The following is a 72,089-nucleotide window of genomic DNA, read 5'->3' as shown; positions in this document are numbered from 1 at the left end:
CACATCTAAGGGGGCACATATGCAATATATTTCTCAGCAGTTGCTGAGCAGTCATACAATTTTATAATATATGAAAACAGAACTGCCTCTTAATGGCATTATCCATAGAATGTCAGAACATTTTGTTAAAACTAGATTCAGGGGAAATAAACTACACTATAGTAAAAAGAAATGGTTCAAGTAATTACAGTACAAATACCTTGCTCCATCATAAAAAAACACATCAGAATCAGAATTTTTCTCATATAACTGAACAATATTTTAAGTGTTGGGCAAACAACTAGCTACCTGATTACATTACAGTTCAGCATCAGACCAGGATAAAGTCATGTGGATCTGAGCAGCCATTGAAATAACCTGAATACAAGTTCCAGCCTTGTATTCATAACCATATGTGGTCTCACCTGAAGAACTGCAGTTGCAATCCCAAAGTCAGGCGATCAGAAAAATGAATATATGGAGTTTATCACCATAAAAACAAACATAAATGCAGTAAAATTTGTTGGGACCAGGGATGCGTACTTATGCACTGCTTGACACTGCTCCATAGTACTACACTGCTTTACATGTAAATACTGACATGTACATGCTAGGAATTCATTACATACAAGTAATCTAATTATGTATGTGCCCACAGTGTTAACTTACTGAAGTAGTCAGCAAATGCATGCACAGATATGAGCACTCTAAGGATAGAAACTAAAATATTATGCTGAAATTGAATAACTGAGATGAATGGAAATCTTGTTTATATCTGATATCTTGTCTTACTGATAAAGTAAATAGGGAGGGTAGTTTTCTATTACAGATCACTTTACCTTTCCAAAAACAGGAAAAAAAATAATATTAAAAATTAATATTTAAGTTGTGGACAATATATATATATATATATATATATATATATATATATATATATATATATAGTATTATTTGTATTAAAATAAACACACTTTGCACCCCTTTTCCATTTCAGTTGTGACTTGTATGATTTTAGGATGTAGGAGAAAAGTATAGCAGCTGTTTAAAACCTATACTGACAAAGAGATGATAAGCAGACTCTGCAGTAAAGTAATTGCAGCTGGTAGGTAATAAAGTGACCATTTTAGATAGATAGACAGATCAACAGATAGATATGCTATAGCAATAACCAATGAGTGGGTGTGGTATATTGAAGATTTACGCACAGTTTGGTGTTTAATCACAAAGGCGAAGTCTATGTGATTAAACAAAGGCAACCATGGGCAAACCTTCACTATACCACAACAAAAAGTCGGTTATTGCTATTATACTATGACATAATTTAAGAAAGAAATTACTTACATTTCTTAAATACTGTCTTTGTATAATGATGCTGTGGTGTTCTTCAGCATTGTTTCCGTATTCTGCCATTTTCTTGGTGTACTGCTCATGCATATGGGACTTACATTCTCACAGTTATGCTATACATCAGTGCTTTAGAAAGCAGGCAATGGAGAAAGGAAGTTCTCAGTTGCTTTTTTTTTTTATGTTTTTTAAGAAAAAAAAACTGTAAAATCCACAGCGTTTAGAGGTATGAGAGAGACAGGGCAAAAATCAGGTATGCTTCTTTAGTTATGGATAATGTACCCAAGTTTCCTTGTATTTTCTCTGCTCTCAGTGCGTATCTCTCAACCTCTAACTGAAAATGTTAGAATCAAGACCAATACAAACGAAAAAAGCAACAACAAAATCGGAGCCAGAATAGTGCCAACACTTCTTTATTATTACAAAATTAAGCTCTTTTGTCCTGGTATCCAGAATTCTACCAGGAAGAAAGTGCTTCATTTTGTAGCAATAAAGAAAAGTGTTGGACACTATTCTGACTCCCTGTTTGTTGTTTTCTAGCTGAAAATCTGCGCACTTAAAATGGAGGACACTAACAGAAGAAAGTCCAGCCAGACTTTTTTTCTATTGATATATGCTCAGTTTATAATGGGCATGCTGGTTCGGGCTAACCAATCAGCTTGCACTTTTTTGAATACTAATGAGCTACCATTGTAATATATTTATATTCATAAACCCCGAAAAGCATAATAGTTGAACATCACATAGTCAATAAAATGCAATTGTAGAATGCTAATAGTACACACACATATACACAGTCAGAATTCCAAATACAACAGCTTTGCACTTGGGATCATGACAGAGTCTAAACACAAAAAACAATACATACACACACACACACACACACACACACACACACACACAAGCAAAATGACAGGCAGAAAACAAGAAAAATACATTTACATGGGAGCTGCGCAACCCCACACCCTCCAATGGTATGGCTTTATCTCCACATACAATTACTCATATATCCTACCTTCATGATCACACAACTCCTTTGAAAGGAAAATCAGCCCAAGTAAGCAAAATATATTCCTGCATGACAAGATTTGCATCTTCTATTCATAGCAGTACTTTCTTAACAATGTTGTCAAGAAATACCCATAACTCTGCCAGTGATGAAAAAAAATAAACTTATGATATGTGGAAAGGAAGATAAAGCATACCATCTAATTCCCATCCAAATTAACAGAACATATAGGAGATATTTAATTATTACAATAGATAACCAAATATCTTTCAAATCCTATGTTGATATCACAGTGAAGGGCATGAAGAAAAAACTGGTACCCTCTATAGAACTAATTGAAAGCCTATCACTGTCAACAAAGCTCACTCTTACAAATATACTTCTAATGCTAAAACTTTAAGGCCACCATACCATAGGTCATCTCAACAGAAAGTTCCAACCAGAACTTGAATCAACATACTACAGAATTCACAATTTTGGAGTACAACCCATAACCAGCCCTCACACCTGTGATACTCTCAACAAACTACATTGGTGTCCTTTAGTGATAAAATCAAACATATTCACCTCACATGTGTATGTAACCTACTTTACTTAATCAAATTTCTATCCCAAGGTTCCTTATAGTCCTAGCTTACCATAAATAAGATGAAATAATAAGTTCCTCTTACAATTACAAAAAAAAGCAAGTTAAGAGACAACACACCTACTACATACACCTCAAAACTGCCCCAAATACTCTCATTGGAATTAAAAATGAAAAATAATCATAACATCTTGGTAAAATGCACCTTATGTATACACTATCCTGCAGAACCACAACTAATTTCCCTAACCCCGTTGCAGTTCTCACTTGTAACCTAAGACACCTTTCACTTAAGCACACATTAAAATTCATGTCTTCTAAGGCAGTGCTTAAACACATACAGGGCCTTCCTCTACCAATTAACATCCAACATCTCACTCTTCCTACCCATCAAATTATTCAACCTCATAATCTTAACCCAAACAAAACACAACTAATGTCATACTCTAGACTAATATTTTCCTCTTAATTAGCCCATATACACACACCATACTATACTCACCCTCAGATGTTATATCATCTCAGCTGTCTGACCCATCTAGTCATAATTTTTCCTTCCTTTGATTTGTTAAATCTTCATCTGACACATACTGCAGCTCATGCCATATTCTGATATGAAACTCTATCACTGACTTTTCATATCTGAATGTTGATTTTTGTTGACATAACCTTGAGATGAGACATTAAACTAAGGTCCTATCTTCCGGAGTTGACAGTATTTCAGGTGAATGTAAAAATTTCATATGTTATTTATCAAAATCAGTAGAGAGAAAGTTCCCCAAATATGGCCAAGTATGAATACTACTTCAGATCTCCCCTGAAATGAAGCCACTGGCCTAGTGGGACTAACCTACTAAGCAAAGAGTGAATAAAATAAAACTGCACTGTACGTATTGTATGATGTGTATAAGAGTTAGTTAAGAGGAAAATATTAGTCTAGAGTACTGCCTAAACACTAGTTGTATTTAGTTTGAGTTAAGATTATGAGATTGGGTAGTTGGAAGAGTATTGTTACTATTTTCACGCTCTTGTTAAAGATATTTGTGTTTTTCTTTTTCAAGAAGTATTGGCTTTTCATGCAATAATTTAAGTTTTGGTAACATGACACTGAAGTGTCCTGCACACATACAAACTATCGCTATTGTCATGCTCTTGTTTGCGATACTTGCATTTGTAATTTTATTATTTTAGGACCCCTCTAAAAAGGGGTTTTGCCCAGCAAGCCCAAAAGGCCAACCCAATTACTATATCAGTGTACATATATATATATAAATGTTAATACTGCCCAATATCCTTATTATATAGAAAGAAAATTCTTGTGTTCCTAAATTTTCAGTTAGTTTACTAGGACAATTGTGATTTTTCATGTGTCAAGTATACAGAGTTTGAAACCTTTTTCCTCCTCCTTTCTATTTTTATATTTTTGTTAAGTTTTAGATATTATGTCTCATGTTCCCTTGTGTCTAATACTGCCACAAAGGAATAATATCCTGCATATGAGATGGTAGGGTTCAGGGTTTGAAATTCTTGGTGGCTTTAAAACATGCTATATATAGTTTCCCTGATGTTTAATGGTACCCCAAACCACATCATATTTCTTTTTTTTTAATAAGTGATTTTACTGCATGCTATATAGTGTAGCTCTGCTGTCTAGTGTTCCTCTGACCCACTTCATGTTTAAGTGTATTTCAGGCATGATATTAAAGAGATATCCCTGGTGTCTGTTGTTCCCTCAACCCATGCTGTCTTTATCTGTTTTTTTTCTAAGTGCCTTTTAGGCATGATACTAAATAGATATCTCTGGTGGCTAGTATTCCCGCTCGACAACATCTTGTATTAGTGCCATTAAGACATGAAGATGTCGAATAATCCCTGATGACTAGCTAGTGTTCCACCCCAACCACATCTTGTATAAGTGCCTTTAAGACATGATAATATAGTGCAATCTTTCATGCATATCTACGCACACACACAAGCACACAGATACACACACACACACAAGCACACAGATACACACACACACACACACACACACACACACACACACACACACACACACACACACACACACACACACACACACACACACACACACACACATCTACCCTATCTTCTATCTAACCTCCCCACTGCAATTTGTCAGGCAGACTCAAACTCACACATAAACTCACACATGCAGCCCCCACATATCACACACACATGCACACACACCCCAACACTACTTGTCTGCTAAAGTCCCTGCCACTTACCTCTACCACAATGGGTGAACATGAGTTTTTGGCTATGTTCATTACCAAGCAGGGCTAGGAGTGGCAGCATTCACATGTAGTATTGGGAGAGAACACATGACAAATAAGCATATGCCTCTCCCTCAGAATGTCTGATTAGCATGTAGCACAGCCAAGGAGACAGCCCACAGTGCTGCTGCATGTCTTCATGCAAAAGCACAGCGGTAGTGAGGTCTCTGAATGCAGAAAAGTTACTGCATGCTGTGCACCTTGCAGTTACCTTTCTGAATTACCCCTATTCCCCTATGTCTAGATATCTATATCTAGTTAGCTATCTATATATTTGAAAAGATATATTTTATATATTTGAGTATATCATCAAATATTGTGCACTACAACAGTTGACAGTCACACAGCCTAAAAACACTGACTATACAAACATTATGTACACCTTTACTGAAATTTCCTAATGGTATAAAGGAGAGCGGCAGTATTTTTCCTAATCAGTGAAGGAATTTTTTCAGTGATACTGAAAACTAATGTGAGACAGCTAACTAAATATAATGAGTCCATCATGGAGAAAGTGAAGGAGGAAATTAAGACATTAGCTTCCAAGCTTTAAACCACCTAAATAAGAGTGGTTATGTGGCAGTAGTGAACAAGAGTTTTCATTATGCTAATCTGTTTGACAGTAAGTTGAGACAGAAAAAGTTAAAGACGTTATTTCTTGATCAAACCACGAGACGGGAGCTATGGTAATCATGGAATCAGAACAATATGTAAATTGTAAGTTAAAAATGTTGCCCAAAGATGATGGATTTACTGATTGTACAAAATATAAAGCTTATAATCATACAGATGTGATTTTAAAATGTGTTTTAAGTGAGGATATTAATACATTTTGTATTGTTTCCAAACCTGTCTTCCCCATAATGTTTGGAATGTCAAAGTTTCAAGCGAATAGTGCAGTTCCTCCATTTAGGCCCATTATTTCAGCCAGGGGCTCTAAAACTGAACCCTTAGCTATGGTAGCTGATGGAAAGTTATATCCAGTTGTAACCAGTCCGCCTTCATAAATAATTCAGCAGATTTTATATGTAAGTTAAGCAACAGATATTGAGAGAAAGATTGGTATATGGTTAATTATGCTATTAAATCATTATATACTGTGATACCTCAAGAAAAGGTGTTTCTACAATGAAAATTTTCATCCTGAATAATGGATGGTTAGAAGTGGCTTACGTAAACATGACTGATGATGTACTATTGCTGATTTTGCAGCGTTATTTTTATTTCAAGAATGTTTTTATACAAGTGGCAGGACTGGCTATGGGGGCTGTGATGACCTCAACTTTTGTAAACCTGTTTATGACAGACTGGGGGGGTCTAAGAATGTTTAACAGTCAAGCTGTAGTCAGTATATAATGTTTTATGTGTGCTTTACTGTATTTATGTTATGGAAGATGAACAACTGTTGAAGAAGTATACAGAATGTATTAGCAACAGTTACCACTTATTTGAGAATTAAAGTGTATGCAGCCAAGACTGACATGCATTTCTTGGATGCGGAGATTTACAAGGATTAGGAAGGAAATTTGGTTACTATATTATATGGAAAGGATTGTAATAGCGATAGTTCATTACACTAGCAGAGTGGACAAACAGTCAGTTTGAAACTACATTTGTTAAAAGTCAAGCCATCAGTGAAAGTAGATTTGTTACAGATGAAGTAGCGTTTGATATTAAGTGAAAGGAATTACAGCCATATCTCTCAAATGTCCCTGATTTTTAGGGTCCTCCCTGATTTTGACTCATATTTTTAGCTCTGTCCTCTTAATCCCTCCTAAAGCTGGTAACATTTGGAGAAAAGGTGGTTAATTTCACTTAATAAATAATTACATTAATTAGAGTTATAGTCTTCTTTTCTTCAGAAACTGTATATTAATGCATATTCTCTTATTCTGTCAATGTCATGGGGTAACAGCACAAGTTTTAAAACTGTCCGTGATTACTTATAGATTTGTCCCTGATTCAATTGAGAGCTGCAATTGTACAGAAGGGGAATATCCTCTGAAGATACTGGAATAAGTGGGAAAAGAAATTAAATGTAAATTTACATCTGTGTAAAAATAATAATGATAAAAATGTTGTAGTAGTGAATGATTACAATGACGAGAAGAGAGTCACAAGGATGGGAGAAGAGTTTAGTGTGGACAGGGAAATAAAGTAAGTTGCACTTACCCATAATAGTAGATGTTCAAATTCCTTACTGTTGCAGTAGCCATAGGCTGTATGGGTTGTTTCCTGCCCAGCAAACAATGACCAGCCAACTTCAAAAACCTCTGTTACCCCCCACTCCTTCACTCTGGCTGATGATTGGCTAATGCTATGGAAGGGAATCAGCAGTCAGTGTGAAGCTTTCTTCAGGACTTTCTTGCCCATACAATGAGAGAAGAGCCTTTGTTGTATCTTTCAGCTTTTCCCGGTTAGGGGTCGCCAAAGCGGAACTCCGGTCCACTAAAGATTGGCAGTAGATTTTTACGTACCAAGTTGCCAGCTCTGATGCACAACCTTCAACAAAGGTACACCCATTCACGCATGTCTCCACACAGAAGACGCTTTAGTTGAGAATCGAACAGGACAACATCTTACTGTGAGGCGACAATGCTACCGCAGCACCACCACTGCAGTTTAGAGCCTAACATCCTGAAATAGCAAATCATTATCAGCAACAGAACATATAAAGTAGAAACCAAACACAACCCTGCTTTATCTCCAAACTACACTATATGGAAGATTAGGGTGATGGAGGGTGGGGCATCTATTGTAGCAGTGAGGAATTCAAACATCTTATATGCAAGTGCAAGTTACACAAATGAACTATGTTCATCATTCCCAGTGCTGCATCAGCCCTTAAGCTATCGTCATTGAATAACAAAGTCTATCCATCCTGAGAGGACACATATGGATGCAGGATCCCATGGAGAATATTCCTTGCAAAGTCTGACCTGGACCTAGAGAAATTCTATTTAAAATGCTTTGTAAAAGTATGTACCGAGGGCCATGTAGCTGCATCTAAAATGCTTGTAGAGTCCATCTTTTCCAGTATACCATTGAAAGAGACAAGGCTCCAATGGAATGTGCCTTGTTATTGCCTGGAGTGAATTTTTCATGGTGGGAAAAACAAGAAACAACAGCAGAGGACAAGCACTTGGAAATTTTCTGTTTAGACTCATGGTGTCCCCCATTTTGCCCCTTGATGAAAAATAAATATCTGATCATTTTTTGTAAAGGGCTTTCTTCTGTCATTATAGCACCCGAGCTGACTATGCACATTCAAAGTATGTAGAATATATTCTCCCCTGGTTTTTAGGTTCTGGGCAGAAAACTGGGAAACTGCTGGCTTGATTCATAGTAAACTCTGAAACCACTATGGCATGAATGATGGATTTCTTCTTACAGATGCCCTATTCAAAGTAAAATATGAAACCACTTTGGGCATGAATGAGGATTTTTTTCTTAAAGATACCCTATGGAAATCTGATAGGGTTTTCCCACCATGAGAACTTGCAACGCAGATACTCTTCTTACAGATGCCAGAGCAATGATGAGTACTGTTTTTCAAGTCAAGAAACTTAAATCAGCTTGATGGGCAGGTTCAAAAGGTGACACATTCAATTTCTCCAGCATATAGTAAATACCCCAGGGAGTAGAAACCTATTTACAAAAAAGTATCAGATGTAAAACTTCTTTCAAAAACCGAGATCTGTAAGCAGTAATGACCTCAAGATGAACCTTTACAGAGGAATAAGTGAGGCCAGATGCGAGTGACTATCATAAATATTTGAGCATCACTGGTACAAATTCCCTGATGGGCGCTTGGTTATTGATTAGGCATTGACTAGAAAATCACTCCCGCTTACCGACATAGGAGGCTTCATTGCTTTTTTTAGCACCTCCTGCACATCTTCATGAAATAAGTGCCTAAAAGGTATTAAAACTGAATCACCCACGCAGTCAGTTGAAATTTATTGACAACTGGAGTGTGTCAAACTTCCCCTGTCTAGTGTGACAAACTGTGAACCAATGTTGCCTGAGCCAAATGTGGTCACCACACTTGTTTTATGGCTATCCCTTTGAATCTTCAGAATCACCCTGAATATCAGTGAAAAGGGTAGAACACATAAAGGAATATTCCCTTCTAAAGGAATCAAAATGCATCTATCTTCCAGGCTTGTTTGTAAGGAGCCCCGAAACAAAACATTTTAATTGTCTGCTTTAAGAGGTGGCAAACTGATCTATCTGAATAAAAATGGCAGGTACATTTCCAAAAAATGAGCATAAGCATTACACTGACACCCAGTTCCCCACTCAGTTCTCTGTAAGCTTTCTTGTTCTACAAAATACAAAATTTATACAAGCAGTTCTCAATGTTTTCAAAAAATTAGCCCCAAATACCTTAATAATCTGTCTAAGCTAAAAATAATGATTCCTGACAGGAAGCATATTCTTGTTGTTGTTGTTGTTGTGTCTTTCGGCTTTTCCCGGTTAGGGGTCACCACAGCGGAAGTCCAGTCCGCTAATGATTTGGCAGTAGATTTTTTTGTGCCAAGTTGCCGGCCCTGACGCACAACCTTCAACGAAGGTACACCCATTCACGTATGTCTCCACACAGAAGATGCTTTAGCTGAGAATCGAACAGGACAACGTCTTACTGTGAGGTGACAATGCTACAGTAGCACCACCACCGCAGTTCCTTTACCAGGTTTCTTAAAGGGGAAGTACAGCTTTTAGGCAATAAACAGATACATTGTTAGATTTCTTAAAGGGGCAATCATTTTTATTTTATGACTGCAGCGGTTCCACAAAGGGGACATATGTGGCAGAAACAAAGTTGTAGACTGATTGCTGCTCCTGAGAATTCTGAGAGATGTACTGAAGAATGCTTCACTGCTGATTTCCCTCCATGGAATTAGCCAATCAGTAGTCAAAGTAAAGGAGGTGGAATTCAGAGCTTTTTCAAGCTGGCCAGTCATTATTTCCTGGGCAGGAAGCAACCCATATAGCCTAAGGGCTACTGCAGCAGTGGGAATGATGAACATAAAGTATTATAACCTCTGACTGGAATAAATTGAAAGGAAATTATGTCAACTCCAAATGTGTTACTTACTTGTCTCCATTTGATTTGATAAAGGGAATAACATTAAAGAAATGTTACAGAAGCGTAGGGAATTTAGAAATGTTAAAGTAACAAGTTATACCTATAGAGCTGAAGGAACATAATGCTTGTGGAGCTTGTAAATATGCTACTACATGGCAAATGGTCCCTGTTTTAAGGACTATAATATAGGGTTTATGCACTTGTAGTGGTAAGAATTGAATAGACTGTAGAATACTGCAATGAACTGGATTAAACTGGAAATAACTGGAAAAAAATGGAATGAGACTGGAATGAATGCCTTTATCTGTTAATTATCCAGAACTGTGCTGAACAGGTGCCAGTCTCCCCTTTATGTAATAAAAGGCTGCATACACAGTAGTTTGGTTAAGAATGTTTCATTATGTACAGTGGAGATAAATGTCAATATCGGAATCAAATCTTACTGTCTCCAATAACAGTACCGATAAACTGAAAGAGACTGAATTATAATGTCTGCAACTTCTGCACTCATCATAGTCAGAATTATTCCTTTCCTCCTGAATAATATAGGTGATACTCTGGAATGCTGGATATTTAACCTGACTTCTGCACTCACTCTCAAGTGTCTGCACCAAACTTCTGTGGGCTGCACTTTAATGAATCTGCTTATATGCCGTTTTGCTATTTTGCCTTTTCATGCTTTCAAGTTCGATCAAGAAGCATTCGAAAGAATGCATCTTCAATCATTTAATAGGAACCCCCTAATACAGTACACAGACAACTCCACACTCATTTGCACATACGACAATATGGCACACCTCCAAGAAATTATTCAGGGAGCTTTAACAGCCACTGAAACATGCCTTTGTAACTCACAATGAGCATTGCACAACCCTACAAAAAACAAACAACTTCTTTTTCCCCAAATCCATCTCCCATGAAAAAAACTAAATTTAAAGTCCTCTCTCTTGACAATACAACCATTGAAATCACTTCACATAGCAAATTATTAAGGCTGATAGTGAATGACAATCTTAAATTTGACCTGCATATACAAAATTGCATAAGAAAAACTCATCAAAAACTAGGGATGCTTTATAGAGCCAAAGACTTTATCACTGATGCAACTAAAGCAACACTGGCCACTACTTATCTCCTCCCCACACTTGTTCATGGTGGTACCATCCTTACTACCCTTCAGCCATCACAAAAATCTAAATTTGAACAAAGCCATAACAAAGTTGCTAAATTTGCAGCAAATATCCCTTTCAGAACCCACCACTGTACAACACTATAAAGCATAAACTGGTTAGAAGTACCCCATCAACTAACATATACACAGCATTTTACCACCTATAAAATTATCCAGACTCCATCTGCTTTTCCAGAAATTAATACTATCCAGTACAACTATGTTCCCAGTCAGTTATTACAATCAAGTGACCAAAAACTCCTGTCTGTCCCCAAACCTATCAGATTTGCTGGGCATTGTCTGTACTCGTACCATGTTGCTAAGGCCTGGAACTCCTTACCTCTATCAGTCAGGTCAATACCCTCCCTCCCATCCCTCAAAACCATTCTGAAAGTCTTCCTGGCCAAATTTGCTCTTGCTCAACACCAGGATAAACTATATCCCTAAATGTGAACAAATGCATACATCTCCTTACTCACCCTTCTTCACTCACTTCCTTACTTCTATCAATTTATGTCTCCTGGCTTACTCTCTAAATATAGCATAAGTCTACTTTTCTCTCACTTTGTATTACAATTCCTGCTTGTACTACACTAACATTTAATTTCTTAATAAAATGGCTAAAATGTATCTGTTAAATTCAAAGTCAAAGTCAAAACAAACTTTGTTGTCATTCAGATCAACAAATGCAACGTATCACTGGATGAAATTTCATTGCTTCAGGCTCATGTGCATTGAAAGCAGTTTTCACAAGAGGGTGAAGGAAGCATATAATGGAAGAAATTCTAGACAGTACAGATATAAATAGGCATGTAGATAACTTATCCACCACCATTTTTAAGACAGGATAACAGCATAGCATAATTCACAGTTCCCGTACTTGTGCAAGTAATAATTTAGTTCATATTGCATAAATAGAATAATTTAATTATATGCCAAAGACTATTGTGTTACCCAAGGGACTCAGCCAATGTACTGAATGAATTATCACAATGTTGTATCTCACCATGTAACAGATGTAATTTCTGTGTGTACATGGATAGTAGTGTCACTTTCACACACCTGATTACTAAGCAATGTTTTAAGTTCCAGGTTAAGCCTGATTGTTTAACTGAGCATGTTGTCTATTTGTCTAGTTGTACATCATGTTCTGTGTTTTATGTTGGTAAGACGAATAGGAGGTTAAGAGACAGGGTAAGAGAACATATGTACCACATTCGTATTAAATCCAGTATTAATGCCCTGTCGAAACATGTACTAGAAACCAATGAACAACATAGCTTTAGGTTTTTGGTCATGCAAGCTAACACACTCAGTACATGGAGGGGAGACGTTAGGAACTATACTGAAAGGTGTGAGTTGAAGTGGATTATCAGGCTCAGAGCAGATAAAAAACCTGGCCTGAATGACAAGGTACCTTTAAAACCTGTGTTAAGGAATAGGAAATTGAAAGTTAAACATTGAAAGTTTTGCATGATATATTTTTTATATAAAATATTTTTATATAAAGTTTTTATATTCTGACACCATCTATTATGTATTTGATGCTTGAAATGCATTTTAACAAATATATGTACTTCCTATTATATATTGTATAGAGTTTTTAGAATGCAGGATGTGATGTCATAATTTTAGTTAATTGATTAATTAATAGTTGTATTTATATATATGCTTCACAAGTAGAGATGTTTTTGGTCTGAAGAAGCCCTGTTGGGTGAAAGCACTTACCAGTTCTGTAATTTAATAAATCAATAAATCGATTTAGATTTTTAACAACTACTGTTCCTGTGGATTTCATGAATTGGACTGTGTCATTTTTCATATGTGGATTGTTTTTATTAGCCTTGGTATGCTCCTGTGCTTATTTGTGTCTCGATTTAAGGTTATATGACTTTTGATATCCATTGTGTAGCACTGATACATAAAATTAAAACATTTTACAGGGATACACAATGTTAAGATGTGGTTAATTCATATTATACTCATGCTGACTTTGGCTCCATCCTCATGACCAAACAGCATCACCTTCTATGAGTAAAATATAAATTGTTTACACTCTTTTGCGGTGTATTGCCATAATCATCACTTGTCATGAGTGGTTATTGCAATGCTGATTTACTGGTAGTATGATTTGGAAATTAAAGTGAAGTCCACCTGACTAAACAAAGTTTGTCATGCTTCATCATTATATTATGCACTCATGTTAAGTGGTTGTTACTGTTGTATAACAAAACTTTACTTTCATTCAGCATTGTTTGGTAAAACAACTCCACCACATAATGTAATTGTATACTTAAATTTTACTAACTCAAGTTTTCTTTAGTCTTTTACAGATAATTGCATTCTTATACGTCTTGTGATTTTTTTTAATATTTTTTATTTGCAAATATCTCTTTATGTATTATACTTGACTGTTGTATGGGTTGTTCATTCTTTTCTATTACCATATTCAGTTCTTGGATGCTTCTTGGTTTTTGTGATCTTTATATTTTATTTTCGCTATCACAATCTTCCAAATTCTCTGCTTGTGTCTTCTTAAGCTTTGGCTACTGTATTTTCTTTCTGTAGATATAGGTATGACTTATTTAGTTGAATTTGTTTATTTCAAAGCACTGCATTTATTTCAAACTATTCAATATTACTGCATCTGCATTCCCCTCTGAGCACAATAATTATAATTATATTGATATAACAACAATTTCCTAATATCTGCCCAACTCTTTATCAATCCTTACCGTCTCATCATTTTATTCTTATTCTTCTATTTCTTTATTACCAATCCTTGATTCTTCTCTTGATATTTATTTCATACCAGCCCTTCCACTAATCTATAAAAACATCAGTACCTCCCATCTCTTTAGCACCTTCTCCTCTACTTCCATTTAAGCTTCTGCTTTTAAAGACTTCTGAGTCATTTTTACTTCCCCATATAGACCATTTTCTCCTTCTGTCCCCCCTTTCAGCTTTTTGCTGTAGCTGTCTTTACTCATCCTCTCACACCAGTATCAAGTCCGCCTTGCGCAGCCCCTCTTCACTATCACACACTCCAGCAATTGCAAGCATTCATTGTTTTGGATCATCTGGAATTTTGTCTCATATTCCCTACCTGTTCTTGTATGCTTCTTGACCATTCATACCTTTAAAACATGTCTTGTCTATCCCAATGCATCTCCAACATTCATCGCTTTGTATTCCTCATACATGCAGCCACCCCGGTATGATAAACCACATATGTAAAATTCCAACATGTCTCTATCACATATATACTACTTCTTCAGATTGTTATGGATCGCTTGCATTTCATTCTACTCAACTACTATCCAGTCTGCTTCTTTTCTTCAATTTGCTCCAGTTATCCCATCTCAAGTTCTGTTCTTTTATTAATTTCTCTAGAGACACTGCCCACACTGCTCTCTCTTATAACCTACATCTCTTGCTTTCATTCTATTTTTACCTCTTACTTTTTTCTGACTCCATTATTTTTCCCTTTTCCATTTCCTATCCTGTCCTCTCTATGTCTGTTAGTTGCATTCATCTCCATCACAACTTATTTTACAAATCAAACTTATTTTGTATCCATTCAGATACTTTAAAGATGATTTCCTTATAAATTCCAGCAAGTGGTATATCTGTATGATTATCTTCCTCATACAGTTATCAAAACTGTCTGATTTCCCACTGTCTTTATCCTTTCTTTACTGCACATGCATTTCCATTTATTGTACTCCCCATATTTCCTTAAACTTCTAATGAAGCAATCCCAACTCCAGTCTTGCTTACCATAATACACATGCTCAGCCCCCTTCTTCCTTCCTTTTTCTTCTTCACTTCCTATCTCTTTCTCCACTAGCTATTTCTTCTTGTCTTCTTTCTTTCTAGATTTATCTACCTTATTAACTATAACATGAAACAAGCAAATGTATAGGCCTTCAAATCAGATTATTCACATCCCACTTCTTAACCCCCTCCCCATTAGCCATTCCTTCTTCCTTCTAGAGAGGAAACAGTCACAGAACTTCTGTATCTTATTTATATTTATAAAATCTTCCTCAAATGACTCAACACCTGCACAAGTACAAATCCTTGAAAGACCCAACAATCTTGTTATGCTAATTTTTTGGTTTAGGCAAGGACAGTATCATTAACTCCTGGCCTAATCTTAATTTAATTCATTTCTGTTGTTTTTCTTAATAGTCTTTATACTGTTGTCATCAAATTCTTAACTACTGAGTCTTTTCTACCATAACTTTCTTGTATCTCTGTTAACAATCTTCCTATCTTTATTTGCAACATTTTTGTCCAATTACACTGTACTCTAGACTACTTACCAGACAGTTCAAACATTTCTACCACTACCCCCATTAACTACCTCCTTTTATATCCTCTAATATCAATATAGTAGTATTCACAAAGAGATTTAAGTACGTCCAGTGCCTCATTTTGATCTCTGACGTGCTTATCTCCATCAGAACTCTCTTTATAGACTTCTACTAGTAAGAGAAACACCTTTCACATGATTATCCTTGGCATATCTCACTGTCACAACCTTCTTTGACACTGCTACATTCAGTAGGATCTCTTCTTTTGGTTTCTGGTATAACTGTGCTATCCATTCCTCGAACATCATTATATACAAATGTGAACATTAACCTAAACAAAATACAGTTAACTCTCAATTAACCAGAACTCAAGCAACCGGCACTCTCAAGCAACCAGCAAATAAATATCAAAGAAATACACAACAATTTTCATGTGTTGCACCCCCCCCCCCCCGCAGAAACATACCTGACGTTTTTAGAGTTTTAGAGTTTTAAAAAAGAAGATAGGAATAAATTCTCTTTCTCCCCAACCTGAGAACAAGTCAAATCAAACAAATAGTATAGCATACAGTATTAGCCAGGCCTATTTTTAATAATAACTCTGAAGCAGCCAGAAACTACAGTTATCCAGCATCTACCAATCCCCATGGGTGCCGGTTAACTGAGAGTTTACTGTATCCCATTGAATTGACTCAACACATCAACCACCTGCTTGCAGTTTAAGATTTTGAGGAACCCCCTATTAAACAACAGTTTTGCAACAAAGCTTTATTTTTCACAAATCCAGCTTGTCCCATTATCCTTCAAAAAACTTTTATCCAGCTAACTGTCAGTGTTTTAAAAACAGTCTCTGCAACATATGAAAGCTAAATTAGTTAATAATTGTCTATATCATCCCTGTTTGAGAGCAGCACTTCCCCCAGCTTTTAGCAAGTATAATTTGAAATCCCATATCTCACCATAACTTGTTAAATAAAAAGATCAGTGGCCTCAAAAGTCTTAGTTATCAGGAAAGAGTGGTAACCCTTTCTCTGTGCTCAGTCTCTGACAGACTCCTCCAGTGAGATGTATGTCTAGCCTTTCATGCCATAAAAGCTCCAGATCTCCTATTCCTTTGCAGAACTAATGGTACATCAAATACTTGGTTAAAGGAACTAAACCTTCTTCAGCAGATAAATAAGACAAGTCAGTGTGACAGATTAATATAACCCATACCTCTGGAACAAACTTCCAGTACATAACAAGCAGAACAGCACCCTTGCCACCTTCAAAGTAAACCTAGATAATTGGATAGGCAGCTTCAAATTCACTCCCAGTCTATGCTGACCTTGTTTCTAAACATTTCTCCTTCTGTTGTCTTGGTCTCTGTTAGCAGATTTTATATTTGATTACTTCTCCTCTCTGACGCTACCTTTTTTCCTTTCTTCCGTCTACTCCCATTGTCTTACCTGTTTTCTTCTGAATCAGTTTCAGCTCCCTCACCTTTCTTCTCATCCTTTCTTCCTTCTCTGTTGTTTTTTTGCTTTCCTTCTTTATTTTATCCTAGTTTCTGCTGCTTTCATTATGTTCCACTTTTCTATCTAGCCACTTCCGTCTCCTGTTCATTGTTGTCCATAGCGTCTAGCAAAAGTCTGTTCAAGTTCTTCATCTGACCACTGGTATAATTCATTCCACTTCCAGCCTTTTCTCTTTCCTCATCACCTTCAGCATCAACTTTCATTGTCACCTATTCATGATAAGAGCAACATATTCTCTCTATCCACCTCTTCTACAACCATACTTCTAACCAGGAATCGGTTCAACTTATGTTTCACAAGAACTCATTTTTATTAAAACAATAAATTCAGAACAAAAATGTGTTCACTGCCAATAATTGCTATATTATGAAGGTAAAGCTGCGCATAAACACCAGCCTAAAATAAAGCATCACCATTAAGCACCTGAACACCATACCACTGAGGAGACAATCTATCCAGTACGCTATTTTTTAATATTACTGAGACATACTTAACCTCAGTAAGATCTTAATGGCAATGCAAAGTACCACTAATCCACTTCAGACATTTTCTATACCCCTCTGAGAAAGTAAGTGGTAAATGTTTCCCATAACTGCTTCCCTCTCTCTGTTTGTCTCTCTCATTCCCTGCCCCCTCACATATACATTCCTACAGTAAATCTGAATTTGCATGTGAAGTCAAGTAAAATGTCTTAACTTGACCTTCTGATGAGCACACCAGAACTTTCTGACTGCCATTTCTATAGTGTTTCTCAGACCACAGCCTTCTGACTGCCATTTCTATAGTGCTTCTCATTACAGTCTAAAAATTAAATCCGTACTTGTCATATTCCCGTTCTCTAGAGGAGGCATATATTTAACTTATTTTCTTGCTTAATTTCTTTCCTTGTAAAACCATATTACTTCTTCTTGCCATCCTGTTTCTCAGCAGGAATGTCCCCAAGTCACCTTCCTTTCATGAACCAAGCTCCCTCCAGTTACTTTCGGTATATTTCCTTGTACAGAGCAGCTCTTCCTTCCTTTGAGACACTAACAAACAGAAAACTTATCCAGTAACTTTGCATTTCATACTTTTCCTCAGATTTCTGCTCCATAAAGAAATCTGTAACAAATGACAGAAACAGGATTAAACAATGGTCATGCTAGATAATGTGGTAGAGATTATTGCCCTACAGCCCTGTTCATGCTAGCAGAAGTAAGAGCAAAGATAAAGACAGAAATAGACAGAATGAAAAATGAAAAATGAAAGTGAGCACAAAGAGAAGGTGATTAGGGATTCTATACAAGTGACTGATGGCCATTTGATTGAGTTATAGACGCATACCTCTCAACTGTCCAGATTTTCACCTCATATTTTTGGTCTATTCCTCATAAAATGTGTTGTTTTCTGACAAATCACTGGGATGGTATAAGTTCCTATTTATGAACGGGTGGCCATGGTGGTGCAGCGGTTAGGGTTGCCGCCTCACAGCAAGAGGTTCTCCGGTTCAATCCTCAGCTGGGGTGCCTTCTGTGTGGAGTCTGCATGTCCTCCCTGTGGTCGCGTGGGTTTCCTCCGGGTTCTCCGGTTTCCTCCCACATCCCAAAGACATGTTGTAGGTGGACTGGACACACTAAATTGGCCCTAGGTGTGAGTGTGTGCATGTGTGTGCCTTCTGTGGAAGGTTGGGCCCTGGGCTGGCAACTCGACACTGTAAAACTCCACTGCCAATCATGAGCGGACAGTGATCTGCTGTGGTGACCCCTAACTGGGAAAAGCTGAAAGAAGAAGTTCCTATTTATGAACATTTCATTTTTAATCTACTCAAACCCTAAGAGATATTCAAAGAATGTAAGTTGCAAAGCTAATGTGAAGCAGCACATGATATATTTATGCTTATATGTATAGGATGTTCTATAGTATTTCATAAGTGTAACTAATGTGCTTATAGCTACATTTGGGGTTTTAGTTACAGAGATACTGTATGTACAGTGCTCTAAAATGTCCTGTGATGTATAGAAGAATAATATGCATGTCTTTGGCTTGGTTGAGAAATATTGCAAGGCATTCTGGGACTTATCTTCTTGCTGCTTATGTTGTCGATAAAGCTGAGTAGCATAGACGGATGATCTGAGGAAACCTTGAAGTTTGTGTTTCATCTACTCATTTAGTGTTTTTTTTTTTCTTGCATTCTCACTTCGAGTGAATTATGATTGTTTCTGTACCCTGTGCTGGTGTTGGCAGATGATCTTTTTTCTTATGTAAACAGATGAAGGATTTTGTGTCTTTGTGCCCTTTATTATTTGCCCACATTTATGAAATCTTTTTTATATAACTGATAATAATTTTAAGAAAGATTCTACTTGACTTTCAGTTATACTCATTATTTGTCATGTTTGCATAACATTTTCTGCCTTGATATTCACATAATTTCTTGTTAGTGTCTGGGATTCAGAAACATGGAGTCTTGTAATTTCTCAGTCACCATTTACCTTTTAGACACAACAAGGCTCTAAGCTCATTAATGATTAACATAGTGAAAATGCTGGGTGAAAACAGCAGCTAGTTATGTAACTAGGGCCTGTGGTGAGAGCATGTATCCCCCAGTGGTGGCCACATAATGTGACAACAGAATCTATACAACATGACCCTTGTATCTACATCAATGCATCTCAGCACATTCAGGCATGCACACAACAGGAAAAAAGGGAAGGGAAGAAATCAGCCTTAAAGGACTGACTGCACTTGTGTACTTTATTTTTAGGTAAAAATGGGGCTATAAGACACTGTGGAAAAGGGAAAAACAGGAAGACAGAAGTCCATATAGGAAACTGCTGGATAATGAATAGGATAGGATGGGAAAGGTAGGGTAATTTTTTTTATTTCCTCTCCCTCCACAGGTGCTCATTTTCTATATAACAAGGCAGTAAGATATGGAAGGAAGGAACTTGAAGGACTGCAATGCTAAGAGGGTTATGGTGGGTATCTGGAGCACACACACACACACACACACACACACACACACACACACACACCAATATAGAAGACAGACAAGACTGACAACATAGGTGCTAACGAACTTTAAGATGATACACACAGTGGATTAGGAAAGATCAGGCAACCATACTGAAGATAATGGTGATGTTGAGGATTGGATGACAAACAGGAGAGGACAAAGATGCAAAGAGGAAGGAAATACCAAGAAAGAGGATAAGGTGGATATGACCCACAGCACAAACAAGAGAGGGCAAAGACACAAAAAGGAGGGATATATCAGGATATGGATAATACCACTCTGCTTGTGTACAACCCACTGGGAGTCCCAACACATGCAACAGTCATCAGTGGACAGAAATGTTACTCTAAAAGGCACAAGAAAAGTCCTTCCAGGTGGCCAATACAGGCATCAAGATGCCAGTCACCAGCTACCACACCACCTGCTTCTGTGTAATATACTGGTCACTTCATAGGTCTACATGGTGTTGTTCATATCAGAGGTGCATTGTACACATATAGGAGTGTTCATTTCAAGAAGGTTATCTGCCCATAGTAATGGAGTCACTGTTTCACTATCGTTGAAGAACATACTGTAAGGCAGAACTGTCGCTGTCATATTTCATACTTTCCATTCCCTTTATTCAGTTTGGCATCATCCATGCCTGACATCCTAGTCTGTACTGCTGTCAAGAAGACTTGCACCAGCTGAAGTAATCCCTGGGGTATATCTGCAATCTCCCATCCATTGGTCAAGATTCCTCTTGAACAAGACCAGAGAGGTGCTCTGCCTCACATCACATGTACCGGGATTTTGTTCCACAGCATAGGGAGTCTCTGTGTGATGAATCTGTCCCTCCAGCACGTTCTATTTATAACCGTGTCAAGGTTTAAGTCTCCCGCCCTTGTGGTTCTGAGGGATCTAGATTTTTTGAGGTGAAGCATATTCATCAAATCTGGGTTTGACATGGCCTTATATGTCAGGCACAGGTCACCTCTGAGCAAGCGGTATGAGACTGAATAGAGCTGGAGTTCTTTCAGTCGGGCAGCATAAGACATTTTTGAGACCCTTTATCCTTTTGGTGAGGAACTTTTGGGGCCTTTCAAGCTGCAGCAGGTGTCTGGTCAGATACATTCGAGCAGGCATTGTACTCAATCATAGGTCTAATAAGTGATGAGTACAGGGGCGATGACCTCCCTTGATCTAGATGTGAATCCCTTCATGATCAGGTGGGTGATATAGAAGGTTTTCCTAACTACTTTAGCAACATGAGTGTCAAGCGAAAGGCTACTGTCAACCTGGGTCCCCAGATCTCTGATGACTTTTTCTGTGCTCAGTGGATTGCCACCTATATGGTAGCTAGCGGTAGCCTTGTTTTTCCCAAAGGGTATGACTATGCATTTTTTGGCGTTTAACTTCAGGCCATGGCTCTGGCACCAGTTATCCATTTCTGTGAGGCCCTTCTGGAGGATATCTGTGTCAGATGTGTTTTCGACTATGGCGCCCAGTTTGCAGTCGTCTGCAAACTTTGTCAGCCATAACCCTCCTGTGTTTGCTTGTACTTCAGAAAAGTAGATGCCGAACAAGAGTGGACCCAGGACTGAGCCCTGTGGGACACCACTTGTGACAGGCTTTGAGTCTGACATGGCTCCAGCAACTCTGACCCTGTGGGTTCTGTTCCTTAGCCACTTTGCAACCCATCTTGTGATGTATGGGTTTACATTCAAGCTGATGAGTTTTTCGATGATACCTGAGTGGGGTATTGTGTGAAGGCCTTTGCCAGGTCGAGGTAGGCTGTATGGACTGCCTTTCCTCATCAATGGCCTTGGTGACTGTCTCGAAAAAGTCAACCAAGTTTAAGAGGCAGGATCTGCCTTTGACAAAGCCAAACTGAGTTGGATCCAAAGTCTGCAAGTTCCCTATGTCTTTATTTATGAGTTCCATTATGATCCTCTCCATGGCTTTGCAGATAAGGCTTGTCAAGCTAATGGGCGGTAATTTCCAGGGTCTGTGGAGGCACCGCCCTTATGAAGTGGGACCACAGTCGCCGTGCGCCACTCCTTGGGTGCGTATCCTGAGGTGAGGCTAAGATTAAACAGCTGTCCTAACTGTGGGTTTAATTCCTCATTGAGTTCATGAAGCACACAGCCGGGGACACCATCCGGTCCCATGGATGCTGTGTTTTTGCCTTAGTGAGGGCAGTTCTCACCTGGGCGTTGGAGATGTTTGGGGGCTACAATCCTCTGGAATAGATATCTCTCCTTTTGGGGAGGTAGAAGTTTGCACTGAACCTGTCAGCCAGTATGTTGGCAATGTGTGTAGGTTCAGTAATTTTCACATCATTTTGAACTAATTCTGAGCATATCTGGGAGTTTCCTCCTAGGTTTCTAACATAGCTAAAGAAGGCCTTATGATTCTCTTTAGAGTCCTTGGCGATTTTTCTCTCAAAATTTGCCTTGGATGATTTTATGAGAGCTCTTAGTTTTTACTTATAATGATCAAAGGTGTCTTACCTTTCAAGGATTTTGCTCTATCTTGTAGTAGCTTCCTCCTTTTGTTGTAGAGCTTGTTTATGGCTGGGGTCCACCAGACTGGACGCTTGCCTTTGGTACAGAGAGTCTTAGTTTTGTTTGGGATTGCCTGATCCATGCAGTCCTGTAGGTGCTGGTAGAAGGCATTTGTAAGTGATTCAGCGGTTTGAGTAATGTTTACCACTGGCTCAGGGGCCTTAAAGGAGACCACACTAGTTTTTAGAAGTGTGAAATCGGCTTTTGAGAAGTTTTTCACTGTGGTCTTTTTTGTTTCAGGTGGGGGCGGGATGAGGACCTCCAGCGAGATTAGTTCATGATCTGATACTTCCGGTGTTGAACATTTTGATCCCATGTTCGTGATGATGAGATCAAGTATGTTTTCTCCTCTTGTGGGGATGGTGACTAGTTGTTCCATGGCATTTGAGTTTATGAACTCCAGGAATCTTTGGGTTAGAGTGTTCGGGCTTGAGTAGTGTTCCCAGTCTATATTAGGGTAGTTAAAGTCACCTAGTATGATGGTGTTTGGAGATACATTTATCCCCTCAATGTTTTCAGGAAGGCCATGTGAGGTTCCTGAGTTTGAGAGGGTGGCCTGTAACATGCTACAAATTGCAGAGCAGTCTTGCCTATGGTTAATTGCACCTGGATGGTCTCCGATGCATCATGCGTTGCCACCAACCTTGAGGTGTGGGTGTCCTTTATGAATATGGACACCCCTCCTTTCTTGGTGTTGTCCGGATTTTGGGGCGGAGCATGATATGAGGTGAAACCTGTTAGTGCTGGGGTGCTCTCAGGAGCCTTGAACCAGGTTTCTGTCACAGCACAGACATCGATGTTCTCCATATTGAGAAGGGCCTCGAGTGCGTGCATCTTGAGATTGAGACTTCTGGCATTGAGCAGCATTACCCTTAGTTTTTTCCTTTTGGTGTTCTAGGGTGGTAGGTTTAGAATTTGAGCCTTGCCTAAAAAGGCACTATGGGGTGGCAAGAGCCTTTGCCAATATCCGGAAGCCCAGGGTGACAGGTGCAAGCCGTCCCTTGCGAGCAGCGTGGCTTGTCCAGCATGTCATCCCAGGCAGACAGACATTGGATCCCCTTTGAATGACACCAGAATTTAAGCCAATTATTAAAGCTGATCATCTTATCACTGTATTGTGGCATCATTCTAGGTGAAGGTAGGATACTGCTCAAGGTCAGGGTCATACCTGCCTGGGCTACATAATCAGAGAGCTCCTCGATGTCCCTTTTCATGTAGTCCAAGGAGGTGCGTCTCAGGTCGTTGACACCAGCGTGGACAATGACTGAGTCGTACTTGTACCTGCTGTTGAGAGACCTGAGTGCTTGCGTTATGTGGCGGATTCTAGCGCCTGACAGGCAGCTTACTGTGACCTTCTCTTTACTCAGTCTGGTGGCGGGACGTCAGTGTGTCTGACTATGGAATCACCAATGACAAGTGTGTCTGGCATTTTGTTTGGCCTTAAGGGCTGTGACTGTTTGACACTCTGACTGTGTGGTCTATGTGTTGCATGTGTTGGGTCGTGAGGTGGTAGTTGTTTGGGTGTCTGCTTTGGTGGCCTCTGCTGTTTTGGTAAATTTTGATCAGAGCCTCCGAGTATGTCTTTGTGTGAGTATGTGTATGATTTGAAGTTGTGATGGTACCATGTGTGACTGGGTATGTATTGTGTGTGGTTACCTTCTCCTCCTGTCTGGTCTTGCCAGTCCTATGTTGAGAGAGCTCAGCCTCCAGTTTGGCCGTATAGTTGCATCTCTCGCATGTATTTGTGTTTTGTGGGAGAAGGAGAGGATTGTCTGTGTACATGAGGCAGTTGTAACATTGCCTCAATATTCCCAGGTTCACCAGTTGAGCTGGAGAGGACACTAGCAACTGATCCCTCGACATACTAGAAGTAGTAGATAAAGAGACTTTCAAAGGACTCTGGGGGAAGTGGGTTTTAGGCTGGTGGGGTACTATCTATAATAAGAGTGCTTTATCAAGGTGCAAGTACTGTAGGAGTAAGTGCTAGGCTTTACAGATAGAGAATAGTCTACTTGGGAATCAAGTAGAGATGAACTTTTCAGTTATAGGATATGCTGGTTAGATCAGCAGTACAGCTCGAGGAAGGTAGTTTTAAGGGAAAATTGGAAGAGTGGAATTTAGATGGCCCAAATAGTTTAACCTTGTTTAACCGCCGCTGCTCTTGTGTGCAACAGTGGTAACTCCGCTTCATCGCGCTTACAGCGTTTAGCGTGTTTTATAACAGGGGCTGAAGGGAGCTAGGAATTGGCCCAAAGCGACCAATGGACTACTAGTTTCTGGCTGAAACTTCACCAAATCAGACAAAAGGCGCTCAGTGCTTCCCACTCCCACTGGTAAGCAAAGAAACTTCCCTCCTTCCTAATAAGGCAATGGATCAGTAACAGGAACTAAAAACAAAGCCCAGGGATCAGCAACTCTGAAACTGGACTACTCTAGTTCAGTAAGGCGGAAAACAAGAGATTTTTTGTTTTATTACAGAGACAAGGAAAAAACAGACAGTAATTGCTGTAAATCGGCTAGCGCACTTTAGTGTGTAGCCTACAGAAACAATTTGCAACAATTAGTAACTTAAAGTGCAATAAACAGTGTAAAATGCAGAAATCACTTAAAGTAGCAATAAAACAGGCGAAATGCAGTTGCTAGCTTAAATAACAGTGGGAAAGCCACAAAAATACTTATATCTGGTAGAAAGTCACTCTTTTAGCTCTCTGCTGCTTGGATCACCCTGCAGGCCACCACGAGGATCTGTGCTGAGTTGGTACAAGCTGGAAAAGCAGCGTGTTTAGCGTGTTTTATAGCAGGGGCTGAAAGGAACTAGGAATTGGCCCAAAACAACCAATGGACTACTAGTTTCTGGCTGAAACTTCACCAAATCGGACAGAAAGGCTGCTCAGTGCTTCCCACTCCCACTGGTAAGCAAAGAAACTTCCCTCCTCCCTAATAAGGCAATGAATCAGTAACAGGAACTAAAAACAAAGCCCAGGGATCAGCAACTCTGAAACTGGACTACTCTAGTTCAGTAAGGCAGGAAAACAAGAGATTTTTTGTTTTATTACAGAGACAAGGAAAAAACAGACAGTAAATGCTATAAATGCTGTAAATCGGCTGGCGCACTTTAGTGTGTAGCCTACAGAAACAATTTGCAACAATTAGTAACTTAAAGTGCAATAAACAGTGTAAAATGCAGAAATCACTTAAAGTAGCAGTAAAACAGGCGAAATGCAGTCGCTAGCTTAAATAACAGTGGGAAAGCCACAAAAATACTTATATCTGGTAGAAAGTCACTCTTTTAGCTCTCTGCTGCTTGGATCACTCTGCAGGCCACCACGAGGATCTGTGCTGAGTTGGTACAAGCTGGAAAACGCGTGTTTAGCGTGTTTTATAGCAGGGGGCTGAAAGGAACTAGGAATTGGCCCAAAACGACCAATGGACTACTAGTTTCTGGCTGAAACTTCACCAAATCGGACAGAAAGGCCGCTCAGTGCTTCCCACTCCCACTGGTAAGCAAAGAAACTTCCCGCCCCACTAATAAGGCAATGGATCAGTAACAGGAACTAAAAACAAAGCCCAGGGATCAGCAACTCTGAAACTGGACTACTCTAGTTCAGTAAGGCGGGAAAACAAGAGATTTTTTGTTTTATTACAGAGACAAGGAAAAAAAACAGACAGTAAATGCTATAAATGCTGTAAATCGGCTAGCGCACTTTAGTGTGTAGCCTACAGAAACAATTTGCAACAATTAGTAACTTAAAGTGCAATAACAGTGTAAAATGCAGAAATCACTTAAAGTAGCAGTAAAACAGGCGAAATGCAGTCGCTAGCTTAATAACAGTGGGAAAGCCACAAAAATACTTATATCTGGTAGAAAGTCACTCTTTTAGCTCTCTGCTGCTTGGATCACTCTGCAGGCCACCACGAGGATCTGTGCTGAGTTGGTACAAGCTGGAAAACGCGTGTTTAGCGTGTTTTATAGCAGGGGGCTGAAAGGAGCTAGGAATTGGCCCAAAATGACCAATGGACTACTAGTTTCCGGCTGAAACTTCACCAAATCGGACAGAAAGGCTGCTCAGTGCTTCCCACTCCCACTGGTAAGCAAAGAAACTTCCCTCCTCCCTAATAAGGCAATGGATCAGTGACAGGAACTAAAAACAAAGCCCAGGGATCAGCAACTCTGAAACTGGACTACTCTAGTTCAGTAAGGCGGGAAAACAAGAGATTTTTTTGTTTTATTACAGAGACAAGGAAAAAAAACAGACAGTAAATGGCAGAGCCACTGTCAGGAAAAATGGAGCTCCCGACTAGTGAAGCCCTATTTCGTGCAAGGCTAGAGGGGCAATCAGCCTCTGCTGCTGCTAGTTCTGGGGATGGTACCCCGGGAGACCAAGCAGCAGGTGTCTCCTGTGGTGCTGTTTTAAAATGGATATGACTCTTATTAACACTGTACTACTCTTACTAATGTCCATTTATACTGTACTGCAACCAGAAACACAGTATCACGTAAAGGTCTACATGGTGTTGTTCATATGCCTGAGCACCTCAGAGGTGCATTGTACACATATAGGAGTGTTCATTTCAAGAAGGGGTTATCTGCACTTGATAGTAATGGAGTCGCTGTCTCACTATACGTTGAAGAACATACTGTAAGGCAGAACTGTCGCTGTCATATTTCATACTTTCCATTCCCTTTATGCGCATTTTCAGTTTGGCATCATCCATGTTGAACCCTGACATCCTAATCTGTACTGCTTCCAGAAGACTTGCACCAGCTGTTTACTACATTAACCGGTCCCTCTGGTATACATCTCAAGATATTCCAATCAGTTAAGTCATGTTGGCTCCTACCTTATCATTTTCACAGCATATAGACTCTGTTCAAGAGGAGACTACCATCATAGTAAAAAGCATGTTACAGAGCAACCATGTTTCTCCCAGGCAAAGGTCACCAAGTCTTAGGAAAAAGGGCATTAATCCTCTTTCTTAAAATATGGTCTTGCCTCATATTTTTCAGTCTAATTCCAATGGGAACTGAGTCTTACCATTAATCAAGTTACTGTTGATAAGTGTTCTGAAAGAATAAAAAGTGATGAAGTTAGTTGTTCGTTTAACCACTTTGAAGTACACAACTACAGTGGTTTACAAAGTCCAAATCTCTTTTCAGTCTTTTTGAAAGGATTCACTTTTGCACTTACTGCTAGAACTGAAATTAGTGAGCTGCTCATAGATATCAAGCTTTTTCTGTGTAACATTAATTTGGGGCTCATATATGGGAACAAAGGAGTGCCTGAACATAATCCTTTGTTTCGGAAAAAGGCCCATGCTCACCAACTATGAAACATCGTTTGAGCAGGATATTAGAAGTTACTACACAAAAAAAGAAATGGTAGGTTTCTAATCTGAACTTGGATAAAAGGAAAGTTTTAAAAGAGATGAGTACAAACAAAGATATCAGGATTATGAATCCAAACAAGGGAGAGTGGGGTAGTTATAATGGATTACTGGTGCTATGCAGCCAAAATGTTAAGACTTCTGAATAATGATTCTAGGTATACCCAGGTTTTGAGGAATGAAATAAGTATGGCATAATGTAGAATTTATATGGTTTTAGAAGACAATCTTTTGCAAGGTATTACTGAAAGATCTTATACAAATTTCTAGCAATCCTGAAGCCTATTATTCTGTCCATATTCTGTATACCTAAAATCTACAAAAATGTTTCAGATCCACCTCTTAGATCAATTCTGGCTGTAGCCAGATCCAAAACCTACCACCTAGCCATGTTTGTAGATAGGAAACTTAAACCATTGTTGGGTTCACATAAACATATATTAATAGACTCATGGGACTACCTGGCTAAAATTACCAATGAATAATTTCAACTTCAGTACTTGTTGGTCATCATAGATGTCCAGGGCTTGTTTTCTGTTATTTCATATTCTGTAGGATTGGAATGGTATATGAACATTTTAGCTGAAAGTGAATTGTTAACAAACAATGAGTTAAAATTGATAAAGGAGAATTTAGAACTAGTTCTGGATGATACTTTTATGTACTTCGAAGTGGAGAACTATAATCAAACTAGTGGAGTAGCTATGTGTACTGCCTGTGCCCCTCTCTTTGTTAATACAGTTTTATTGTACTGGGAGAAAAACTGTGTGTTTAATTCTTCCTATTATAGGCTTATTGCATTATACTTGCGATTTTTGGATGATATATTTATAATATGGAAAGATGAGTTTATTCAATATATTCATAATACTATAGGAGATTTACATATAGCATTGGAAGGATAGTAACAGGGGCAAATGGTCCGAGATGCACATATGACTTCTGCTTATGAAGATCAGTTGGACGAGTTAAGATATATTGCAGGGCATTTTTTTTTAATGAGATTACCCTGAGTCTTTAGTCATGGGTACTGTATAAACAGAGAAGTATTGGATGGATGGGACACAAAATTTGCTCCCCTTTTTGGTATTAATGAGAGAGCTGTTGGTCCATTTACTTAAGATAAAAACTGTGTTAGTAATAAAAGTCATCATGAGAACTTAGACCACAATTTCAGTCTGCTAATGACAGTAGAATGTAATTATAATAGATGCTTAGTATTGAAACTCAGTAATGACATGGTAGGGATTCAAAAAATAATCAAAATACAGGGATCATTTTTCAGAAATGCTGAATAGTTTGGATGTGTTTTCTATGCCCTTACTGTTTACCTATAAAAGGGAACAGAATATAAAGAAAGTGTACCATCAGTGTAAACATATGGCGCACTGCACTGAATTCAGACTTCCTACTTTAGGGGTGACCATAAAGGCTAGCCATTTTTTAATTGTTCCTCAAGTGATGTGGTGTAGATTGCTTATTGCCAGGATTGTGTCTCATACTATGTTGGGAAGATTGAAAGACCTCAGAAAATTAGGACTATGATATTAAGAATAAAGTTGATTCTAACACATTATTTAGGCACTTTCAGAATTATGAACATGATGAATTTCTTTTTTGGGTCCTGGAGCAAGTTAAACCCAATCCTTAGGGTGGGCAATGGGAAACATTGCTTGAGTACTGCAAGCTGCTTTGGCAATTATGCCTAAATGTGGCTATTTTTTCAGGGCTTAGTGGTCAATTACCTTTAGGTCCTGTATTAAAAATGCAAGCAGCCAAGCTGTGTCTTTGAGTAGAATAAAGTTGTTTTAGAACTTAAGTTTTATGTATAGATAAGGATAATGAATAATGGACAATGGATTTTGAGTATGAAATTTTGTTTGGAACATGCAGTATGAATAATTATTATTTTACATTTTATATTTAATATAAAAGCTGAATAGATGTGTTTTATTAGTTAATTTTATTGAAAAAAATGTGTGGGTTATTCTAGATCTTAGCAAGTAGGAAATTATGTAAGTTTAGGAGCCAGTGGTATTTCTCTGTTTGATTACAAATTGGAGTAGTGGATTGTTGTTTGTCATTCAGGTGAGGTCTCTTTCATGAGATGAAAGCGCTAAATAAACTAGTTATTTTGGACATTTAACCTGTGAGACTGGTACCTTTTAGTGTGAAGCCATTACCAAATTTTTTTTTATTGGTTTTAATTCTTCACATTTCTTTGGTTACCAACAGTTTGCCTCTGGTTACTAATTCTGATACAGCTAAACTTTAGGTCTCCTTTAAAAATCTTCTTCCAGGTCTCCAAAAATAAAGCATACTATTTCAGAGTGTACTCTCTTCAAAAGAAACATTTTAGAGCCACCTCTAGCCTTATTCACCATATGTTGATTTTATTCTTTCAGCACTCATGTTAAACCTCCTTTATATCCGATGCATTCTCTGTCTTTTGACTACCCAAACGTTCTACCTTTTCCACCTTTTGTTTGTATATTACTTCCACAGACTATAATTCTCTCTCCATTCCTCATTTTGCCCTTGTGTCAAGGTGAAATGTAAACTCTGCCATAGCCCACAAAAATTTGGATACCACCCAACTGCACATATTAACTCTTCCTACTCTGTCTACCTTCTGTGTGATATTTACATTGCATCTTTCATTACTGCCAGGTTGTACGAGCCCCAGTAATATTACCTGACCCTTCAGTTTTTCTGCTGTGCAATCCTTCCATTAACCACCCCCTCCACCCATTAAGCATCATGACCATTGACATCTATCCCACTGTCAATCTGCATCCTATAAATTGCAGTTATTTATTGTGGCTGACCTTCAAGAGCATTTTATCATTGATGTTGTTAAATCCTGCCCCATCTTTTGTCTTCTTTGTTATTTTTAATTATGCTGGGAAAATCATTTAGAAATACAGAGCAGAAGTGTTTCTTTTATTGCAGTTGACATTAACATTCGGGGTATTCCCAGTACCTGACTTAGGAATCTACGTCCATGAAAGATACAGATTAGTTATTGTCTAGTTATTGAAGATATTACTAAAAGGTAGGAAGGTAGTGTTCTCTATTGTAGGTGTATGACACTAGGCAAAACTGAGTAGCTTTTTAAAGCTCACTGCTTGTTGTGAAACAGTGTGATGGAAAGGAGCACCTTAGTGAGACAGAGTAAAGTGAGTGGATGAGTGAGTGAGAAAGTATTTAGTACTCTTTTTGAAGGAGTAAGTGATAAGAACAAATGATAACAGTATTTGACTAGGTAGCAGAAATACAAGGAATGATTCTCATTTATAAATTAAAAGTTTTATTGGGGCATTTCATTTAAGTATATTGTAGAAATTGCTGTGGAATACAGCGCCACAGTTTGCTTCTTTATCACTTACTTGGCGGAAAGAGATCAGCTCAAAATGTTGAGTGACACACTGGGACTGGCCAAAACATATCATGAGGTTGGGAGGGTGGCCTAATGGTTAAGGTGTTTGCTTTACAAACATTTGAGTCTCACAAGGGATAATTGGCTCGGTTTACAATGGCTCGCAAGGGCAGTTAGCCTAGCATGAACCTATGTTTTCCTCAACTTAGAATACTTTATATCTTAAATGTCACACTGGCAAGAAAAGAAAAAAATCTATACATATTCTTGCAGTACATATGAACATATACATGTTAGAAAGACTGAGTATAAATATAAAACAATAGTTTATTCATATGGTTTTAAACACAAGGAATACACAGGGCTATTTATGTGGTGGAAGACAGCTTGAAATAGGTCACATCCATTGCAGTAACTAGGGAGGACAAGGGTGTTCTTTAAAGGAGGGCATAGCCACTGAAAAATATGTACTGAGTGGAGAAGAAGAAGGAAGCAAAACCTGTCCCTCCTTTGGCAGAAGTACTAAGTGAACAAATCTTGTGGGACAACAGTTACAACATAAAGAAGTAAGGAGAATAAGGGGGGTAAAGGCCTAGAAGAAAATCAAGTAATGAAAATGATTGTGGTGCAACTACAAAATCAACAACTTCATGTGTGATGACAAAACACCAGTAGGTCGGCTGAAGACAGGTCTGCCAATACTCAGTAATACGATTGTAGATGATTTTGTTCCACCCGCTAGAGGTCACATTTTCCATAAGATAAATATTTGCCTAGTTTGAGGGCATAACTACTGAAGTCACTTATAAGGTACAAAGTACATAGCTACATTTCCAAGTAAGAACCAGTTTCCAAGCGATATATTCTAGAACATTGCTGATTCTGTAGTGTGCATTATTGATTTTTGCCCTGACACTGATAAACTATCAGTCCTAATTCAAAGTATACAAAGACTTAATGTTCCCAAACTACAGACAGCATAAACACACTGACTGACAACAAGAGATGGTTCCCAGACTACTGCGCTGTTGTCATGCAGGCTTCAGGAAGTTCAAAAGGTGCTGGTGACAAGAAGCAGGGTGTGGTAACCACTGTGAAGAGAAATTGTCATTATTAGTCAAATATGTTTAGTCAACCTTCAAAACAGAGCAAAATCACTGAAGGCCACCTTCGGCCAACAGCATTTTAAGCTTTTTGCAGATGGCAAAATCACCTGCCCACCCCGTATGTGGGGAAGATACCCCACACCTCCCAGAATTATATATACAAACTCCACGGTCACACAAAAGAAAAGAACAGGTAACACCACCTATTAACTGAAAGTGGCTTTCAGTGATTAAGCCATTGTGTTGTTGTCAATTGCACAAAAGCACACTTGTCTCCTGTGAAGAAAAGCATCAATGTAAATGTTGCTTTTTATCTCTTTTAATGATGGAGGCTGACAAACATTCTTTCTAGCATGACTCAGTAAGACATGCCACAAATCTGCCTGCAGGTTCTGTAACCTGAACAGAAATCAGTAAAAAGTGTTTTTTTCAGGAGGGTCAACAGAAGGATCGTGGTAAATACAGCACACCTTTTCACCTTTTAAATCTATCTGTCATATGTCTTTTAGGCTGATAATATTTTAGATAGTTTAGAATAAGTGCATTAATGCAATTACAGTGAAAAATATTATTTTTCTGCTTTATTTATGACTAACATGTCGGAAGATTTTATCTGTCATTTTCAAAGGATGAAGTTTGTGAGTTACCAAGACAAAGGCATAGGAGAGGAAGTGAATGGAGGAAATTGGTAATCTAATGTCCTAACGCCACTGATTCACTGAAACAAACAGCAGGTGCTTTGTAAGCTGTGCTCGGTGCTGTGTGGAAATGAAGCATAGCTTATCAAACAACGCAGAGGGCCTGCTAAATCTGAACTGTACTAAGGTGACTATTGTGCTCATTCGCAGGATAACACTTCATTTCTGCTGGAGGATTCAGCCCTGTGTTTCCAAGACACAACACTAAACTATGACGATTTTAGATAATGTATCGCCCTGGTGATTTTGTGATACAACACAAGACTATGACGATTTTAGATGATGTATAACACAGCTAATGGAGGGAAGAAATTACTTCACTAAGAATGAAGTAATATTGTCTAAAAATTTCCAAAAGGGACTGTGGATACAAATTAAACAGTTTATTGGTGTCACAGTGAGAAGGAGGGAACCGAGTTTAGAGTGTGCACTGCAGGTAAAGTTTATTAAAGTCCATTCCTTAGAATGGACAAAGGCCTAATTACTGCAATAATTTTTATTGACCTCACCATAGCCTTTGATCTTGTCTGTCACTCAATTTCTCCTACACCATCTTGCTGAAATAGACAGTAATAATGACACACTGCCCTGGTTCAAATACTGCCTCTCTAACCACCACTTCTCAGTTAATTTCAATTCATCAAGCTCTACATCAGTCCTTCTGCAGAAACGTGCTCTCCAAGGATTTATTCTGACACCTGCACTCTTTTCTATCTTCATTAACAAATTTCCTTTTGACAGACTCCATCTTCATTGCCTGCTTTATGTTAATGACACGGTCCTATTCCGCTCCAACCATTCTGTCTCTTCTCTTGAACTCAAACTTCAGGCTGACTTTCATGTCCTTATTCAGTGGGTCATGATAAACAATTATTGCTACACTCCTCTAAATCAAAAATGTTTTTGGCACTAAGCAAAAGCTCACTTCTATCTCTAGACCTCTAAAAATTCTCAGTCATCTTAATTTGTTGTTGTTTGTCTTTCGGCTTTTCCAGGTTAGGGGTCACCACAGCGGAACTCCGGTCTGCCAATGATTGGCAGTAGATTTTTACGGTGCCGAGTTGTCAGCTCGATGCCCAACCTTCAATGAAGGCATGCCCATTCACGCATGTCTTTCAGAACGCCAGTCGACTGTGGGGAGGATATGCAGCCTCCACACAGAAGGCACTTCCTGCACTCCAGCCGAGAATCGAATGGGAGAACCTCTTGCTGTGAGGCAACAACGCTACTGCTGCACCACCGCGGATAGTCATCTTAATAACACTACTGAAAATGTTACTTCATTCAAATACCTAGGGATATGCTTTGACCCCTTGTAAATTTTCAACTCCACCTGGACTACACACACAAAACAAAATCAACTCTCTCCTATTCTGGGCTAGCAGGATCTCCCTTTTCTACCCAGATCCTGTAGGATTGCCATAGGTAGAGGTATCTTACTGGTTCAGCTAGAATACTGTCTCCCACTAACTGCTGCAACTTCTAAAATAATTGTATCCACCATTCAGTGCATTTCAAATGCCATTTGCAGATTCATCACTTCCCCCCAAGAAATGAAAACGACTGTAAAATCATTGAACAAGCTACTTGACTCTCAACTATTTAAATCAAGAATGACATATTCACTCCACTAGTTTCCAGACTATTCCAAGATGCACCTACATACAACCTTAGACATCTTAACCACACACGCTCTCTCATCCAAACCCCCCCCAGACTAGGCTTTGCTGCATAGACCATGCTTTCTCAGTACTTGGTCCTAAACTGTAGGAATCTCTCCCTTCTTTTCTTAAAGATGATTCTTCTTACCCAATTTTCTGTTCACAAGTAAAAGCAGATTTCAGGACCCTAGCAAAATGCAACTCTCTCTGGTTATATAATGTAACCTCTTAATTCCCTTCTACTGTCTACATACCTTGCTCTGGCTCTATTTCTGATTAGGATTCTGTCAGCATGCCAGTCCTGATTTCTACTCTACATATAATGTTTGTATATATTGTGTTTTTTTCACTTAATCTGTATATAATGCCATTTATTTAAAAAGTCTTTATTCACTGAAGCCAACTATGATATTCACTTTGTATGTCATATATGCATATATTGCATTTTTTAATTCACTCTGTATATAATGTCATATAACTATTGTGTTTTCCCCGGTTGAGACTGAAATGGGTCTAAGGGGATTAGAACTCTACCCCAGTTAAATTCAAAATAAAAATAAAATAAATCAAGTTTACAGTGTAAAAATGAGTAGCAGTAGGTTGACTAAGAAGAATGCGTGCCTAGAAAAGAATAGCTATATCACAAGAGATATTATGAGCACGCATGTTCCAGAAGGGTAGATTCATAATTGTTATGGGAAGAGCATAAGTGATCTGTCATGACCCTATTTTCTGACCTTAAGAAACCCCAGATATTTATGTAAGGGTGCAGGACGGAAGTATTGTCAAATGTTTCAGTATATCCCCCTCCAAGATGCGTAAGGGGGATCATTTATCTGTGCTGGTGCAAACAGCATTGATGTGATAGACAGACTGACATTACAAGGACATATAATGTAGGTTCAAATGTAAGGACTTTGCAAACTCTGGCAAAGAACATTTATGTTTATTGAATGCAAAAGTCAAATGTCAGTGAAATAAATTGCTGTAGGCTTTGAGCATGCTGCTTATAAACACTGGTATATTGCCATGAAAATTACGATGTCATAAACACACAAAATGTTCAAGGTAGAAAACCTACAAGAAATGCCAGGCAGAGCTAAGAAAAAAAAGTCTGATTTGCTAGTAAATGTCTTAAAATGGCACAGAGGATATATTTCATACCTCACGGTTTCAAAGAACATTATCAGTTCTGAATGCTGCTTTCAGTAGGGTTTTGTTTGTTTTTATAGGAAACTGGCTGTTGACTATAGGAAACAGTATATCAGCATAGTCCTGAAGTCATGTCAGGCATTGTACCATTATTTCTTAAGGTAAACAGAGGAACAAATAGAAATAACAGAATTTTCCGTTAGTAAGTTTAAATATATATATATAGATATATATATATATATATATATATATATATATATATATATATATATATATATATTTCCTGCCATGTAATATGGGCAAATTAGAAATATTTCTGAATGCTGAATGTGGCTTTTACTACTGTCCTCAAGTTTTACTTGTACATATTTTTGTCATGCATTTTTACAGTGTTGATTAAAGGAGATATATTACCTTATTTTAAACAAAATCATATTTTTTCTATTTATGTGGGAAAACAGAGAGACACTTTAAACAAAGAATTTACGAACATCAATATAGCATAAATAAACAGAATACTATGAACGCTTTGGCTAGACACATTATGAATGAACCAAATCACCAGTTTAAATATTTAGTAATTGAGCAAGTAGTACCCAACTATTGGGGGGGGGGGGGTCCATGGACTTTGAGGTTAGTGAAGCATGGCCTTTTGTGGCAATTAAGGCTCAATGCATACTCATATCCTGGACTAAATGATTATTGCTCCTTGAAATGTATTTTAAAATTAAAATCCTGTTTATATGTTAATATATTAACATATTTATATATATATATATATATATATATATATATATATATATATACACACACACACACACACACACACACACACACACACACACACACACACACACACATTTTTACATCAAATAACAATAATAATATGTTTGTGAATGAATAATGTGAATATTCTGATCATATGACTTGACAATCACATGACTTTTTAGGGTGGGTTTGTAATGTCATGAATCAGGAAATGTATTTAAATGTTCTTTTGAATGCCTTTTATTTGTCTGAAGAAGTTCATTTTATTTATGTGAACGAAAGCGCTCACATTGAAAGGTTTTAAACTATAGCTTGGATTATTGAATTATTTCCAGCTTCAAGGTGCCTGGATTCCTGTTTTGGATTATTTGCTTGTGTTTCTTTCTTCTGAGTCTATTTTTTCCATTTCGTCTTCCTTCATTTTGTCAGATGTCCTTGGCCTGTGTTGTTACTCCACAGCTAGGTTTATTTCTGAGCTAGTAGATGAAAACACATCCCTTGGTCACATACAATAAGTCAGTGTCATTTTTAGCCAGTTGCAAGTATTCTTGAAGGACAGAATTTCTATAATGGCGTAACTCTGAACTGTCCCTAATTTTCTAGAATGTCCTAGATTTAACCTCCTTTTTGTGATATATCTCATAAAATGTTTGATTTTCTGGTAAATCATTGAGAGTTACAGTCAATCAATGCTGTCAGACATTAGAATCTCATATCTCATATTCTTTAGAAAAATCATTGGTGTAAATCTGATGCTCTATTAACTATTTAAGTGAATTACAGCAATATTTAAAAACTGCCCAATATTGTTGGTCTTTTTTCCTCACTGTTTTTGACTTTGTCCCTAATTTTTTGAGCAAAGAAATTGAGAACTATGCATGATGATACTATGGCCCATACGCACTTCCATATTCAACCATAATGTATCCCATCGATGTCTCCCTTTATAAAACTTTGTTGTTACGATGCTTCTATCTCATGTAACATTCTGGAAGATCAATATATGCTACCTTTTCAGAAAAGAAGTGCTGCCCGACCCATAATTACCACCTCCTTTCTCCCTACAGCTATTGTCATAGTCTTGAAGTCAAACCCAAACTCAGGTTAACAGCATTGCATGAGACAGAACCACCTAGTAGCATAGAAGTAATAATTAGATGTGGAACAAATAACAACCCAGTCAGTGAATAATCCTAGCTATCTTTGTTTGTAGTTTGTAATCTATTAGCAAATGTTATGCTCCTTCAACTAGTGCCCATGTCAAATCTCAGTCATTTGTCACCTTTACAAACTCCTAACAGCCTTTAAAATTATTGTTTTTTTTTTTAATTTAGTGTCCTTTTCTGTGAAATTGTCGGTCCCAGATGAGTTATCTTTAAATAACAGAGTACACAGAAGTAGTACATATAGCATTTAAAGCATACTTTTTAACAATATCCCTACAATTGGGGAAACAACAAAATAACTGAAAGGATTATTTTCCAGAAAACATATATTTTATTCAGTAAGTATCACCAAAAAGAAAGATAATTATGTCTGTGAGTAGTAGCTATCTGAGAGAGGATTATAATACTTATTATTGACGTAGGAGGGCTCCACCCCACATTGTATTGCAGGATATGAGGTTCAGTCCTCTCAAAAAAAAAGTATTCTGATATTTCTCCCTGACAACTGTTTTATCTGAAGAAACAAGCCGACAAGAATTTTTGAACAAGTTTTCTTCAGTCAGCTGACCCATAATCATGCATAGTGCCTCCAATGACAGAAAGTTTTACGTAGCTGCTGCTAGAACTATTAACACAGCTGAATAACGCTAACTAAATTAAAACAGTATGTATGCGTGTTGTAAAAATGAAAAAATATAGAATTGTCTCAGGATCTGTATTACTTAAACTTTTGAAGTAATTCTAAGGAATCTGAAATTATGTAACTCTTTAATTTACACAAAATGTGTACAAACAAACTCAACTCAGGCAGTTGCCAGACATCATTTGAGCCCTGCTTGTTATAGATATGCCAGGAATACTAATGTACATGTTCAAAAGATAAGAATTCAAATTAGGAAAATAAATAAAACACTCACTCCAACTTCAAATCTCCCTTCAATGTTTTAAGGTAATTTAGCTAACAGTGCAAAACAAGGTAATGCAGTTACTAATATGAAAAAAAAAAGAAAAAAGGGTTTAAGTCCTATGTTGAGGAAGCTTCAGTGTAAACTTCCATGAAAACTGATTGTTTTTCCAGCTTTCAGGTACTTTATTATCATTCCTCTACATAAGATAACCTTGCCCAAGGAGTACAAAGACAACCAACCCAACTGTAATGTCTACCCAATTGCAAAAAGCTTTGAGAAAATTATTTATAAGCAAATATTTAAACACATTAACAGTTTTGGCCTCCTATCTAACTGCCAATACAGCTTTCACATTGCCTTCAACAGCATTACTGTTTGCAACATACAATAGCTGCAGTAATAAAAATGGCAGACTGCTTACAACAGGTGTTTTTGTGAATATGACACATGCCTTTGAGCCTGTTAACCATACAGTTTTACTGTACAAACTCAAAAGGCATAATCTTGAAGACGATATTATTAATTGTTTTAAAAGCTACCTCACACTCAGGTCCTTTCAAGTCTACTACAGTAATCAGTATTCAAGCTGCAGCACCTTTAATCTTGGGTATCCCAAGGCCCTTTAACCTAGGGGTATCCCAAGGTCCCGTACCCAAGCTTCTCCTCTTCTTTTTATTCATCATTGACCTAACAGTGGACCTACCCACACTCAAACTCACATTATATGCAGATGACAGTCTGCTCCTCGATGTAACAAGTCTCACACCGACTTCCAACCACATTTACAAACCAGTTTTTCTAAACTATGCCAATGGCCTTCCACTTGGGACCTAAAGAAATCAGGAAAGAACAGCTTTACAAGAATTCAGAAAATCGCTACATATAAGCACCTTATCAATGAAACCAAATGCAACTCCTTTAGAGAAAATGGTTAAAAAAAATCACTATATTCAGGTGACACTTCACTACCCTCTAATGAATCATTAGGTTACTGAACCACTCTGCTCGGAAAAATGTGTTGTTTGTATATAGTGTACATTTACTTCTTTATAGTCTAGCTCTTATATATTATTTTCTGGTGTGGCTATTCTATTCTATGCAATACTACTAATTAATTGTATATTTCACATGTAACTGTTCAATGATTAATTGTATTGTTCAATGCAATGGTGTGATATGATATTATGTAATTCTATCGCAGCACACAGAGCATGGTGATTATGCTCCAATATTCAGAAAAAGACAAATCAGTTAAGGGCTAGAATGGCATGAGACCTCACTTTAGCAAATAATAAGCACTACCTGCTTAAGTTGTTAAGGTCAGGTCTTGAGCTAGGCAGTAAAATCTGCAAGCATTGACCAGCAAATGACAGTGGCAGAATAAAAGATTTGTTTCAGCCTGTTGTTTGTAACCTTGGTAATGTGTTCTAAAAGAATAACAGGCTTTGTGCTCACCTACATTTTCTGAAGAATACAAAGTCTGAAACTCAGATGTCTGCCATTCTTCTTCTTCTTCCAGCAGCTCTTGTTAGGGGTCACCACAGCAGATCACTGGTCTGCAGAACAACTGGCAGTAGAGTCTTTATGGTGTCAAGTTGCCAGCCTGTGCCCAACTTTCCTCAGAAGGCACACACACACACACACACACACACACACACACACACACACACACACACACACACACACACACACACAAAATTTAGAATGTCCAATCCACCTACAGCATGTCTGGATAATGTGGAAGGAAACCAGAGCAATTAGAGGAAACCCATGTGAACACAGGGAGGACATGCAGACTCCTCACAGAAGGCAGCCCAAAATGGAATCGAACCAGAGAACTTGCTGTGAGGAGACAATGCTAACCACTGCACCACTGTACCACTCCAAATGTCTGCCATTCTTTTATAAATTTCTTCCTCAGTTATTTGTCTCGCTACATGCTTTATGGCTTTGAAAGTTGGCAAAACATTTTTTTCTCTCTCTTTTTTACTTTAACTAGTAGTACATGGTGCAGATAAAGCTTCATGCACTACAAAATATTATTACCGGGTCTTTGATCATAACCTTTAATTATGTGTTCTCGACATGGATGTCAAGATTTACCTTTTGAACTTCCATCTTGAGATGGACTTCTTGGCATACATGTTTTGAACACTTAATAAGTTAAATGGTTAGGATCTGTGACCTGCCCATAACCCTCTATACTCACTTCAACTGTATGAGAAGGCTCTCTGTTTGTTCATTATAACTTTGTAATGTATACTCTCATTTCAAATGAATTCATTTATTATTAACTGCTCTGTACTGCAGTGGTGGTGCTGTGGTAGCATTGTCGCCTCATAGCAAGAAGTTGTCCCATTCGATTCTCAGCTAGAGCGTCTTCTGTGTGGAGGCATACGTGAATGGGGAGTGCCTTCGTTGAAGGCTGTGCGTCAGGGCTGGTAACCCAATACGTAAAAATCCACTACCAATCATTAGCAGACCGGAGTTCCGCTGTGGCGACCCCTAACCGGGAAAAGCCAAAAGACACAAAATTAACTGCTCTGTGAACCCAGATTGTGGCTGAAAAGGGTCAGTAGAGAAGCCCACTTACCTGCCAACATAAAGAAAGTAAATAAACAATAAATGCCATGGCCTGTTAGCAGCTTTAGTAGAATTGTTTGTCCACAAGATACCACCTTACAAATAATGCTGCTTCAGCATGTCTCCCTACATCCATCAGTACCGTCAGCACTACACAGTTGTGGGACAACAGGTGACATACTCTAAAACTTCAAATAAAGAAAGTGCCTTTAACATGTGGAGTGCTTCTAAGAAAAATGTACTAAAGGGAATGACAGTGCAGTAGTGCTTTATGAGTAGTTTGCGAAATATGCATGCATACATACATCTCAGTTGTCTTGAATTACCCAGCAGACACTGCTTTTTTTTTTAACTTAAATAACAATGTCATAAAAACACTGAATGGGCCCTTTAAATTGTGATTATTTGCAGTTTGTCCACTGATGCCTCCTCATCAGCCTATTGCCTTTTATTATGTCTAGAGCCACAACTTGAGCATTTTGGTGAGTGAATGTGTATGTTTATGCATGTGTGTGTGTGTGTGCGTGTGTGTGTGTGTGTGTGTGTGTGTGTGTGTGTGTGTGTGTGTGTGTGTGTGTGTGTGTGTGTGTGTGTGTGTGTGAGTGTGTGCGCACTGTTTATTGGGAGACCTGAGCACTGTATTATTGGCTACCTACTTTCAGATATTACTGTCGTTATGTATTAAATTGTCATTGTGCTGAGTGTCAACCAAATTGTTCATTTTTAATTGAGTTTTTAAATAAACTAAAGAAATAAAGTTTGGTGCTACTCTTGAAGAGAGATTGCTTGTCATTCTAAAGAAGATAGGCAAAGGCTGTAGAAAAGTAGCATGGTGGTTCTTTGCTAGAATGTTATTAACAGTTGCAGTGTCTTACTACAATGGTGTTTTGCTATTGTTAAGGACTAAGTCCGCAAGAAAGGAGTCTGATTTCACTTGCAGATGCAGCTGCTAAAAGATCCTCTTGGCAGTTTTAGAGACAGTGCACAGTATGACAAATCACAACAAATATGCAAAAGAGGCAGATGTGAAAGGTTTATGTTTGGCTATCAAGACAGTAATAATTTTTACTGGAGTTCTGGTTTCTCCCATATAATTTGTAAAGCTGCGAGGCAGATAATCATAAAAAGTGAGAGTGGGATCTACGTGCCACATTTCTTAGGCATTACAGATTGGTGCAGTGACTGTTCTCATAACATAAGTACATAGTTATCATATAATGTGGCCTTAAGCAAGCAGTATCATTTGCATGTAAATATTACACCAAGTTGATAATCTTAAGGAGGATGACCAGATTTGTGCATATATTTATTTAAATGTTATTCATGTGTAGTTGATTTTGTAATGATATTAAGCAGTATTTGTTATATTGCTATAGTACTATAAGTTATATATACATTAAGCATCAGATTATGCTACATAGATACCTTTATTTTACAATGTACTGATGCTGCCAAATCACTTTATATCTAGTTTGAAATCTAGTTTATTCATTTTAGAATGAGGTTTTGTGTATCAGACAAACTTATTTAGCAAGTAATGATGGCACATAGGTTCATAGATTAGTACTAGGCTAACTGCCCTTGCTAGCCATTTTAAGCCTAGCCAATTATCCCTTGTGAGACTTAAACCTGCACCTTGTGTTTGTAAGGCAAACACCTTAACCATTAGGTCACCCTCATATAAATCTAATTCTTAAATCTACTGTATAGTTGCAATAAAAGCATATAGGTATAGTACAATATAGAAATGGTCCCTAGTTAATTGGTAGTAACGCAGATTTTACCAGCTCCTGGTGGTGTCTTTATGAGATTTTGAAAAAATGTGCATTCCGCTATGAATGACATATAGCATATCAGAACTTAAAAAATGTAAAACCTCCCCATCTCCCCATCAGAGGTACATAAAAGTAATTCCTGAAGGTATCCGACTGCAAACTAAACCATATGGCACTAGTGACCTACGTGGTTAAGAAGAGCATTGTGACAAAGGGTTTACATTTATTTTTGTGCAAACATGGTATGGCGTGACTTTTTTGACAAAGGTTGTCAAAGTAGAAGTCATAAACAAATTGTGTAGCATGTAGTAGCGTTCTGTGTGGTTATAGGTTCATAGGTAGGTACTAGGCTATTGGCCCTAGGGCCTATACAAGCCCAGCCAAAAAGGTAACCTGGCTTTCGCCACCCAAGAAAATTATTTTCGTGTGCCCCTGTCAAGCAGAACCACAGAAGTGATCCCCGGGGTGAATTTCCTATTACCATCCAATCATCAAGATTTTTCTTGAAGAGTACTAATGAGGAGCTCTGTTTGACATAGATAGGTAGTCTGTTCCAGAGTATGGGAAGTCTCTGGGACAGGAATCTATCCCTCTGGCATGTTCTTTTTATTGTGGTGAAAAGGTTTAGGTCCCTAGAGCGTGTAGCTCGGAGGGATTGGGATTTCTTTAAGTGGAGCATGTCCAACAGCTCTGGGTTTGACATAGCTTTGTATATTAGGCAGAGATCGCCTCTGAGTAGGCGATATGTGACGGAGTAAAGCTGGAGTTTTTTTAGATGGTCTGCATAAGGCATCTGTTTGAGGCCAGTAATCTTCTTTGTGAGGTATTTTGGAAGCCTTTCCAGTTGTTATAGATGTCTTGTGAGGTACATACCAAAAGGGGCATTGTACTCTATAATGGGTCTAATGAGTGATGAGTAGAGGGGAACAATGACCTGTTTTTTTCTGGATGAGAAACCTTTTGTGATGAGGTGTACCATGTAGAAGGATTTCCTGACCATTGTGGCGATGTGATTATCAAAGGAAAGACTACCGTCCACCTGTGTCACAAGGTCTCTTATCACACTTTCGGTGTTAAGTAGACTACCGCCTATGTGGTAGTTCATGGGTACAGAGTTTTTACCAAAGAGGATGACAATGCACTTTTTGGCATTGAGCTTGAGACCATGTCTTTGACACCAGGCATCTGTCTCAGTGAGGCCCTTTTGTAGGATGTCCACATCGTTAGGAGTTTCAGTTATGGCTCCTAGTTTGCAGTCATCTGCAAATTTAGTTAGCCAAAGACCTTCTGTGTTAGCCTGTACTTCAGAGAAGTAGATACCAAACAGCAGAGGACCCAGGACTGAACCTGTGGTACTCCACTTGTCACTGGTCTGAAGTCTGATTTGGAGTCTGCTACTTTCACAGTGTGGGTTCTGTCAGTAAGCCAGTTGGCAACCCATCTTGTGGCATAGGGATTTATACCTAGTTTAGTGAGTTTATCTATAATTCCAGAGTGGGGGATGGTGTTGAACGCCTTTTTGTGAGATCTAGATATGCTGTGTGAACCACCTTACCCTCATCTATGGCTTTGGTGACTACTTCAAAGAAGTCTATCAGGTTGAGGAGACATGATCTGCCTTTTACAAACCCAAACTGTGTGGGGTCCAGAGTTTGGAGATCTCCAGTGTCTTTGTTTATGAGTTCCATGATGATACATTCCATGGCCTTGCAGATGAGGCTCGTCAGGCTAATGGGGCGGTAGTTCCTGGGGTCTGTTGTTGCCCCCCTTTTGTGGAGTGGGATAACTGTCACAGTGCGCTGTTCAATGGGCACAAAGCCTGAGGTGAGGTTATGATTGAACATGGTACTTAGGTGGGGTGCCAGTTTATTCTGTAGTTCATGTAGAAGGCAGCCTGGGATGTTGTCAGATTCCAAGGATGCTGTGTTCTTGGCTTTGGAGAGTGAGGTTTTTACCTGTGCAGCCATGATTACAGGAACTTTGCATTCTTCCAGTATAAAGATGGGCCCTTTAGGGGGTGAGAGGGGGTAAAGTTAGCACTGAACCTATCTGCCAGGATGTTGGCAATATCAGTTGGTTCTGTATATTTAGTGTCATTGTGCTGTAACTCAGAGCAGATCTGAGTGTTGCCATTGAGATTTTTGACATAGCTATGGAATGCTTTGTGGTTGTCTTTAGAATCAGTGGCAATTTTGTTTTCATAACTAGCTTTGGAGGATTTTATGAGGGATCTCAGCTTTTTACTGAGGCTGACCAGGGAGTTACTCCAATCGTGGGATTTTACTCTTTTTTGCAACAGTTTCTTTCTTCTGTTGTAGAGTTTGTTTATGGCAGAAAACCACCAGATTGGCTTCCTTTTTTTGGAGGATAACATCTTGGCTCTGTTAGGGATAGCATGATCCATGCACTCGTGTAACTGCTTATAAAGTGCATTTGTGTAGGATTCAGCAGTCGTACCTCTATTGTTCATCTGCATGGGTGTCGTGAAGTTTTCCACTTCTGTCTTAAGAAGCGTGAAGTTGGCTTTGGAGAAATTTGTCACGGTTGTTTTCCTAATGGGGGGTGGGAGTGGGATGTGGATGTCTAGGGTTATTAGTTTGTGGTCGGAACTGACCAACGAGGAGCTGACATCTGTTGTGGAACACTGGTCACCCATGTTGGTGATGGCCAGGTCTAGGATAATGCTGCCCCTGGTGGGGGTGTGGATAAGTTGATCCAAGGCACTGGAATTGATGATTTCCAGAAAACGTTGAGCAAAAGAGTTGGTACATGAGTAGTTTTCCCAGTTAATGGTAGGATAGTTGAAATCACCCATTATTAGAGTGTTGGGTTGTACCTTAATATTTTCTAGTGTATCAAGAAAAGAGGAGTGAGAATCCTGGGGCATGGTGGAGGGTCTGTAGCAAGCTACAATCTGGATTGCAGTTTTGCCCAGAGTTAGTTAAACTTGGATAATCTCGGATGCATTATGCTGAGCAACTTGCTTGGAGGTGTGGATATCCTTAATGAATATGGACACGCCTCCACCTTTAGTGTTTCGGTCCAGGTTTGGTGGCTGAAAGGTGTGGTATGAATTATAGCCTGGTAATGCAGGGGTGCTCTCTGGAGCTTTGAACCAGATCTCTGTCACTGCACATATGTCAATGTTCTCCATTTTAAGGAGTGCCTCGAGTGAGTGCATTTTGAGGTTTAGACTTCTAGCATTGAGTAGCATTACCCTCAGATTTTACTTGCTTGTACCTGTTATGGTGGTGAATTTGTCATTTGAACCTTGCCTAAAAAGGCACTATACAGGTGGCAAGAGCCTTTGCTAGTATACGGAATCCCAAGGGTGACAGGTGCAGGCCATCTCTGGCAAAGCAGAGTGGTCTGTCGATCATGTCATCCCAGGCAGACAGATACTGGATTCCCTTAGAATGACACCAGAAGCTTAGCCAATTGTTAAAGTCAATCATTTTGTCCTTGTACTGTGGTGTCATTCTGGGTGATGGCAGGATGCTACTCAGGGCTAGGGTCATACCGGACTGGGCTACAAGATCGGGGAGCTCCTCCATGTCTCTTTTCATGTAGCCCAGGGAGGTACATCTCAGATCATTCACAACAACATGGACAATGACAGAGTCATATTTGTACTTGTTGTGGAGTGACCTGAGTGTGTGCGTTATGTGGCGGATCCTGGCACCTGACAGACAGCTGACAGTAACTTTTTCCTTGTTTAGCCTGGTGAGTGGAAGATCAGTGTGCCTGACTATAGAGTCACCTATGACTAGAGTGTTGGGTATGTTATGCCTTATGGGCTGTAGTTGAGTGGCACACTGAGTATGTGGGCTATGTGTCATTTGGGTTGTGTTGGGGGGTGGAGGTTGCTTGCATTTCTGCTTTGGAGGTCTCTGTTGTTTGGGCAGATTTGTACTGAAAGCCTCCGTGAATGTAGGTGTGTGTTTTGTGCTTCTGTGTGTGTGTTTTGGTGGTGTAGGTTTTGAGGGACTATGTGATGAGTGTGGTGCGGTGCAATTGTTTACCTTCTCCTCTTGACTGTCTAGGCCAGTCTTTGGTGATGAGAGCTTTGCTTCCAATTTGGCTATATAAGTGCATCTCTCACAGATCGTAGTGTTGGGTGGTAGGAGGAGAGGGTCGTCTGTGTACATGAGGCAATTGCTGCATTGTCCCAAGACGCCCAGATTCATCAGGTAGACAGGAGAAAACACCGGGAGCTGACCTTTAGACATGCCTGAATAGGTGCTTATTTATTAAGTACTAAAAACTGTTTTCCTCTAGACAAGTGAGGAAAGTTGAGTGCTGTAGTAATTTGTAACTTATTTAGTGCTTACAATGAGTTCTGAACAAGTGCTGAGATCAAAGGAACAGATGAATGCTAAAACTAAAAAGCTGGCTGGTTGCAAGGGAAATTTTGAAGAACAGACTTTATGGTGCCAGAAATAGTTTAACCCCAGTTAAGTAGGCGGGGGCTTAGGAGCTCACAAACAGTCCTGGACACAGCAAATCCGTATCTGACCTGCCACAGGAAAGGGGGGAAGCAAACTTAGATTTTTTCCAGTAATGTGGAAATGGAGAAAGCAGGAACAGAAATTAATTCAATGTTAAGAATCCGAGTGGGTTGGCCTTCACAAATGTTCTCTATTAGATTGAGTGAACTAATGACACTAGACTGGGAGGAGTGTCACAGATCAAATATACAGTATGGGCGGGCAACTGCAAAGCCACCAAGTATTACATTTCCTAGCTGTAGCCACTAAATGAAAGTTTTAAACAGATCAAGGAGCAGACTCGAGAATGCTTTTAACTGTAAACAGACAAAAATGCACAGAAAAGCTTGGATAGAGCACTCACAAACAGAAAATACAACTCTCAGTATGAAAAAGCAGTTTACAGTTAAGTAATGTTAAAACAGTATAAAACAGTACATAAATGCAGTGAAACAATAAAAAACGCTTTATAACAGTGCAAAATGTAGTAGATCAACTGTATAGCGCAATTATAAGCATTTCAGAAGTGCAGTTCAGTGAAATAAGTGTAAGAAATAACTTATCCTGCTCTTGGAATCTTAAGGAATTTCTGCTTATGCAATGCAATCCAGAGCCTGACAATACAAGCTACTGGCCAAGATCAGGATGAGGACAATTCAGACAAAACAAGCTGTGCAGCAGCACAGTGGCTTGAGTTATTATTATACATCATAAGCAATGGCCTGCATAAGGAGATGTAAATGAAGTAATACAGTCAAATAAGACTGGAAAAACATGTAAATGTGTGCAGGCAAGAAAGTATCACTAATCGCAGTTATATGTGCAGCAGCTTGCACACTTGGCTGTGCAACTTTATAAGAAAGCCAAAAAAAATATAGTACACCTCATAGCCCAAAGCTCTGCTGGAAAACCAGCAATTTTATTAAATGCACATTGAGCACCTTCGTTTGGTGAATTATACACTTCCAATCAGCAAAGGACTTTGTGCATCCATTCCTTTATATGTACACTAATCACATGACTAAACATTAATTAAATTGACCCAAAAGAACATTTCAGAAATAGCTATAAAAGTCTTTTAAAGACCTTAATATTACACAGAATAAATGATACAAACATTGCTTCATTCTTTCCTGCAATTCAAAATGACATTAAAAATATGAATGCTTATTATATGCACATCATTATTTTTATTGTATTAAAAAACTCATAACTTTGTAGCTCTCTGTGTTTTAAAACACACTGGCAATAGACACATGGTCACTCAAACTCAGTTCAGCTAATGCATTTAATCATAGCTGTCATAAAAGTTCATGAAACTCCAATTTGTTTTGCCAGGACCTGCCCCATAAAGATAGTCTTATACATTCCAAAACAACAAATTCAAAACCAATGAACCCAGTACATGCCTTGCTGTGCTTACTGAGGTCTATACATCCATTTTATTAATTGACTCTCAGTTTTCCCCCACATAGAATGCAGTACATATGGAGCACTGATTCAGCGGAATTGCAATCAAAATGTTCCTTAAAATATATCTTTTACCATAATTATTATTAAAGTGCTTGTCCCTACCTTAATATACTTCTATTGTCTCCACCTGCTGCACTTACAAATCCTTGAACTTCTCCCTGTTATTACATCAGCCGGAGAAAACCTGGGAAGTTTACCCAATTTAAAAATGAATTCACCACTGTTGGAAAATATGTACCAGTGCTTTGTAATCATATCCTTAAGGTTTTTGGAGGCAGGTGTATATACTAAAACCATAGATCTCAAAAATCTGGATGATATATTGGTCTGTTTGTGTTTTATAAAATCCTGACTTGTATTAGTATTCAAAATGGGTATTTACAAACTATCCCCAATATTTAAGTATCTCCTGGACCATACTAGTAAGCAATTCATCAATCTCTTCCCTCTCATGAAAACAAATAATCATATTTATTTCCTTTATAAAAATGCACATTTTAAGTGTTAACCTGGAAGCCCTAATCATCTGCCCCTTCATTATTCATTTTTTTGATGTAGGGGTGACAACTAGCTGTTTGAAAAAGTGGTTTTCCTATAAACCCAGAATTGATATCTGTTCTCAGTCATATTTTTCTAAATTGTTAAATCCAAAAAATTAATAGAAGTTGTAAATTGAAAGGTGCTGAACTTCAAAAATGTCATAATTGATTCCAAATAATTCAGAAACTCATTAAATAAATTAGTTTTAATCACCCATAAAATGAATACATCATCCAAAAAAATGAACATATAATTTAATAAACTGATTGAAATCAGAAGTAAATACTTATTTTCCTACCAATATTATAGTCCTTTATTAGTGTATGTGGGGGCTGCTGAGGCCCCCATCACTACACAATTGATCTAATTAAGGTATTCTCCTCCTTTGAAAAAAGTAGTTATTATTACATATAATATCCATGAAATTTACTAATAATATTATATCAGACTGATACTTCAGTGTCTCCCTAAACCAACACAATCCAATACCGTGATGTATAACTGTATACTGTATACACGTTATAGCATCTATAGCAACAAATAATATATCTAGGGTGAAAATGGTCGGATTCAAAACAGCTGACAATGCCATGAGTCCTTTAACAGATGGCCTGTCATATTTGTGATTTCCTTTAATTTTATGTCAACAAATATAGATAAGGGTTCAGTCTTTTTTCCCCATTTTTCATACAGTCAGTCATAAAGGTGGGTTTCTCTAATTTTTATAGTTTCTTGGGACCCCCCCCACCCAAAATAGCTGGTATTACAGGGTCTAGCAAATGTAAAAAAATCATATAATGTTTTACTAAGTTTTACTCACCTTATCTTCAAGTAACAAGTCTATTAAATACCTAACAATTTTTCTATAAACAACCATAATCTCATTACAAGATACTTGTTCATAATAAAAATAGCCTCCTAACAATTCATATATATTTTGTCTATTTAATCCATACTATCCAGTAAAATCATCACTCCACCTGGGAGCCACAACATTACCTAAGCATGAATACAGTTCTAGTTTGCTGGCAAGGGATGACAGTACTCATGATCTTCTGTGACAGGGATGAGATGGCTTTGCATGACCTGGTGCCCACCAGGGATGAGTAGAGACAAGGCCTTCAACTGCTTGTGACAATGGTATTGTGCATGTACCCTACCAAGATCCTGGTTTATGTCTGTCAAGACTATGTATCCCAACCTGGCCACAAAGAACCTTGGTAATATTGCCATCTATGTTAGCACTGGAAACTTATTGCAGAGAAGTGTTCCTTTCAAGTGTGTACACCACCACAGCATTCACTGTATCGAGCATATTCTGATGTCTGGACTCCATAGCCACACAGAGCTTATGATGGTACAGGATATCATCCTTACAAATGCCACTCGACTTGTTCTCCAAGTGTATTGTGAACTGTGTGGCAACAGACTGTGCTTCAACCACATTTCTGCACATATGTTAATTTATGTCTAGTATGTATAGTGCTGCCTGCATCACCAGGGCCAGATGGGAGCTGTGATGCTGTCATGTACCCCAGTATCACAGATGTCTATGGGGTATGCCTATATGAAAAACAATGCACAGATGTGAATCTGCCTTTTCTTATACAGGGGGAAGCACATATAAGAGAATCATCCATAACAGTTATCTGTACCTATGGGGATGGTAGGCAATCGCCCAGTATAGCCACAATATCCTTAGTATTTCTGTCTGTATCTGTACCCTTTGTGGAGGATCTGTCACTATCAGAAGTGACAAAGATACTGCCATTGTGTCCCCTGATGTGTCTTATGACCACATTTACCATCACTGCCAGCTGCAGCAGTAGTGCTGCCTTCAACCCTCTGTTCAGCCTCAGACATTTCTGCATCCTGCCCTTCACCACTTACAGCACTGAATGTAAAACATGCAGAACACCATAGTGAACCCAGTGATATGTGTTACTAGGGTGACATTCAGAGCAAGTGTGTTTATGAGCAAAATAAGTTGGCTCCAACAGTACCTTAGTATGGCACTCTGACATTATTGCTGGCCTGAGGTGGCAATGAACAGCAAATGAGCAGCATGCCAACTGAGGAAAACCTTTGATAGGTAGTATTAAGGTGGTGTATCACCTACAGAAACTTGGTAGGGGCTGGGGTGTTCCAGCACCAACATGCAGACCATCTCCAGGAATAATGCATGGTACATCATGTCCACATAAGACATGAGCAATTCTTTCATCTCTATGAGTCATGCAGAACTTGGAAGGTCATTTCCTGAGGTAGACTGTTTCATTTCAGTCAGATGTGCCCTGTGTTTGGTCCAGCCAGTCATATGTGCAAGGTGCTGACAACACTGTCCCATTGTCTTGTTCTGTGTCCCCAGTGACATTAATGTCCTTCAGTAAGGATTGCCACACCTGATTCTGTAATTGTTGCTCTGTATCCCCTCTCTACAACAGACGTAGGCCATGCTGCCTGAAGGCTAGCAGCATGATCTTATTGTCTGCTGTGCAGAAGTTTTACAGCCTCTCTTGGTCTGGTTGTCCTCTAAACATGCTGAATATATCTGTTTATATATGAATATGTAGGAAATATAAAAGGGCAGCACAGTGTATAGCACTGTCACCTCACAGCAAGAGGTTCTCCAGTTTGATTCTATTTATTTAATTTATTTATTTATTTATTTTCCAATGGGGTGCATTCTGTGCAGAGTCTGCGTGTCCTCTCTATGTTAATGTGGGTTTCTTATGGGTACTCTGGTTTCCTCCCACATTCCAAAGATATGCAGTGGGTGGACTGGACACTTTGAATAGCCATAGGTGTGAATGCATGTGCAAGTGTATGGTATTAAAGAACAGCCATTTCAGGGCTAGTCAGCCAGTGTTGTGAACCTTGACTCTAGATGATTGTCTTTGTTATGTTGACACTCCAAACCCATGTGTAAAAATGGGAAAAGGGGTTGTGGATGGATGGATGGATGGATGTAGGAAATATGATAAAACATATTTATTTGCTTGTTAAGGGTATGTGTACTGATAGTGTAGCTGTCCCTATTGTACACATGCACATAATCACTGTATACAGGCCCCTAGCAGTTTTGGTATACTGCAACATAGTAATTTAGTCTTTGAAATGATTCGATGAGATATGCTGCATTATAATATCACAGTGTATAACCTCTGTATTTGATCAACACATGAGCGAATGAGAATGTCAGAGCTGGAAGAAGGGGAATTGTAACAGAGGTTAGGTTGTTAGCTGACCAGAACACTGTCAAAGGTACTTCTGCCATTAGAGTAACCATGGCTGAATGTGTGTGTAACACATCCAGTATGATAACAAGTGATGGTGTTCTATATCTAACAAAATACAAGCATAAGCAGCAAAGTTCCTATGTATCTAATCTATTCGTTGCCTAGGTAAGATAGATGCAGTCGGACAAATAAAAGATGGAATATATTTATGGCCCAAGTTCAATATGGGCAATGGCTGTACACTTTGGTTTCCTTGGAGAATAAGGCCCATTTACATATAGAATGAAAGAGCTTCCTGTCATTAACAACTTAAGACCCAGTGAGTCCTGAGAAGTGGAGACTGAAAGACCAAAAATCCTCAGAATATTCCCTAGGTTAGGTGGGGGTGGGAGGCTTGCTCCCCACATCAGGGATGCAGATGTGATTGGCCTCTTGCAGCAAACAAGTTTGAAGGAGAATATCAATGTTGTTCGATAGTCTCTCATCTCCTGTATTTCCGGTCTTTTTTAGGGTTTCTGTCATCGTGGAGGCTTATGGTTGCTAAGCTTGGGTTTTCTGCTTGGTGCATGAAGGAGGCAAAGATATTTTATATGCCTTGATGTCTATGATGGACCTTTTGAAAAGCAGATAGCTGGTATGATCTGGACCAGCTCCTAACAAGGGATTTATGCATCCCATAGTCTGCAAAGTAGTGCATTTAGTGGCATAATGATTTGTAGCACTGCCACATGCCCAGAAGGGAATAGAGATTCCATGACAGTGCCCTAATGTACTGTAACTATTTAAAAAGATTTATTTATGTTGATTGCATACCAATCAGTCAAGTTATTATACTTCCTGCTAAAGTTTTCCTGAGGGGAGTGCATGCATCAGTGCATGACACAGTATGCAACATGTTATATTAGGATATATGTTTTTTAAGGAATGTGTAAGGTGGTGAACCAATGTACGATATGTGCATGCTGAGGCTGTTTTATGTGAAGCTCTGAAGAACATAGGTATAAGTCAGTGCTGTGTATCTCTAATGGTATATATTGTTTGGAGCATGACTGGCACATGTAGCATGTGCCTAGGGACTGTTTACTGTATGCTGTTGTTACAGGTGCCTATATCTAGGCAATTCAAATCCTCTATCTCAGTTAAAAAAATCCTTAGTTATACCAACTTCCTCACCCAATATTTCTAACAGAGTACTCTGTAGAGAATGTTTAAAGTATACCAAACCATTACACTCCTAAAATATATGTTCCCAGTTACTTTTTTCTTCCTCACCACACCTCCAATATCTGCCATCTACCTGAGGAAAAATTATTTGTAGTCTGCTTGGGGTCTAAAAATGCCTATGCAAATACTTCCAAGGAAAAATCCAAAATCTTCTAGACTTTGTTGCACATTTGGCAAATTAAATTAAATGCTGCAAAAACACCAGGGTTAAATGAGCATGTTAGTATAAGCAGTGTATTGAAACAAAGAAGGGCCAAACTATAACAAAATAACAATGAATTTGAATCCACACACAGATACTAGGGAGAACATGTTTTAAATAATTTTATAATTCTTATAACTTTGACTATGTTTTTAAATACATGTAGTAATAAATTGAATAATTGATTATTTATTTATTAAAATTAGTAAGTTATTTATTTAATGATTAATTATTTAATGGTTTATTTATAACAATAAACAAGAACACACAAATTTTATAAATTTTATAAATTTTATATTTAATTTATTTATAATAATTATAGTAAATTAACTTAGGATGTACAAATTATATTATATTTTAAAACAAAAACATATATAAATTCCTTAACGTAGAAAACATAGTAATTTAATAACAATAACAGTATTAATTTAGTAATTTTAATAAATAATAATAAAAAAAACGTAGTACATATCCATGAAATGCCAATGTAACAACAATCAAATCAGGAAAACCAAATTTTAAAAGATGACAAAATATCATTAATTACTAATTCCTATAAGTAAGGTTCTCCACCCAAATGCAATGGGCATAGTATAAAAGAAGAGAAAAAATTCATCTTATTGTAGAAAAGCAGTTCTTTTGATAAAAATTGTTTTGTACAAATGGTTTATTTAAAAAGAAAAACAACATAAATATTAGTTAAATCATTAAACCATTAAATATTAAAATTTTATAAAAACAATACATACACACAAACATTCCGGACAAACAAAGCATTCTACAACAAGTGGTGGGAGCTAAGGAACATAAATATATTGCATAAACAATATTTTTAGTATTTTTAACATTTTTAAGATTCCTAAGAAGGGAATATAGCTTTAAGCACAGAAACACTTGGAAAGGTCTTAATAAAATAATTATACAATTAATTAATTAACCATGGGGTATATAAGCATATAGTTTGCTTAGTTAAATTATCTTGAAAAAGCCCGGGAGAGCCCGGGCGAAAGCACTTGATCTACTGAAGTTTTTCTTTTGTGTTTTACGTTTTGAGTGAAGAACAGAACTGAATTACTTGTTTTTACTAGCTCTATTGGAATAAAGTTGGGTTACTAAAGATACGTTGGTTCCAGTCTGTTTTCCTGCTGTGGTTTTCGCTACAAACTTTGAGGTTGTCCTGCATTGTTCTTTTTAGCTATATATATGTCCATCCATTATTTCTTTGTGAATTGTTTAACCGATTTATTTTCCCAATCTTTCCTAACCTGATCTGATTAATTCCTACAGTTACCCTGCAATATTTTATCTGCCTTACTAATTATCCCTTTTTTAACAACAGCTACTGTTCTAGATTCAGCTAAAAAGTGCACAAGTGCAGGCCTTTCACGTAGGATTGCCCTATCCCTTTCTCTTTGCCTATACTCTGATATCAATCCCTGATAGGGAAGGCAGTCTGTGGCCTGCCATCCAAATGTTTCCTTGGCCACTTCCCATACATGTAAACAGTGTTAACCATTATAAAGCAGTAAAGATTCAAAACCAGGAAAGTTAAGAACCTTTCTTTTCTCTACTCCATTCACAGGGAAGTAAACATTATATCTACAGTCCACACCTCTATTATTCTAAGCACAGTGAACCAGTTTGAAAGACATTACTTCAAATTGTGACCAAATTAAAAAAAATAAATTTGAATGTAATTCAAAGCTATCATTTTTCATAAGGAAAAGGCCCTCACACTTCATGAAGTGGACTTTATTTGCTATAACTAACAATATAATCAGATCTGCGATCACTGCACCTTGAGGAAATGGAAGTTTCCCTTATCTCTTGAATCCCTTTTTAAAGCACATTGTCTCAATCTTGGCTCCAGCAGTCATGGCATTCATGTTTGCATATTTTATTTCCTGTACATAAGCTACATATTTCACAATAGAAACCCTGACTGCATCGTAAAGAGTTGTACTGAAACACTGTATTCACTCCTAACTGTTTAAACGTGCTCTCCTATTATGATGCACATGAACTGTGGGAAGCATTATAAATGAATGTGGTGCTGCAGTGTTACGGCTAACATGTACCTCAGGATTCTTATGAAATGAGCATTGTCTTTAAGAGCAGCAAATTGCACCCGAAGGAGTAAACTCCACACACCAACCACAAAATAAAATCGTAACGATAACAGCAAACAGTTCCTTGATGTGTACGACCATGCAAACGGATTCAAAGCACTAGATAGTTCCTTTTGTTATAAAACAGATTTAATATGTGCACAGGTTAGCGCTTTCACAATAGCTTCTTCAGACCATCAAGCACATCACTAAATGATTTCCTTATCTTGGGTTGTAGGTTTTAGCCATGTTTCAGTAAGGCATAGGATGTCAAAGGAATGCACATCCAGGAGTGCATGAAGGTGTGTGATTTTATTATTGATGCTACAAATGTTGAGATGTGCTATTAGGAGAGAGTTAAAGGTTTTGTTTGGGTGTAAGAGGTGGAGGGAATGAAGGTTTGGGGGTTAGTGGTATCTATGTTGTTGGGGCCAGGATTGGGGTGAATGTCACCATCTAATAGGGGGTGTAGCTGAGGTGTGATTGTGATCTTTAAAGTTTTGGAGAAGATGTAAGGAGGTTTTCGGGATTGAAGGTAAGTAATATGGGCTAGTCTGTGATACTTAGGAAGTAGGTAGGAGGGTGTTGATGTCATGTTTATATGGTTAAAGGAGGATGCTTGAGTTACCAGTAAAGTATGCTGGGAGGGGTGGTAAAGTTCAGAGATACAGAGATGTTCATAGGCTGTTAGTATATTGGATATAGATAGAAAAGGACGAATAATGAAAAGGAGTAATAGTCTTTTGTGTGTAGGCATAGGAATAATGGCCATTGTAAGGTGACAGATAAAGATTCAGTAGAAATGATGAGGAGTGAGAGTGAATTACGTGTAAAGGAAAAGGGTTTGGGTTGAGAGAAGGTAGGAGGTGGGATGTATTGAGTGCATGAGTAAGTTACTGAGGGGAAGTGAGTGTTTGTGTGATTGGTATATAATGGGGTAATGAGAAGAGGTTGGGTGTCAAAGGAAGGGGTGTAGTTTGTAGCAGTATAAGCTTAGGTGTAGTGGGGGTATGTGGGATTTGGGGGTTGGGTAGGGGAGCGGAGTGAGCCTGCAGGGTGAACAGAGCGAGTAGACCCAAACAGTGAAAGGCTAGAGAGAAAAATCAATCTATAAGGTAAGGAGACAGCAGCTGAGGTGTAAGGTAGAACAGAATGAGCAAGCCTTATGGCATAAAATGCTAAGGCATCAAGGATAGTAGAAAAAGTGGGGAAGAAACAGCTTACAAAGCATCTTTAGTACTTAAGTTTCTTGTAATAAAATACCGTTGCCTGACTATATACCAAGTAAGCAACATTTTCACCAGTGGGAAGCAAGTGCCTTAAAATTTGTAGTGGTTTTAGGGAATGTATTGCATACTGTAGAAAAGTACAGATGTCCAGTGGTCCCTGCTTATATGTGGTACAATATCAAAGGTGGTTTGGGTGTGCAGGTGCAAGGTACCCAATATGTTGCTGGCAGGACAGTCAGTACCTGTTACTACAAAAGTATATCACTGTGGTATTACATCACTCCCAGAGCTAATATGAGCATTACAATACACTGGGGAGGGGGATAATGGGATGACATAAGCAAGTTGTTAAGTGACAGTCCTGTGTTTTGGACAGAGCAGTGAAATGTAATATATGTTAGTGAAAAAGAATAGCCTTGCTGCAAACTAATTTTCAAGTTGAGGCTGAAATAGGCCCAGCGGGATCAGTGCTCTACCCCAGTTAAGAAATTCAAAATAAAATAAATAAATAAAAACACCCCTTGAAGATAATATGAAAATGGTAGCTGCACAGTTAGTATTGGTGTGCAAGAACTAAGCTGCTGTGTAATTCTTTTTTTCTTTCATATCTTCTCTGGATGTGTTGCATGTTATCGTGAACCAGCATAATACAGTGGTTCTCCCCAGATGGAATGTAAACAAGTGGGAAGTTATCATTTTTTCAAACTGCAAGTTAACAACTTGCTTTCACCATAAGATTGACTGCCAACAAGTGCTATGCTAAAATCAGTGAAGATTTTGTGGTGTTTAGTGAATGTTGTGAGTGTATCAGAGCATTGTGAAGGGGTGACTCCCTCTACCCTGAGGTGCAGCAATAATAGAGTTACAGATGAGAGCATTGCCTTCTTATAAAATATTTTCCTATTACATCTGATGACACTAAACTTGCTTTCCAGAAGACTACTTTTATTTTAAGGACTTAGACTGCATTAGAGGCATAAGTATGTGAAACAAGGCTGAAAGACATAACTTTCACTAGCCTGATATGTAAGTCAACAAGCTGTTTGAAAGTGTATCCAGAAAGGCTTGTGAAATACTGAAGCGTATTAAGATAAGCATCTCCAATGTGAGTTATCACTATTTGATGATACATTATTACAGCTGTGATCCAAAACAGCTCAAACATTACCATCACAGTAAAAATGTATATGGAACATTAAATAAATCTAAACACAAAGACAGGTCACACAATGTTTTCAGGGTTAAGATGACATGATCATCGTAATGGAACTGTAGCATCTTGTTTTTTAAAGGGTTAGCCTAACTGATAGACATTGCTAAGAGTAAATGTTCTAGAATACATTTCTTTCCTTTCTAGGATAAACTTGTTCTGTGCTACTCCATTAGCTAGCTCTGTTACCACTTCAAAATATCACCTAGGACTTTCTTAGATGCTAAACCATAGATACTGATTTTACTATAGCAGATGTAATTTTGAGGTGTTAGTTCTAAAACCACTTAGCATCTGGACTTTATGTTTACTACAAAACATCATTGATTTCATTTATGATGAGATCTCAATATTTAAAGTATGTGATATTTGTATCAATATGAAGAAGAGGAAATAACAGAAGAAAAAGCAATAGTAGTACTTTGACTATACTGATGTGTGAAATCTATTATTGGCAGGATTACTGCAAAAAAATGTAACTATTTGATTGATAAAGACTTTAAAGATAAATGCAGAAGTCTCATTTCTTTGTGCTTGTGGAACTGAAACCAACAATTTAATGTAAAGCCTTCTTGCACTTATGAAGTCTGTGAAAAGACACATATAACTGGTAAGTTCATTACAGAATTATTTAATGCAAAACCATAGTGAGATACTAGAGAGATGATGCCAGTCTTGAACTACAAAGCTATTCCTAAACAAATATCTGCTAGAAACAGTTCTAATTATTTTAACAAAAGGGAGCTGGTGGGTAACACAAATATAACTATAACTATGGTTGCAACTAAAAATCATTCATTCTTCTTAAAAAAAAAAAAACAATGACATAGCTGTTATATCCTTCAAAGTTTCAGAATACCAAAACTTCAAAACTTAGACAGTGTAGTCCAATGGTTAACTAAATCCACAGTAAAACAAAATACTAAATTAGTCAGTTAATTTCAAGTAGCTAAATATTCAATAATAGATCAGCAATATTGAAAGAAAAGAGTATCACGACTTCTAAAACTTACTGAGTCTGTGTTTTAGTATGTAGCCAGATTGACAAAATTAGGCCAAGACTAGTTACAGGGAGACATTATATCAGATGCTGAGAGACAGGATTGCATGTTGAATAACTGATTGTTGTAAATCAGAAAGCCACCTAACATTTCAAAATGTCATAAGTATTGCTTTAGCAGCGGATGTAACAAATAAAATTTAATTCAACATTTTTCGGGTTAAATAGTTGGTGAGAATGCCAGAGTACAGGGTGTGGTAAGAAGAGCACGTAATGAAATAAAGGCTTGTCACAGAGGCATATGTAAATCACATTCTATTACAATGAAAATATTTTTTTTCTCTTAGAAATGGCACTTATAAAGAGCCAGTATAAATAAAAATGTACAAGAAACCTTGGTTAAAAGAACTGAAAGGAATCCTGAAGCTCAGTCTTCACATAATACTTTTGCTGAGGAAAACATCCACAGCAAACATTTCTTTGCATAATGAGCAAACCTTACGTTTGTAGACAGTCAAACTATTCACTGTACAAAAGAAAAGAGAAGGCAAGCATGTAAATTATAAAAAGTCAAAGGTTGTAGTATAACTCTAATGAGAGAACAATTTAAGAGAAGAATTTTGCAGTGTTCTGATTTTGTACCTATAATGTATAAAACAACATTCAAAAAAGTCAGAGTAATTGATGTTAAAGCTGGTTATAAAGGAGCAAAAAAAAGTTTGTTTGATGGAGACTCCATCTATCCATCCAACGATCCACTCACAGCCTCTTTTTAATATTTGGCTAAATAAAATTCATTTAAACTTGGAGAAAACAAAGCAGCTAGATTCTGAAAGTGAAGGTGCTTATGAAAAAAAACTGAAATTAAAGAAGAAATATGTATGATAAAATGACTGACAACTCCTATTTATGTTCCAGCAAACATCAAATCCTACATTTTTCAGGACCATGTATGTTTCTTATGCTATAAATTCCAGTGTTATGAAAGAAAAAAAAAACAGCTTGAAGAATCATAATTACTCCTGTAAAATATTTAGAGGATCAGTCTTGTGGCATCTGTACTGAAACCTGATAGTTATGTTATGCTGTGATTATAAGCTACTTGTAAACAAGGCAGTGACTTTGGAGCAGTACCCCATGGCTATGGTGGAAGACCTGGTTACATTGCTGACAGAGGGTCAGAAATGCTATAAATTAGTTATGTTGTGCTTATCAAAGGTGGTGTTAGTTGATCGATCTAGAAAATATTAGCCATAAATGCTCAAAAGGTCTGTTTGCATATAATGAATTCCTTTCAGTGTAACATGTTCTTGCTATATTTCAGAGAATGAGGGTAAGTTTATTACAAGGGGTGTCCCAAACTGTTTATTTAGACACTATACTAGTTACTGGAGCTACACGAGATACATCTGCAGAACCCAGACAAAATGTTGAAAAGATTAAAGCATGCATAACATCAAGATGTTGAACATGAAGTTGATGTACAAGGTTTGTGTCTTGTAAGGATTAAATATAAGCTGTTCTGAAAGCTAAGTATGCGACAAATATTAGTGAGCCAATGACACATTTTGGTTTACTAAATGATTATAATAGGTTCCTACCTAATGTTTAATCTTGTCCTTGTTTTTTACATGAATTTGTGAGAGGGACATAGGGTAAGAACAGGAACTAGCATCTAAAAGATCTAAAACATTGGTACATACTGGTGAAGCTCATTTGCCCAGTCAGTCAACTTATTCCAAAGGAACTCTGATTTCTTACACAAAATGGCTGATGCTAGTAAGAAGACCCTTGATTTTTACATCTCACACAAGGATCTCTGTTGAGAAAAAATATGCATCAATACATATGACTAGAGAAAAGTTTAAGCAGTAATGTTTGGAATGTAACGATTTCATAAATATTTATATCGTTGCATTTTTACCATATGCATGGATCACATATGACTGATTATCTTTTATATTGATAAGCAGCCTGCTCTGCAAATAGTTCACCAGAAGTGCAGTGTTTGGTGTTATTATTAGGTGCATATATAAGTTTTAAACTGTTTATAGTCAATGAAAGGTTCATACTGATTTTGATGTACTGTGTAGGATATTTGTTTCTGAAATTCAACAGATTTCAGAATACCTGATTAAGGATGGATGTTAGATGTTACAGGAAATTTTTTTGGAATCCCATGCTTCTGAACACATGGCCATTCACCATGACGATTTCCTATTTATTCCCTTGTGGGTGAGAGCTGATCCTGACTTTTCCTTCATTAAGACAGCCAGCTGGGCATTTTACTTGCAGCCTTAACACACCATCTTGATTGCATGTCACATAATGGTCCAAAGGTGAACATTCGAGGCTGTCTTCCAATTTCACAAGTAGCCCCTTAGCTAACCCCTACCCCATATAAGCAGATATATTCTGTTAGGTCTCTTATCTCCACAGGAATACATTAGCAGAAGACATGTACTGTGACATGTCCCTTAAGCTCTACCCAATTGAGGAGAGAACAGGCACTGCCACATTACTCTTCTCTGCCACTAACTATTTCTTTAGTTCCTAGCCAGTACTGGGGCCCAGGTCTGCTTGGCCTAGTCAGAATTCCAACCCTTCCATGTGACACAGCCAGCAATTTTTCTGTACATAGTATTGGTGTATAACAAGCAAGCTAATTAATGAACTGCAAATCATGAACCTTAACCACAAGTGAGTTCATTTTTCTTAGAAAATGGACAGAATGTTAAATAATATCCTGTTGGAGAATGCCTATTATCCAATAAGGTGTTAAAGTATGAGGACTGTCCAAAGGAAACCAGTCTGCTGCTTCAAGGCAGCATATTAAATCACACTGAAGCAAGAAAGAAAAAGTAAATAAAGCAAGCACAATTAAATGCATAGCAGCTACAAGTGTGTGTGTGTGTGTGTGTGTGTGTGTGTGTGTGTGTGTGTGTGTGTGTGTGTGTGTGTGTGTGTGTGTTTGTTATTGTGTCATCTGTACAAGATGTATTGTGCAGTGGTAGTGTTTCAAGATGGATTTTTCTAAAGTAAGGTGAAGGGTTGGATTAGGAGCAGAGTTATTGTTCGGGTTAGCATATACTAATAAAATGGAGTTGGAGTAAACAATAAAGTGATCACCCAGCCACATAGCAGGTAAAAGTACTTGCAGAAATGGTTTGTTCTAGCTTCACAATGAGCCAAAAGTTTTAAGGAGACAAGGGGAGACATTCTATTCTATACTATACACACACACAAATATATAAACGCTACAAATATCATAAGGAAGCCAATCTGGTGGTCCCCTGCCATAAACAAACTATACAACAGAAGAAAGAAACTATTGCAGAAAAGAGTAAAATCCCAGGATGCAAAAAACACCCTTACCAGCCTCAGTAAGAAGCTGAGATCCCTCATAAAATCCTCCAAAGCTAGTTACGAAAATAAAATTGCCAAAGATTCCAAAGACAATCACAAGGCCTTCTATAGTTATGTCAAGAATCTAAATGGCAATGCTCAGATATGCTCTGAGCTACAACAGAATGGCATTAAATATACTGATACTAAGAATATTGCCAATATCCTGGCAGATCAATTTAGTGCCAACTTTACCCGCCTCTCACCCACTAAAGGGCCCATCTCAATACCAAAAGATTGCCAAATTCTGGTAATCATGGCCACAGAGTTAGAAACCACACTCTCCAAGGCTAAGAATACAGCATCCATGGGACCAGATGACATTCCAGGCTGTGTACTACATGAACTACAAAATGAACTGGCACTTCACCTAAGTATCATGTTTAATCATAGCCTCACCTCAGGCTTTGTGCCCACTGAGTGGCGCACAGCTACAGTTATCCCACTCCACAGGGGGGGATCCACCTTGGATCCTGGGAACTACCATCACATCAGTCTGACGATCCTGATCTGCAAGGGCATGGAACACATTATCATGGAAGTTATAAACAAAGGCATTGGCAACATTCAAACACTGGACCCCACACAGTTTGGGTTCGTGAAGGGCCACTCTTGTCTCCTGAACCTGATTGACTTCTTCAAATCAGTCTCCAGAGCTGTGGACAAGGGTAAGGCGGTCCACACAGCCTATCTGGACCTCGCCAAGGCCTTTGACACCATCCCCCACTCTGGAATCATAGATAAACTTACTAAGCTGGGCATAAATCCCTATGTCACTCGATGGGTTGCCAACTGGCTTACTGACAGAACCCAGACTGTAAAAAACTGGGAGCCATTACTGAATCCCCAAATGATGTGGATATTCTACAAAAGAGCCTTACAGAAACAGATGCTTGGTGCCAGAGCCATGGGCTCAAGCTTAATGCCAAGAAATGTACAGTTATCCCCTTTGGGAACAAACATGTACCCATGAATTACCACATAAGTGGCAGTACAGTAAACACTGAAAGTGTGATGAGAGACTTAGGGACACAGGTGGACAGTGGTCTCACCTTCGATAACCACACTGCCACAACAGTCATGAACTCCTTCTATGTGGCACACCTCATCACTAAGGGCTTTTCATCCAGAAAAAAGGAAGTAATTGTCCCACTGTACTCATTCCTCATTAGACCCATTATAGAGTACAACGCCTCGTTTGGTATGTACCTCACAAGACATCTGCAGCAGCTGGAAAGGCTGCAGAAATACCTCACTAAAAGAATCACAGGCCTAAAGCAGATGCCCTTTGCTGACCGTCTAAAAAAACTCCAGCTATACTCTGTGGCACATCGTCTACTCAGAGGTGATCTCTGCTTAACATGCAAGGCTATGTCAAACCCTGAGCTGTTGGCCATGCTCCACTTAAAGAAATCCCAATCCCTCAGAGCCACATGCTCCAGGGATCTAAACCTTGTCATCACAATGAACAAAACATGCTGGAGGGATAGGTTCCTGACCCATAGACTCCCCATACTCTCGAATAGACTGTCCATACATGTCAAGCAGACCACCTCCTTGGCCCTCTTCAAAAGGAACCTTGACGATCGGATGGGAGATAGAAAATTCACCTCGGGGATCATGTCAGTTGCCCTGCTAGACAGGGGTCCAGGGAAGTAAATATTGTGGGAAGAAATATCCAGGGAATTGTTACAGCTAGGGGTATATAGGCCCTAGGGCCAATAGCCTAGTACCAACCTATGAACCTATGAACCTATAAAAACTAAAGATATGAGAACTACCCCACATGAAATAAAAGTTCAAGTTCTATGTGACCTGGGGGTTTCTAGGCAGAATCAAGGAAAACCTAAGTAACCCCATATCAGTCCTGTTAAACAAAATGTTTTATGTGGATACATTCCTGATCAATGATGACAGGTTGTGGCTGTCCCATTTCACAAAGGTTAGAGAAGGCACAGCACAATCAGCCAATTTTAGATCCTACAGTCTGGACAGAATCATAATGGAGCTTACCCAAATGATACAGTGGGCCTACTTCTGTTAGAGTCAGTACAGTAGTGAGTTGTTAAAAGGAAATCTTATCTTTTGAATCATATGGCATTTTCTTGAAGAAATAATAGCAACAACTGATGAAAGACTGATACTGTGTGCTTCTTATTTTGACTATGCTAATACGTTCATATTATTCCACATATGGGAAAAGTGGCAAAAGTATTAAAATGCAATACATATGTAATTCATTGAGAAAAATTATGATTAAGCAACAGAAGATCACAGGCCTAACTTGATGGGGTTTTGGTAGTATCCCACAGGGATCCCTCCTGGGATTACCTTTTTGGACTATTCTGAGATGTTAAAGTAGGAAATGGGAACTTGATAACCAAAAAAGCAAGACTGCAAAATGAGTAGCATTATTATGTTAATAAATTATATCAGTGCAGTGATAATCACCTCGACTTTAATTTTCATGCATTTAACAGCATGACATTTAGTGAAAAGGATTTAAATTATGAATATAAAATAAACCGTCAGATCATAAAAAACTATGACACAAGCATTTAAGCTGTAGGGATGATGGATGACAACAGTATCAAATCTGACCAGTTTTATTTACTGAAGTCTGAAAATTGGCATGTTTTCTCAATCCAAGGAGATTATGCCATCAAATTGCACATTAATAATTCAACTAATTAGTTAATAAAACCAGATTTCAGTAACACTAAAACAAGCTTTTTGAAAATGTATGATGACTCTTTAATTGATAAATATTATATATGGAAGACTGAACTATTTGGAAGGCTTTAGAAATTGTCATCTCTTTCTTTTGGGTTACTTAGTGGTGACTTCTCCCTCCTCTATTAGATAATGCCCGAGCAGGTCTTATTTGCAACTCTATACCTGCAACAAATGAGGGAGATAACACCAGATTATTTTACCTAATACTACAAATAACTAAATATCAGTAATAGAAAAAATATGTCAGATGCATTAAGAATAAGTTTACTCCTTACGTTCAGAAGTTTTCAGATTGTGTGTGCGTGTGTGTGTACGTGTGTGTGTGCGAGAGAGAGTGCGTGCATGCGTTTGTGTGCACGTGTGTGTGCGTGTGTGTGCGTGTATGCGTGTGGGCATGCACGTGTGTGTGCGTGTGTGTGCGTGTGTGTGTGTGTGTGTGTGTGTGTGTGTGTGTGTGTGTGTGTGTGTGTGTACATTTAGTAAGTTTAAGCATTTAATATTGATCCAAATATGAATGATAGATGAAGACAGATTGATGTTGGCCAACTTGCTGGTGCTTGTACCAGTGTACCAGTGACTGTGATGCTACTTTATAGATCAGAGAAGGGAGTAGGGAAGGACTGGCCTGTATTTAGGTATGCTTTGCCTGCTCTTTTGAGCAATAAGGATATCCATATTTCTGTTAGTTGTATGCTGTGTACTTGATTATATAGTTTTATTTCTCAAGTCTGTTGATATGATTGCAAATTATGTTTTCATACTTAATTTTAGGTGAACTTTTGTGTGGTCTGTGAAACACATCTAACAGAGAATTATATAACGGGTTATAACTGCTAAGTGTCTAAGTCTAGTATACCAGTCGATTCTTTTGGAGTACCAGAAGTTGGATGTTGTAGTAGATTATACTTATTATAATTAGTTTAGTAGTTTATCTATAGATTTCTGATGTTTTAAACTTGAAAATAATAAAATGTTCTTATATTATTATACTAGTTTATGGAACTCTCAGAATGTACTGCTCTCAGCTGGCCATCTAGGCTCCGCCCCCTATCCTGTTTACTTTTGAGAGGTATGGCTGTAGCACACAAAACCCCAGACAACTATCTCTGGAAAGGTGTCCCACTCTCACTATAGAAGGTCATACTGGGCATGCTCCTACACTTAGAGAATCACAGGCCAAGTTGGAACCCACATTGGATTATATAACTGTATTGTGCATGTATGTCTTTGGGCAGCCACAGTGGTGCAGCGGTTAGCATTGCCGCCTCACAGCAACCTCACAGAGGTTCTCCAGTTCAATTCTCGCCTGGGATGCCTTGTGTGCAAAGTCTGCATGTGCTCCCTGTGGTCGTGTGGGTTTCCTCCCACATCCCAAAGACATGCTGTAGGTAGATTGGACACTCTAAATTGCCCTAGGCGTGAGTGCGTGTGTGTGCCTTCTGTGGAAGGTTGGGCGCTGGGCTGGCAACTCGACACTGTAAAACTCCACTGCCAATCATGAGCAGACAGATGATCTGCTGTGGTGACCCCTAACCAGAAAAAGCTGAAAGAAGAAGAAGAATATTGCGCATGTATGTCTTTGCATACAGACAGCTATGTACATCTTAACTGTCCCTACACACACCAATCAGACAGGATTACCCTCAGCTAGCTGTAGGTGGCCTATATGTGATATATCTGCATCTGTTGCATGTGATACACAGACATATATAATAAGCTCTGTTGGTGCAGCGGTAGCATTGTTGCTTCACAGCAATAGGTTCTCCTGTTTGTCAGGGTGTAGAGTGGTTAAAAATGACATAGGAAGGATGGAGGAGGAAGAGGGGGTGATCAGTGAAGGGAAGGATATTAAATGTGCGGTTAGTTATGATAAAGAGCAGCACGCTGAGAAAACAGTGAGGACACAGTGGTGGTCAAAAGCTAAGATAAATGCTCTGGGGGTTAAAGCAAATAAATCTGGGGTTTTGGTGAATTAACATGGTGTATTAGAATTAAATAATTCAAGGGAGAAATAAAAGAGACTGGTGTTAGAATAAAGGATAAGGGTAAAAAAAGGAAGTAATATATGTTCATAGGAGACCTGAATCATCTAAAAGTAGATAAGGAGCTCCTGAGCTCCATGGTGGAGAGAGAGTGGGGGATGGGTTACTGAGCTCCAGGACTGTACGAAGTTCAAGCATTTAATGTGGAATTGCATCAGAAAGCATACAATTCTGTACTTGGTCCTGACCAAGGAGGGGTCATAGGTATTAGGGTGAAAGCCTCATTCATGGCAGTGATTGCGCAACTGTGCAGGTTAAAAAGGAGCAGGAAGGTAAGAAGAATCTCTTAAGATTCACATTTTCATATACGCACACACATGTATATATATATATATATATATATAGAGAGAGAGAGAGAGGGAGAGAGAGAGAGAGAGAGAGAGGGGAAAAAAAAAACACAGTTATTAGGGAGTTCATCCAAGATGATACAGCAATCAACTTCTATTCAGTGTGGAGCACTATGAGTTTGATAAGGGGGTATCCTTCATCTTGAATGTTGTGTCATTCTTTAAAAAGATAATACTGGCACTTGGTGATAGTCACACTGCTTATCTTGATCTTGCTAAATAATTTCACACTATTCTACACAAGACAGTAACTGATAGTTTAAGACCATTATGCAGTGGCGGCTCATGATACAGGACTGCAGCCTCCCAGCTGTGACCACACAATGGTACATTCCTAGATTTCCTACATAACATAATCCGGACTGCTGCCTTCCCAGTCCAGATTCAGGAAGAAGGCAGTGTACTGCTAATTTCCCAGAAGTCTATGCGGTAGGACCACATAGACTGAAAGGGGATCGGACTACAAGGTCTGCAGTCTTAAATGTTGGAACGAGCAACAGGAACCGGAAATCAGACCATTCAGGCAGGTTGATGCCTTGGCTTGCTGTGTAATTATTACTGCTACTTGAAAGCTACGGAGTTAGGGGTTGATGCTTTGGCTTTATTATTACTGCCTTGAAACTAAAGCTATGGAGTTAGCTTAGCTGTCTGGGATGCTGCCGTGAATGGAGTTTGTCTTGAACAAAGCTGCTGTGAATGGAGTTTTGTAACTGCCTTGAGAGTCATTATTGCTGGTGCTGCCGTGAATGGAGTTTTTAACAAACAGGTAGCTGCTGTGTCATTTAACTGCCTTGTCTTTAGTCTGTTATGGAGTTTTGTTATTACTGCCATGAATGGAGTTTATTTGCTGCTGGGTTAATGCTGCGAATGGAGTTTTGAACAATGCTACAGGTTGTTGTTATTGCTGCTGGGACTGCCATGAACATAGGTTTTGTAACTGCCTTGCCTTTGTGTGTGTGTGTGTGTGTGTGTGTGTGTGTGTGTGTGTGTGTGTGTGTGTGTGTGTGTGTGTGTGTGAAATGCCCCAGTTGCTTTATACTGGTGGGTAAAGAGAACCTGTGTGTGGTTGGAGATGAGGCTTGAACCCTGTACCTTGAGGTGCAGGTAACAGCCTGAATTCCCTACCCACCACCATTTGTGAACTTTTTTTTTTGTCTCATATTTTGTTCTCTTCTGTTCCTCATAACATCTGTGGTTTCTGAATGTTAAAACCTTAAATATTTGATGGTGCACTGGTAGCATTGTTGCCTCACAGTTACAGGTTTTCTGGTTAGATTATTGGGTGGGGTGTCTTCTGTATGGAGTCTGCATGTTCTCCCTGTGTTTCTGTGGGTTTGCTGTTGTGTCTTCCCATGTTACAAAGACATGTGTCTGCATTATTTCTCCCTGGGCCTCTGCTAATATTGTTTTTTGTTCCAAGTCAGACTTTCCTGGTTAACAAATGTTAAATAAATAAAAATTGACAGGCATTTGAATTTCAGACTTCATATTCTTCAGAAAGTACATAGTAACACACAATCTTTTTTATTCTAGCAATTTTCTAAGCTTATATGATGAATATTTGAAATTTGTCCCTATTTTTGGAATTGTATTCCCCCATTATTGGCTTCATCAAGTTTTTTGTGCTAAGGATGAGAGCTATGGTGAGAACTGAATTCTCTGAATATGTTTGAGGGCTGTATTCCCCATTACTGGGTTTGTCCAGGTGTTTTGTGTTAAGAGGTTGACAGCTATGGTAAGAACTGAATTCACTAAATGGTAGCCATTTAAGTTTCAGTCTTCCTCTCATTCGCAAAACAGCTGATCTGGCATAGTAGTATGTTACTCTGAGTGTTTTGCACAGAGACCTGGGTTCAAGACTGGGTAGTAAAACAGCATATATTTTTTTTTACTCTAGCAACTTTCCAAGATTATACAAGCAATGTTTAATGTGTCCCTGGTTTTTGGGCTTTTGTCTCCCCCCACCCCCCCCCCCAATAAATTTTGGCTTTTTCCAGATTTCTTGTGCTGTGGAGTTGAGAGATACAGTTGAATATCGAGTAGATTTTACAAGTAGCTGAGAGCTGCAGGGAAAGAGAGGTTTAATGCTGCTTATGCAAAGTCTCTTTGCATTGTTAATAGCACAGCAGGTAGTGTACTTGCTTTTGATGCAGAAGACTGTGTGTTCTATTCTCACAGGGGGTGGATGCTGCCGTTCTGACAATGTCCACTTTGGCGAAGATACTTGAACCTGCTATCCATTTCCTATTGCAATATTACTAGCTTATCTTTTTTGTTTTTTTTTTTTTAATGTAATATAAGCAATTTATTCCTCAGGGGCAGCAGGCACTTTATTTATAGATGAAACAATGAAATAAAAAGTTGTTTGCTAGCAGCAACCTCTTCATTAGTTACAGATCTCTTTAATGTGTAATTGTTTAGATGACTTAATTCTGCAAAGATTGTGCATATTTACTGATACTGGTGGATTTTTTATGATGGAAATGTTCTTAATTGGACAGTTTTGTCATTATTGGTGCATGCATTTTGTTTCATTGTTTACTGGAAAAATTTCAAAACAAATTTAAAATGCTCTCTAACAACTGTACTGTACTATACAAGGAATTTAATTTAATTCAATTGGGAAGGTGTATCACACAACACGTGTGTTTTGTGTGCAAGGGGGCTATCATTTAAAAACAGCCCAAAGTTAATCTTTATACTACCCAAATGCATTTTCTTTGAATGTGGATTTCAATGCTGTTTCAATTAATGTGAGTTTCAAGGGCAGAGTTTTAATGCCAAGTCTGTTTTCATTGTGAGACTGCATTGCTTTGTTAAGCAGATGTCTTAGTGTTTGTGCTGTAAAATACAAAATAAAACTTTCAAATGAAATCCAAATCATTGTAGAAGTAAAGCAGCATGCACATTGCAGTGTTTATGGTAAATAGGGCGAAATAGCCAAGTAATGGGACATTGGAGTGGCTGCAGGGGGTGGGTCCATTCGACCATGATTTTGTGAGGGGGAAGGATGGCAAACTCAGACAGCCCCGGCTCGGCTGAACTATACCTCTCAACTGTCCAGATTTTCACAGAATGAATAGTTTTTTGCTTCTTTTTTTTTAGTTTGTCTGGCAAATCATTTAGGAATTAAGTCACTAAATAATGACAGACATTGAGTTTCAGACTTCTTAACCTTCAGAAAAACGCATGCTAAAACAAGACCTGTTGTTCTATTAACTAAGTTTATACAAGAGCAATTTTTAGTACTATTTGTATGTTCCCCCAATATATTTGGCCTTGTCCAGATTTCCTGTGTTAACAGGTTGAGAGTTAAGTGCAGTGGCGGCTGGTGACTTCAAATTAAAGGGGGGCTGCAGGAGACAGTGGAATGGGTGGGGCCAATGGGAAGGGGTGTGACCAAATAGAAAG

This window comes from Protopterus annectens, chromosome 5.part0 (assembly GCF_019279795.1).
Source record: "Protopterus annectens isolate FY-2018-M chromosome 5.part0, PAN1.0, whole genome shotgun sequence".
Lineage (NCBI taxonomy): Eukaryota > Metazoa > Chordata > Ceratodontiformes > Protopteridae > Protopterus > Protopterus annectens.
The sequence above is the reverse complement of the archived record's forward strand: the minus strand, read 5'-3'. Positions refer to the sequence as shown.